Raw genomic sequence first — 72,089 nt, forward strand, 5'->3', positions numbered from 1 at the left:
ATAAAAGGAGCAGTGACCCGAGGCCTGAGATCAGAGAGGGACCTGAGCGATGGGGATAAAAGGAGCAGTGACCCCAGGCCTCAGATCAGAGAGGGACCTGAGCGATGGGGATAAAAGAAGCAGTAACCCCAGGCCTGAGATCAGAGAGGGACCTGAGCGATGGGGATAAAAGGAGCAGTGACCCCAGGCCTGAGATCATAGAGGGACCTGAGCGATGGGGATAAAAGGAGCACTGTCCCCAGGCCTGAGATCAGAGAGGGACCTGAGCGATGGGGATAAAAGGAGCAGTGACCCCAGGCCTGAGATCAGAGAGGGACCTGAGCGATGGGGATAAAAGGAGCAGTGACCCCAGGACTAAGATCAGAGAGGGACCTGAGCGATGGGGATAAAAGGAGCAGTGACACGAGGCCTGAGATCAGAGAGGGACCTGAGCGATGGGGATAAAAGGAGCAGTGACCCGAGGCCTGAGATCAGAGAGGGACCTGAGCGATGGGGATAAATGGAGCTGGGATCCTAGGCCTGAGATCAGAGAGGGACCTGAGCGATGGGGATAAAAGGAGCAGGGTACCCAGGCCTGAGATCAGAGAGGGACCTGAGCGATGGGAATAAAAGGAGCAGGGTACCCAGGCCTGAGATCAGAGAGGGACCTGAGCGATGAGGATAAAAGGAGCAGTGACCCCAGACCAGGGATCCGAGAGGGACCTGAGCGATGGGGATAAAAGGATCAGTGACCCCAGACCTGAGATCAGAGAGGGACCTGAGCGATGGGGATAAAAGGAGCAGTGACTCCAGACCTGAGATCAGAGAGGGACCTGAGCGATGGGGATAAAAGGAGCAGGGATCGAGGCCTGAAATCAGAGAGGGACCTGAGCGATGGGGATAAAAGGAGCAGCGACACCAGGCCTGAGATAAGAGAGGGACCTGAGCGATGGGGATAAAAGGAGCAATGACCCCAGGCCTGAGATAAGAGAGGGACCTGAGCGATGAGGATAAAAGGAGCAGTGACCCCAGGCCTGAGATCAGAGAGGGACCTGAGCGATGGGGATAAAAGGAGCAGTGACCCCAGACCTGAGATCAGAGAGGGACCTGAGCGATGGGGATAAAAGGAGCAGGGACCGCAGGCCTGAGATCAGAGAGGGACCTGAGCGATGGGGATAAAAGGAGCAGTGACCCCAGGCCTGAGATCAGAGAGGGACCTGAGCGATGGGGATAAAAGGAGCAGTGATCCCAGGCCTGAGATCAGAGAGAGACCTGAGAGATGGCGATAAAAGGAGCAGGGACCCGAGGCCTGAGATCAGAGAGGGTCCTGAGCGATAGGGATAAAAGGAGCAGGGACCCGAGGCCTGAGATCAGAGAGGGACCTGAGCGATGGGGATAAAAGGAGCAGGGACCCGAGGCCTGAGATCAGAGAGGGAACTGAGCGATGGGGATAAAAGGAGCAGTGACCCCAGGCCTGAGATCAGAGAGGGACCTGAGCGAAGGGGATAAAAGGAGCAGGATACCCAGGCCTGAGATCAGAGAGGGAGCTGAGCGATGGGGATAAAAGGAGCAGTGACCCCAGGCCTGAGATCAGAGAGGGACCTGAGCGATGGGGATAAAAGGAGCAGTGACCCCAGGACTGAGATCAGAGAGGGACCTGAGCGATGGGGATAAAAGGAGCAGTGACCCCAGACCTGAGATCAGAGATGGACCTGAGCGATGGGGATAAAAGGAGCAATGACCCGAGGCCTGAGATCAGAGAGGGACCTGAGCGATGGGGATAAAAGGAGCAGGGACCCGAGGCCTGAGATCAGAGAGGGACCTGAGCGATGGGGATAAAAGGAGCAGTGACTCCAGACCTGAGATCAGAGAGGGACCTGAGCGATGGGGATAAAAGGAGCAGGGACCCGAGGCCTGAGATCAGAGTGGGACCTGAGCGATGGGGATAAAAGGAGCAGGGACCCCAGGCCTGAGTTCAGAGAGCGACCTGAGCGATGGGGATAAAAGGAGCAGTGACCCCAGGCCTGAGATCAGAGAGGGACCTGAGCGATGGGGATAAAAGTAGCAGTGACTCCAGACCTGAGATCAGAGAGTGACCTGAGCGATGGGGATAAAAGGAGCAGGGATCGAGGCCTGAAATCAGAGAGGGACCTGAGCGATGGGGATAAAAGGAGCAGTGACCCCAGGCCTGAGATAACAGAGGGACCTTAGCGATGGGGATAAAAGGAGCAATGACCCCAGGCCTGAGATAAGAGAGGGACCTGAGCGATGAGGATAAAAGGAGCAGTGACCCCAGACCTGAGATCAGAGAGGGACCTGAGCGATGGGGATAAAAGGAGCAGCGACCCCAGACCTGAGATCAGAGAGGGACCTGAGCGATGGGGATAAAAGCAGCAGTGACCCCAGACCTGAGATCAGAGAGGGACCTGAGCGATGGGGATAAAAGGAGCAGGGACCCGAGGCCTGAGATCAGAGAGGGACCTGAGCGATGGGGATAAAAGGAGCAGGGACACGAGGCCTGAGATCAGAGAGGGACCTGAGCGATGGGGATAAAAGGAGCAGTGATCCCAGGCCTGAGATCAGAGAGAGACCTGAGAGATGGGGATAAAAGGAGCAGGATACCCAGGCCTGAGATCAGAGAGGGAGCTGAGCGATGGGGATAAAAGGAGCAGTGACCCCAGGACTGAGATCAGAGAGGGACCTGAGCGATGGGGATAAAAGGAGCAGGGACGCCAGGCCTGAGATCAGAGAGGGACCTGAGCGATGGGGATAAAAGGAGCAGGGACCCGAGGCCTGAGACCAGAGAGGGACCTGAGCGATGTGGATAAAAGTAGCGGGGACCCGAGGCCTGAGATCAGAGAGGGAACTGAGCGATGGGGATAAAAGGAGCAGGGACTCCAGGCCTGAGATCAGAAAGGGACCTGAGCGATGGGGATAAAAGGAGCAGTGACCCCAGACCTGAGATCAGAGAGGGACCTGAGCGATGGGGATAAAAGGAGCAGGGACCCGAGGCCTGAGATCAGAGAGGGACCTGAGCGATGGGGATAAAAGGAGCAGGGACCCGAGGCCTGAGATCAGAGAGGGACCTGAGCGATGGGGATAAAAGGAGTAGGGACCCGAGGCCTGAGATCAGAGAGGGACCTGAGCGATGGGGATAAAAGGAGCAGTGACCCCAGGCCTGAGATCAGAGAGGGACCTGAGCGATGGGGATAAAAGGAGCAGGGACCCGAGGCCTGAGATCAGAGAGGGACCTGAGCAATGGGGATAAAAGGAGCAGGGACACGATACCTGAGATCAGAGAGGGACCTGAGCGATGGGGATAAAAGGAGCAGTGATCCCAGGCCTGAGATCAGAGAGAGACCTGAGAGATGGGGATAAAAGGAGCAGGATACCCAGGCCTGAGATCAGAGAGGGAGCTGAGCGATGGGGATAAAAGGAGCAGTGACCCCAGGACTGAGATCAGAGAGGGACCTGAGCGATGGGGATAAAAGGAGCAGGGACGCCAGGCCTGAGATCAGAGAGGGACCTGAGCGATGGGGATAAAAGGAGCAGTGACCCCAGGCCTGAGATCAGAGAGGGACCTGAGCGATGGGGATAAAAGGAGCAGGGACCCGAGGCCTGAGATCAGAGAGGGACCTGAGCGATGTGGATAAAAGGAGCGGGGACCCGAGGCCTGAGATCAGAGAGGGACCTGAGCGATGGGGATAAAAGGAGCAGTGATCCGAGGCCTGAGATCAGAGAGGGACCTTAGCGATGGGGATAAAAGGAGAAGGGACCCCAGGCCTGAGATCAGAGAGGGACCTGAGCAATGGGGATAAAAGGAGCAGTGACTCCAGACCTGAGATCAGAGAGGGACCTGAGCGATGGGGATAAAAGGAGCAGGGACCCGAGGCCTGAGATCAGAGTGGGACCTGAGCGATGGGGATAAAAGGAGCAGGGACCCCAGGCCTGAGTTCAGAGAGCGACCTGAGCGATGGGGATAAAAGGAGCAGTGACCCCAGGCCTGAGTTCAGAGAGGGACCTGAGCGATGGGGATAAAAGGAGCAGTGACCCCAGGCCGGAGATCAGAGAGGTACCTGAGCGATGGGGATAAAAGGAGCAGTGACCCCAGGCCTGAGATCAGAGAGGGACCTGAGCGATGGGGATAAAAGGAGCAGTGACCCCAGGCCTGAGATCAGAGAGGGACCTGAGCGATGGGGATAAAAGGAGCAGTGATCCCAGCCCTGAGATCAGAGAGAGACCTGAGAGATGGGGATAAAAGGAGCAGTGACCCCAGGCCTGAGATCAGAGAGGGACCTGAGCGATGGGGATAAAAGGAGCGGTGACCCCAGGCCTGAGATCAGAGAGGGAGCTGAGCGATGGGGATTAAAGGAGCAGTGACCCCTGGCCTGAGATCAGAGAGGGACCTGAGCGATGGGGATTAAAGGAGCAGGGACTCCAGGCCTGAGATCAGAGAGGGACCTGAGCGATGGGGATAAAAGGAGCAGTGACCCCAGGCCTGAGATCAGAGAGGGACCTGAGCGATGGGGATAAAAGGAGCAGTGACTCCAGACATGAGATCAGAGAGGGACCTGAGCGATGGGGATAAAAGGAGCAGGGATCGAAACCTGAGATCAGAGTGGGACCTGAGCGATGGGAATAAAAGGAGCAGTGACCCCAGGCCTGAGTTCAGAGAGGGACCTGAGCGATGGGGATAAAAGGAGCAGTGACCCCAGGCCTGAGATCAGAGAGGGACCTGAGCGATGGGGATAAAAGGAGCAGTGACCCCAGGCCTGAGATCAGAGAGGGACCTGAGCGATGGGAATAAAAGCAGCAGGGACCCGAGGCCTGTGATCAGAGAGGGACCTGAGCGATGGGGATAAAAGAAGCAGGGACCCGAGGCCTGAGATCAGGGAGGGACCTGAGCGATGGGGATAAATGGAGCAGGGACCCCAGGCCTGAGATCAGAGAGGGACCTGAGCGATGGGGATAAAAGAAGCAGGGACCCGAGGCCTGAGATCAGAGAGGGACCTGAGCGATGGGGATAAATGGAGCAGGGACCCCAGGCCTGAGATCAGAGAGGGACCTGAGCGATGGGGATAAAAGGAGCAGTGACCGCAGGCCTGAGATCAGAGAGGGAACTGAACGATGGGGATAAAAGGAGCAGTGACCCCAGGTCTGAGATCAGAGAGGGACCTGAGCGATGGGGATAAAAGGAGCAGGGACCCCAGGCCTGAGATCAGAGAGGGACCTGAGCGATGGGGATAAAAGGAGCAGTGACCCCAGGCCTGAGATCAGAGAGGGACCTGAGCGATTTGGATAAAAGGAGCAGTGACCCCAGGCCTGAGATCAGAGAGGGACCTGAACGATGGGGATAAAAGGAGCAGGGACCCGAGGCCTGAGATCAGAGAGGGACCTGAGCGATGGGGATAAAAGGAGCAGCGACCCCAGGCCTGAGATCAGAGAGGGACCTGAGCTATGGGGATAAAAGGAGCCCAGCGCCGGTGCGCACCCAGATCGCAGTGCATCTGTTCATTTAATCGAAATATGCTCATCTTTTCCGAAATCCACTCCTTGCTTTTGCAGTTGCCCCGAATTTGCTCCCAATATATGCAACAACACATTAGGCACTGATGGCAGTGGCCGCGTAGCCTAATGGATAAAGCGTCTGACTTCGATTATAACTGAGAAGTTACAGAAGATTGCAGGTTTGAGCCCTGCGGCGGTCAAATAGCTCGCTACCTGAAATTTTATTTTCTTTGTTGTGATTCTGCCGAAAAACCAACCATCTCTTGCAGTCACTTACATGAAGTTAAGGAAGGCTGTTTGCTTCAAGAATCTATTGGCACGTTTTCATCATTGTCGATCTGCATCCACGGACACAGCAAGCTGTGAAGTGGGCTTTGTTGCACGTTTTTTCTGTTTGGATAAAAAAAAAGCAGGAGATTGAATGGCTGATGCTATGCTGAATGCGAGAGAGGTTAAGGCGATGGACTGCTAATCCATTGTACTCTGCACGCATGGGTTCAAATCCCATCCTCCTCGGCGTTGCCTTACAGCATTGACACCGCTGGTCGTATTGTCAATCACATTTAACCTCATCGCCAAATTCCCCTTTTACTTACAAGGATGCTGTACTTTGCTCATGTCATGTCTCAAATTAATAATATATTCGTCAAAAGGATAACATTTGCAGGACTATGGAGAGGGGAACTGATTCGCTAGGTCTCTGAGGGACAGCACTAGCACAATGGGCCGAATACCTTTTCTCACTCCCGGCAGAATCTGAGAGCTACACTCTTCACTGTCGGCGCTTCGTTGGTCCAGGGGTCCGAATCTCGCTGAGAAGGATGATCACATTTGAAATGCGAGAGGTCGCGGGCCAAATCCCGGACGAGCCCCGCCATTTTTTACTCAAAGTTCCGCTTCTCACAGCCGCTCGACATGTGGGAAAACAGATATATTTCACGTTAAAACCTGTGATTTTGCGCCGATGTTCCCACAGCGTCCAAATCCCAGAGCAAAGTGAAACCCGCCAATGTGAGTAAAGTTAAAGTATCTCAGAGGTACTCGGCTCTGTGACTCGTTGGATAACCTAAATCCTTGTTTAGTTCCGGCCAATATTTGATCAGTGAATCTTCCTGTCTGTCCGCATAAGCTCACCTCAATGGGCATAAGCAAACATTCAGCGTCAATGTCAACCTCTGACCTGACTATGATTGCGTCCTGTTTCTCTCGAGCTGAGTAGATGAGAGAAGCTGGCTTTTAAATTAGTCGCTTGGCTGCCGAATTCAAAGCGGACAGGACATCAATCCGGGTTGGCAAAGCTGCCTGCTCTGATTAAAAGGCGGTGACACCCTATATTGTTGGCATGTTATCGTCTTCTGGCCTCAACATTAGGTTCAACGTATCGGATGATAAGCACCGCTCCCATTGTCTGGTAATGGTTCTGCTGTTCCCACTAACACCTCCTCTGGACCATCCTTTGTTACGTTATTGACCGATTACCACCCACTTTGCCTTTCTCCATTCTGCTGTTTATTATTTAATCACTCCTGCGTTCCACTGTATCACAGACGTTCCCATTTGACTTTTCTCGCTGCGTATTTTTTCCAGGCGCTATATTTTTTGAAATAATCTGTAATCTTGAACGTTTTCCTAAAATATCGGAATGATTATCCGACAGAACGTGAAACCGGATTCTTCATCCACAGAATCTGCACGACCTGCTGAGCTTTACTTATTTATCTGTTTTTATTCATTCTGTTTCCGTGTCCCTTTTAAGGGTAGGTGTTTGTCTGTCCGGGATCATTCTCTGCCTGTTTAAAATGGTGTGCTATCAGACCCGCATCATTCTGTGTCTGTTTAAAAGCGATGTGCTGTCTGTCCCGGAGTTCACATTTCAAATTTCAAAAACTGCCTTAGAGGGTGCAGGAATTTTAGTTTGTTTGTGTGTTTGTGTAAGCCAGTTTGTGTTCAAACGTGCTGTGCGATCTTACTGTCATGTGAGAAAAATGCATTTCATGCAACTCGAAACCGTACTGATTTGATTGAACACTCCTTCGTGGACTCTCTGAAAGTAGAAGAATCTGCTGTGGGATTTTTCTATTCCACAACTGAAAGAAGGGAAAATACACAAGTTACAAATATAGCTATTTATCGAGGGCTTGCGTGTGGGCTGTGTGACATGATTACATCCTCCACCCTTATTTTCAAATTCAAATCAAATCAAATCAAGACAAGACAAGATATGACTGACTGACTTTGTTTATACATGTGTATATATATATATATATATATATATATATGTATATTTATATACAATCCGAACTTTGTAACTTCCAAAAAAAACGTGCTTTTTTCTGTTCTGCCTGCACTGGCCTCTATTACATTTGACCTCTTTTACAGTACAAGCAGCTGCTGTCAGATCCAGCAGAAAGACACACGCGACTTTAACAGATCGCCTTTGTAGCCCACATCTTCCCTCGTGGCTTGTCCTCCACCATGGGCGTACTGTGTTTGGGTATTTATTGACTGCACCCACTCATTTCTAATGGAATTCTTCCAGTCACACAGCCTTCGTTCAATCAAAAAATATATAGATTATGAATCAATTATTTATTTATTTAAAACAAATCAAATTAATTTTTTTTTAAATAAAATTTAAATGTATTTATTTTCTTAAAATGTTAAATATTTATATATTTCAGTCTGGGCTGGTTTTACGTCCCTCCTTCCTTCCTGCCTGTCTATCACCTGTGGCTTCAATAACCGTCTCTGCCCCGCGTGGTCCTGAGCCCCACTACACAATTGCCTTCAGGGATGATAGAAATCTCACTTTATTCTTTTAAAAGGGAACTGCTGCCAGTCAAGGGTCATTCTGTATCTGTGTAAAAGGGATGTGCTTGAAGACCCAGATCATTCTGTGTCTGTTTAAGCGGATGGTGGTCAGTTTCGATTCATTATCTGTCCATTTAAGACGGATTTTCTCATAATGTCGCCTCATGTTGTGCAGCTTGAGAAGAAGTGTGATTCCAGCTGCAATGACCGAATTGTTAAACAGCTGTGTTCCAAGTTACATTGGGGCTGCCTGCTCCGGTGCGCACACAGATCGCAGTACATCTGTTCAATTACTCGAAATATGCTCAGCTTTTCTTAAATCCACTCCTTGATCGAGCAATCCGCTCCCAATTTTCACAATAAAAAATTTTACATTGACGGCAGGAACCGCCTGGCATAATGGATGAGGCGTTTGAATTCGAGTTTAACCGCGACTTTATCCCAAGATTACAAGTTCGAGTCCTTCTGCGATCAATTAATTCGCTACCTGAAATGTTATATTTTTTATTGGGATTCTGCCGAAAAACCAACCATCTCTTCGAGTCAGTCACCTGAAGTAAAGAAAGGCAGTTTGCTTTAAGAATGTAATGGCACGTTTTGCCATCTGGTTGCACGGACAGAGCAAGCTTTGAAGTGGATTTTCGAGCACATTATTTCTATTTGGATATAAAAAGCAGGAAATTGAAGGGCTGACGCTGGGCTAAATAAGAGACCAGGTGGTCGAGAGGTTAAAGCGCTAGACTGCTAATCCATTGCTCTCTGCATGCAGGGATTCGAATCCCAGCCACGCCCTTATTGTCTTACAGCTTTGAGCTCCCTGGCTGTTTTGTCATTCACATTTAACCTCATCGCCAAATTTCCGTTTTACTGACAAGGGAGCTTGCTCATACCATGTCTCAAATTAATAATATATTCGTCAAATGAATAACGTTTGCAGGACTATGGCGAGGGGAACTAATTAGATAGGTCTCTGAGGGACAACACAAGCACGATGGGCCGTATACCTTTTCTCACTACTGTCAGAATCTGAGAGCTGCGCTTTTCACTGTCGGTGGCTCGTTGGTCTGGGGGTAGGATTCTCACATTTGATATGCGAGAGGTACTGAGTCCAAATCGCGGACGAGCCTCGCCATTTTTTAGTCAAAGTTCCATTTCTCACAGCCGGTCGACATGTGAGAAAACAGACATATTTCACGTTAAAACGTGTGATTTTGCGCCGATGTTCCCACTGCGTCCAAATCCCAGAGCAAAGATTTAATCCCCTCACACTGAATACTGCGGGCCGACGGTCACCTTGGTAAAGGAATGGTCATTCTGACATCACTTTCTAAACAATAGCACACAAGGCAATGGGTCATCAATAAATGGTAAATGAATTAAACACTCTGCAATTACATTGTAAATAATAGGAAATAAAATGCTGGGTAATAACTGGTGCAGTTAATAGCTTATCTCTAGCAAAGATTAAGAATGATGTGTTTTGTTTACACACACACACACACACATAGCAACGACTCAGTGTGCATTCTTTTCAGTTGTTCTACTTAACCTGATGCAATTTATTTCTTAGGACTTTAGGAACCTGCGGGAACCCATCCCGTGGTGTTTGCTGTGTCAGTATCTCAAGATATAGCGCGCCGTTGCTCTTCCCACTGCCCGGGGGAATGGGGCAGCTATTTAAAGGGACAGGGACTCTCTTTTCTCTGCCTATTTATACTTAAAGGAACAGTCCAGTTTATCTCAGATTGTCGGCGGACTTCACGAACCGAGCTCCCATTAACATTCGCTCCCTTCTGTACTGTGCTGTCATTGTAAAGCTGTCTATTCCAGTGACTTGAACCTTTCTAAAATGACACATTGTTTTTATAATCCATTTAACTTGCTTGTCCAATTTGGAAACATTTCAGAATTGTGCAGTGTGACGAATTTTTTGTTTAAAGTTGGAATACAATTTGTTTCAATATATTATTTCCAACCCTCCCTCAACCCCCCAAATTTTAGAAAACTCTGCAATACTGAGTGGGAAGTTCCCAAGTTCGATCCTTGATCTGGGATGTTAGTTATTCTCAGCCAAGGCAGCAGTTCAGGGGTTATAATTGTCCTCAGTACCACTGCGCTAAATATGAGTAAACATTAGCCACTTACCTTGCTCTTGATACTGATGCACTGACATCAATTGGGAAGTGTATGGATGTCATTTGGGAGTAGGATTGGACTCGGCTCTGATGCCTACCACGGTGGAAATCCTGCTGACACTCACTGAGTCGACTGATGGTGAAGCACCAGAGGTTAACACATTTCTGTGGAATTGCACCCAGCCGGATTCAGCACTTCCTGGAGAAAGTAACTCGCAGTTGATTTAGGACAATAAGGATGGAGGGAGAGTGTCTAGAATAAGGCATTTACAGCTTTGGAGGGACAGGAGTGGACAGAATGTCCGATAGAAATTAGACTTGGCTGTTCTGAATTTCTATCCTGTACTTAAAGTAACAACTTGTGTAACCTACATTTGCAGGGTATTAGAACGGGAGGATCTGCAGCTTGGTAAACCAAACATCACGTCAAGATTTGAGAGATTCACTGGATTCATCAGGATCACCTTATCATCAGCCTTTGGAAAAACACCAATCACAGCGGTGACAAACAGTACACATGTTCTGTGTGTGGATAGAACTTCAACCATTCGTCAACCTGTGAGACTCATGTGGCCAGCTGACAAACACTGTAAATGTGGGGACTGTGGGAATGGATGCAGATGTGCGTTCGGTGGAAACACATCAGGGAGAGGCCATTTACCAGCTGAGTGTGGAAAGAGATTCAGACTCTCATCTCACCAACTGTCATTCGAGGTCTTAGATAACAGACTTTCTCCTGTGAATATAGAGCTGTGTTATTGGGCCATGATGTTTTTACTTGTTCATCTAGTTGACTGTAAACCTTTGCCAATTAGTTGATGTGATCGGTTTAATTGTAGATATTTAAAAAAATACATTTACTGAGTGGATTCAAATTTAAATTGAAACCAGCTTTGCAGGGGTGATACTCTATTCACACATTGAAGGTGAGAGAGATGCTGTGGACACACGAACATTCCAGTATGTGTAAGTGATTAACAGACTGGATTTTGTGTTTACTGATCCAGGGCGTGTTAGCTATCCCTACCCTGGACATCAAGGCACTCTGGACGGTATGGGGAACTGGGACTTGTCCTGAGAGTAACCAAAGGTCTGAGAACTGATACAATCTACAGTTAGAAAGCAGTAAAGGTGCAAAATGAAGCAGTCGATAACAAAACATCAATTTGTCTCCTCTTATCATGGAGACCTCAAGTATCGACACACTGTGTTATTTGAAATATCAAAAAATAAATTCCAGCCCAGTTTTATGGGTGATTAACATCAACAGAAACAAATCCCAATTCACAGAATGAACACGATTCAGTCAGGGTGTGATTAACAGCAGAAATGAGAGTAGAACCCAACCTCTGCAGTCACTTGCGAACTCGCAATTCAAATGACTGAGTAAATCCCTCCCACACTTCCCCAGTGTGAACTCGCTGGAGTTTCAGCAGATCAGATGACTGAGTGAAACCTTGGCCATACACAGAGCAGGTGAATGGTCTCTCCCCAGTGTGACTGCGATGATGGATTTCTAGATCTGACTGGGAACTGAATCCCTTCCCACAGTCTACATATTTCCATGATTTCTCCATGGAGCAGCTGTCCTTGTGTCTCTCCAGGTTGGACGATCAGTTGATGTTTCGTCCACACACAGATCACGTGTAGCTTCTCCCCGCTGTGAATGTTGCGATGTTTTTCAGGCTGTGTAACTGGTTGAAGCTCTTTCCACAGTCAGTACACTGGAACATTCTCACTCGGACAGGGTATGTGTGTCTCGGTGCTTTTCCAGTCACACTGATATTTGAAATATTTTCCCACAGACAGAACAGAAAAATGTTTCTCCTTCCACATTCAAAGGCCGATGGTATTCATCATGTCTTGCTCACATGTTTGGGTAAGTACGCAAAGTGAGAATAAAATCAATGAGCTGCTGATTTTCTCTGCTGGTCACTGGGCCTTTTGTGCTGGCCCAATAGGGTCAACCCGGGCTGGCCCAATAGGGTGAACCACGGCTGGCCCAATAGGATGAGCCTGTCTGGCCCAATAGGGTGAGCCCGGTCTGGCCCAATAGTGTGAGCCCGGGCTGACCCAATGGGGTGAGACTGTGCTGGCCCAATAGGGTGAGCCTGGACTGTTCCAATAGGGTTAGCTTGAGCTGGGCTGGCCCAATAGGGTGAGGCATGCTGGCCCAGGATCACCAAACAACTATCAGAACAACAAGGCTCCCTTTCAGGGACCACTGAGCTGGACATAAACATGTGGCCAATCAAACTGACAGACATCCTGAAGCCCCGCCCACCCTTTGTCCCTGCACAAAGGACCGTGCATGCGCCGTGAGACCGCCCTGACCAATATGGCGGCCGCTGAGCACGCTCCCTCCACCGGGGAAAACAGTTTCTGCCAAGAAAGGCGCCAAGAAAACGGTCACTAAAGCACCACCGAAGAGCAGCAAGAAGCGCAGAAAGTCGAGGAAGGAGAGTTACTCCATTTACATCTACAAAGTGATGAAGCAGGTTCACCCTGATACTGGCATCTCCTCCAAGGCCATGGACATCATGAACTCGGTTGTGAACGATATTTTGGAGCACATCGCGGGTGAGGCTTCCCGCCTGGTCCATTACAACAAGCGCCGCTTCATCAGCTCCCGGGAGATCCAGACCGCCGTGCACCTGCTGCTGCCCGGGGAGCTGGCCAAGCACGCCGTGTCGGAAGGGACAAAGGTGGTGACAAGTACACCAGCTCCAAGTAAAACTGCACGCTGTCCTGAGAGATCAAACCCAAACACAACGGCTCTTTTAAGAGCCATCCACAACCTCTCTGAAACAGCTGCACAAACCCATCTCCCTTTAAACTTAAATCACTAATTATTTCCTGAACAAGTGTGCGAACCTTTGGAGTTCCAGCTGTAGATTTAGTTTTTAATTCTCTGATAAGCAGCTTCACTCTCAGACCTGTTCATTTACATCGCCTGCCGAATTAAAAGCATGTTTAGGGGCTGAGACTCAGATTTCAGTCACACATTCTCTCTCGCAAGTACTTATCAAGTTTATTTATCAATTCCTGTTGCGTCAGTCCATTTATTAACCGGACACTCCCCGCAATGTAACAATCCAAAATGGGAGTTCTTACAGAGACCAGAACCGGGGCAGTTTGTACACTCTGTCTAATATGTCCTTACTATACAGTATAAATGCACACGAGGCCCATACTTGAGAGAAGGTCGCTCTGTGGCCAGTAACATTTATTAGCTAGCACTGAAGTGATGAAGGTGAGTGGAGCTTCCCCATTTATACCTGAAAGTCCAGGTTAGGAATGTCTCCCACAAGTTCACCGCCTTGTGGTCAATGTTCTCACGGTTTACAACTTAGGTCAGTTTTACATGGGTTACAATGACAGTTGAATACATGACATCACCTCCACCCAAAGTCTTATTGGGATCACAGGTTAAGTCTCTCTGGTGGTTTACGCTCCCTTGTAGAGCGCCTGAGTTGGGGCTCCAGTTGTTGAGCGCTGGCCTGAGTGTCTGCTGTTTGCGGTGCCTCATGCCTGTCCGGACTGCCCACAGTGACTGGGCTCTCCTCCGCGTGGTTCTTGTGTTCGGTCACCTGTGGTGGAGTGAACTCTACATCGTGTTCTTCCTCTGCTTCTTCTATGGGGTTGCTGAACCTCCTTTTTATTTGATCCACATGTTTGCGGCAGATTTGTCCATAGGTAAGTTTAACTATCAGAATCCTATTCCCCTCTTTGGCAATCACAGTGCCTGCGAGCCATTTGGGCCCTGCAGCGTAGTTGAGGACAAAGACAGGGTCATTGACATCAATACATCGAGCCCTCGCATTCCCGTCATGGTAGTCACATTGTGACTGGCGCCTGCTCTCAACAATTTCTTTCATGGTGGGGTATATAAGGGATAACCTGGTTTTGAGCGTCCTTTTCATTAGCAGCTCTGCTGGTAGAACCCCTGTGAGCGAGTGTGGTCGGGATCTATTGGCCAACAGGAGACATGATAAGTGGCTTTTTAGGTAACCCCCTTGGATTCTGAGCATCCGCTGTTTGATTATCTGCACTGCTCGTTCCACCTGACCATTTGAGGCCGGCTTGAACGGTGCCGTTCTGACATGGTTGATGACGTTTCCTGCCATGAAGTCCTGGAATTCAATGCTTGTAAAGCACAGGCCATTGTCGCTGAGCAAGACGTCTGTTAGACCATGGGCGGCGAACATTGCCCGTAAACTTTCTACCAAGGCAGTGAATGTGCTTGAATTGAGAATGTCGCACTCGATCCATTTGGAGTAGGCGTCTACTACAACCAAAAACATTTTTCTCATGAAAGAACCTGCGTAGTCCACATGGATACATGACCATGGTTTGGCGGGCCAGGATCAGGGGCTAAGGGGGGGACTTCCCTGGGTGAATTGCCCAGCTGGGTACACGTGTTGCATCTGTGAACACAAAGTTCCAGGTCTGCATCTATCCCTGGCCACCAAACGTGGGAGCTGGCAATTGCCTTCATCATGACAATGCCCAGGTGCTCATTGTGTAGTTCTCTGATGAACCTCTCTCTGCCCAGCTCGGGTATGACTACACGGTTTCCCCATAGTCGGCAATTTTCCTGAATCGAGAGTTCATCCTTGCGCCTGTGAAATGGTTTGAATTCCTCAGGGAATGCCCCATACGTGGCTGCCCAGTCCCCATTCAGGACATATTTCCTGACTAAAGACAGTAGCGCATCTGTATTTGTACAGATATAGTCTGACGGGCTGTCACAGGTGAGCCTTCGCTTTCGAAAACTTCAACAGCCATGACCATCTCAGCAGTATGTTCGGTTGGCCCCTCGGTGGTGGCTAGTGGGAGCCTGCTGAGTGTATCGGTGCAGTTTTCAGTGCTCGGTCTGTGCTGAATTGTAGAGTCATTGGCGGCTAACGTGAGTGCCCACCTCTGTATGTGGGCCAATGCATTTGCATTTGTGGCGTTGTTGTCGGCCAAAAGGGACATTAGGGGTTTGTGATACCTCTCCAGCTCAAAGTTCCTGTCAAACAGGTACTGGTGCATTTTTTTACAGCATATATCCATGCAAGCGCTTACTTTTCTACCATCCCGTAGCCCTGTTCTGCCTGGGACAGACTTCTGGAGGCATAAGCTAGCGGCTGTAACTGACACTTGGCATTAACATGCTGCAACACACACCTGACCCCATAGGACGATGCATCGCATGTTAAATCAAATGTCTTACATGGGTCATGTAGCATTAACAGATTGTCGGAACATAACAAATTTTGTGCTCTATCAAAAGCCCTTTCCTGGCTGTCCCCACAGACCCATTCACGACCTTTGCGCAGGAGCATGTGTAGCGGCTCTAACAGCCTGCTGAATTTGGGAAGAAAGTTACCAAAATAATTCAGGAGCCCGAGGAATGAATGCAGCTTCGTCGTGTTACGGGGTCTGGGTGCTCTCTGGATCACTTCCGTTTTGGACACAATAGGTCCATTCCCGTCTGCTTCTACCTTCATCTACAGGAATTCTATCTCTGGAGCTAGGAAGATGCACTTCGCCTTTTTCAGTCGCAGACCTACCCGGTCCAGACTGCATAGCACCTCATGCAGGTTGCGGAGGTATTCTTCAGTATCACAACCCGTGATGAGGATGTCGTCTTGAAAAACCACTGTTCTTGGAATTGAGGAGGCCTTCCATATTTTGTTGAAAGATCGCGGCGGCCGAGCAAATTCCAAATGGAGCTATGTTGTACTCAAACAACCTTTTGTGTGTCGTGATGATGGTCAGCTTCTTTGACTCACTCGCCAGCTCCTGGGTCATGTCCAATTCTGAGGTCAGCTCCAATTCTGAAAATAAATTGCTACCGGATAGCGTCGCAAAGAGGTCCTCCGCTCTCGGTAGCAGGTACTGATCTTGGAGTGACACCTGATTGATGGTGGCCTTGTATTCACCACATATCATGACCGACCCATCCGCCTTGAGTACAGGCACAATCGGGCTCACCCAGTAACTGAATTCTACTGGCGAGATGATACCTTCCCTCAGCAAGCATTCCAATTCGCCTTCTATCTTTTCCTGCATCACGTACGGCACCGCTTTGGCCTTGTGGTGTACTGGACTGGCATCCGGGTTGATGTGAATCACTACCTTGGTCCACATGAAAGTGCCAATGCCTGGTTGAAATAATGAGTCAAATTTGTCCAGGGCCTGTGAGCATGATCTTCGCTCCACAGAAGAAATTGCATTGGCATTGCCCCATTTCCAGTTCATGACAGCAGCACAGCCTGGATATTAGGCAGCACCCCGCCCTGAGCGATGGTCACCTTTCCCAGCAGCTTGTTGAGCTCCTGATCGTTGCGGATGGCCAGCTGCAGGTGTCTGGGGATGAGGCGGGTCTTCTTGTAGTCGCGGGCCGCGTGGCCGACCAGCGGTCAGATACTCGAGCACAGCAGCCATGTAGACCGGGGCTCCGGCACCCACACGCTCAGCGTAGTTACTCTTCCGCAGGAGCCTGTGAACACGGCCCACAGGGAACTGCAGTCCGGCCCGGGAGGAGCGAGACTTGGCCTTGGCCCGAGCTTTACAGCCGGTTTTTTATCTTCTACACGTTTCCACAATGCACACGTTCAGAGAAAGAATGAGAAACTCCTCCCACATCTGCCCTTCTTATACCTTCAGGATAAATGCAGGGAGCGAACTTGTGATTGGTCGCTCTGTGGTGAATTTCATTGGTCTTTTCTGATGACCAATCGCAGCCTGTTTAGTCCGCCAATGAAACCGAGGCGGAAATGACTGTTCAACAGTCGGTCCTCTAATGATTTAGAAATTCAAAAATCCCGCCAAAAATTGTTAAAATTGCGGATTATGTTGGTAACTTCACCATTAGCCAAATATTTCCAAACACTTTTTGTTTCCTTTTGTCTGAATCCATATTTCAGATGTAAATCCCAGGTTGTCACAATCAGGATTAAATTCGGGTTCCGTTTCAAACTATCTGCAATGAGTAGAATCAACCTCCACTGATTCTGTCTCGGGACACATTCCAGCTCAAATTTTGTAAAAGTTGGATTTCATAGATTATCGATCGATCACCCGCAGAGGCGGCAGTGAGTCCAGAACTGGGAGTCCTTCGGTGAAAAGAGAAGAGGGACAGAGTGTGTGGACGAATATTCAACTGATCGTCCAACCTGGAGAGACACAAGGACACCCACACCATGGAGAAACCGTGGGAATGTGGAGACTGTGGGGAAGGATTCACTCCCCGTCTGATCTAGAAATCCATTGTCACAGTCACACCGAGAAGAGACCGTTCACCTGCTCTGTGTGTGGGTAGGGTTTCACTCCATCATCTGCTGAAACTCCAGCGAGTTAACACTGGGGAAGTGTGGGAAAAGATTCATTCAGTTATCTGAATTGCGAGTTCACAAGTGACTGCAGGGGTTGGGTTCTACTGTTATTACTGCTGTTAATCACATTCTGACTGAATCGTGTTCGTTCTGTCAGTTGGGATTTGTTTTTGCTGATGTTAATCATTCTGAAAACTGGGCTGGAGTTTAATATTTTGATATTTCAAATTACACAATGTGTCAATATTTGATATCTCTATGATAAGAGGCGACTATTGATGTCCTGTTAGCGACTGCTCCATTTTGGGCTTTTTCTCTTTCTAACTCTGGGATTGTTTCAGTTCTCATGCCTTTGGTTACTCTCAGGGACAAGTCCCACTTCTCCACACCTTCCAGAGTGCCTCTCTTTGCCTTGGTGTCCAGATTAGGGATAGCTAACACGCCCGGGATCACTGAACACAAAATTCAGTCTGTTAATCACTTTCAGTGACAGGACTTAGCATGTGCCTACAGCAGTTGTTGAGATAAGCGACTGCATCTCTTTCCACATTCAGCTGGTAAACGGCCTCTCCCTGATGTGTTTTCACCCGAGGCGCATCTGCATCCATTCCCACTGTCCCCACATTTACAGTGTTGAGTCAGCTGGGCACACGAGTCTCACAGGCTAGACGACTGGTTGAAGGTGCATCCACACACAGAACATGTGTCCTGTTTCTTCCCGCTGTGATTGGTGTTTTTGCAAAGGTGATCCTGATGAATCCGATGATTCCCTCAAATCTTGACGTGATAGTTGATTTGCGTTTCCAAGCTGCAGATCCTCCCCTTCTAATATCCTGCAAATGGAGGTTACAAAAGTTGTTACTTTAAGTACAGGATAGAAATTTCCACTGTGATAGGCATCAGAGCCGAGTTCAATCCTGCCCTCAAGTGACATCCACACACTTCCCAGTTGATGTCACTGGATCGGTATCAAGAGCAAGGGCACTGGATAATTTTTACTCATATTTAGCCCAGTGATAGTGAGGACAATTAGAACCCCTGAATTGCTGCCTTGACTGAGAACAACTAACAGCCCAGATCAAGGACCGAACTTGGGAACTTCCCAGTCAGTATTGCAGAGTGTTCTAAAATGTGTGGGGTTGGGGGAGTGTTAGGAAAAATATTTTCAAACAAAATTTAATCTACCTTTATACAAAACTTTCGTCACAATGCACAATTCTGAAATCCTTTCAAATTAGAAAAGCAAATCAAATATATCAAAAACAATTGATACATTATAGAAAGGCTCAAGTCACTGAAAATAAACAGCTTTACAATCACTGCACAGTACAGAAGGGAGCGACTGTTAATGGGAGCTCGGCTTGTGAAGTCCTCCGACACTCCGAGATAAACTGGACTGTTCTTTTAAGTGTAACTAGGCAGAGAAAAGGGAGTCCCTGTCCCTTTAAATATCTGCTCCATTCCCCCAGGCAGCAGGAGGAGCAATAGCGTGCGGTATCTTTATATCCTGACGCAGCAAGACCTAATAAAACATGTGAGCATGTTACTTGCTCTAAAGAAGAAATACATTGACATTGCCCCATTTCCAGTTCATGACAGCAAGCCAACTCCTCCCCAGTAGTGTTGGACCGTCCCCCAGGACAATCCAGGGTGTGAACCTGTTCTCCGAATCTAGCACCGGAATAATCTCCTTTGTATATGTCCGTAGCTGTGCATCAATCGGCAATAATTTTGGCCTCCTGGCTTTGGACACCCACAACCTTTCAAACTAGTTGATACTCATCAAGGACTGGCTGGCCCCCGTGTCTAGCTCCATTAATACTGATATGCCATTGATGAGCACTTTCATCATTATTGGTGGCGTCCTGGCATATGAACTGTACATGTGCTCCAGATGAAGTCGCTGAACTTCAGCTTCCCGTGATTTTCCCCAGTATTGATTTGGCCTCGTAGGGCTTACATCAGGCCTGTCCTCCTCGTACATCAACTTGGCTGCAGGCTTCCTGCACATATGCGCCAAATGACCGCTGATGTTGCAGTTTCTGCAGGTATATTGCTGATAGCTGCAGGCTCTGGCTGGGTATTTGGCTCCACACCTCTAGCATGACCTGGAGGACCCGTTGTTGGAAACAAAAGATCCATTACCAGTCGATTGTCTCTGACTGTCTCTGCAACTGTCCTTCAGTGCACCATTAAAAGGTGTTGATTGCCCCATTACTGGCCGCATTGTCCATTGCAATGGCATGATTCACCGTTCAGCTAGCCATTGTCTCTGTTGAATTCCCCTTTTGGGTTCGACTGCATGTTGGGACATGTCCGATTGCCCTTGTCTGTCTAGAGAACTGTGTGTGCGTTAACAATGTAGACTCCCTGGTCATTTGCCACATTTGAGCCAAGATTTTTGTCATACATCATTCTGGTCTCTTCCTCCCCTGAGTTAAAGTCTGGGCTGTCAGAGCCGCTTCCAAGCTCAAGTCTCTGGTCTCAATCAGTTTCCTGAAAACCCCAGCATGCCCGATGCCCTCAATAAATAAGTCTCACATCATCTCTGCTCTGCCTGCATCTGTGAACTTACATAGGCTCGCCAGTCGCTGGAGATCTGCCACGAAGTCAGGAACGCTTTGCACTTCTCACCGCCAGTTCATGTAAAACTGGTGTCTCGCTTTGTGCATGCTGCTCGCAGGTTTAAGGTGTTCCCCGATCAATTTACTGAGCTCTTCGAACGTCTTGTCCCCGGCTTCTCTGGGGGTGAAGGGCCTTCATCAGGAACTACATTCTCGATCCACAAACCGTCGAGGTGAGCACTGCGTTTGAGGGCCGAATCCTGTCCCAAACTTTCTTTCGTGACAAAAATTTCTGTAGTCTCTCAATAAAGTCGTCCCAATCATCACCAACACAGTATCTCTCTTCTGAGATGCTAGTGGCCATGCTCGCGTGGTTTAAATCCCAGTTTCTCGTCGCCAATGATATGTCCTTACTATACAGTATAAATGGACACGAGGCCCATACTTGAGAGAAAGTCACTCTGTGACCAGTTGCATTTATTACCAAGATCTCAAGCGATGAAGGTGGGTGGAGCTTCCCCTTTTATACCTGAAAGTCCAGGTTAGGAGTGTCTGCCACAAGTTCACCCACTTGTGATCAATGTTCTCAAGGTGTACAACTTAGGTCAGCTTATACATGGGTTACAATGATAGTTGAATGCATGACAAAATCCAGGGACCACTTACATTATGACACCAAATTCAGGAACCACTTGCATGGTAACTCCAAATCCATGGACCATTTGCACTGGGGCATCAAATCCAGCGACCATTTGCACTGGGGCATCAAATCCAGGGACCACTTACAATGGGGCACCAAATCCAGGGACCCCTTACAATGAGGCATCAAATTCAGGGACCACTTACACTGAGGCATCAAATCCAGGGACCACTTACACAGAGGCACCAAATCCAGCGACCCCTTACAATGGGGCACCAAATCCAGGGGCCCCTTACACTGAGGCATCAAATCCAGGAACCACTTACACAGAGGCACCAAATCCAGGGACCCCTTACACTGAGGTATCAAATCCAGGGACCCCTTACACTGAGGCATCAAATCCAGGGACCCCTTACACTGAGGCATCAATTCCAGGGAACCCTTACACTGAGGCAGCAAATCCAGGGACCCGTTACACTGAGGCATCAAATCCAGGGACCCCTTACACTGAGGCACGAAATCCAGGGACCCCTTACACTGAGGTACCAAATCCGGGGACACCTTACATTGAGACATCAAATCCAGGCACCCCTTACACTGAGGCACCAAATCCAGCGACCCCTTACAATGGGGCACCAAATCCAGGGACCCCTTACACTGAGGCATCAAATCCAGGAACCACTTACACAGAGGCACCAAATCCAGGGACCCCTTACACTGAGGTATCAAATCCAGGGACCCCTTACACTGAGGCATCAAATCCAGGGACCCCTTACACTGAGGCATCAAATCCAGGGACCCCTTACACTGAGGCACCAAATCCAGGGACCCCTTACACTGAGGTATCAAATCCAGGGACCCCTTACACTGAGGCATCAAATCCAGGGACCCCTTACACAGAGGCGCCAAATCCGGGGACCGCTTACACGGAGACATCAAATCCAGGCACCCCTTACACTGAGGCAGCAAATCCAGGGACCCCTTACACTGAGGCACCAAATCCAGGGACACCTTACACCGAGGCACCAAATCCAGGGACCGCTTACACTGAGGCATCAAATCCAGGAACCCCTTACACTGAAACATTAAATCCAGGGACCCCTTACACTGAGACATCAAATCCATGGAACCCCTTACACAGAGGCGCCAAATCCGGGGACCCCTTACACGGAGACATCAAATCCAGGCACCCCTTACACTGAGGCAGCAAATCCAGGGACCCCTTACACTGAGGCACCAAATCCAGGGACACCTTACACCGGGGCACCAAATCCAGGGACCGCTTACACTGAGGCATCAAATCCAGGAACCCCTTACACTGAAACATTAAATCCAGGGACCCCTTACACTGAGACATCAAATCCATAGACCCCTTACACTGAGACATCAAATCCAGGGACCCCTTACACTAGACATCAAATCCAAGGACCCCTTACACTGAGACACCAAATCCAGGGACCCCTTACACTGAGGCATCAAATCCATGTACCCCTTACACTGAGGCACAAAATCCGGGGACCCCTTACACTGAGACATCAAATCCAGGGACCCCTTACACTGAGGCACCAAATCCAGGGACCCCTTACACTGAGGCATCAAATCCAGGGACCCCTTACACTGAGACATCAAATCCAGGGACCCCTTACACTGAGACACCAAATCCAGGGACCCCTTACACTGAGGTACCAAATCCAGGGACCCCTTACACTGAGGCACCAAATCCAGGGACCCCTTACACTGAGGCACCAAATCCAGGGACCCCTAACACTGAGGCACCAAATCCAGGGACCCCTTACACTGTGGCACCAAATCCAGGGACCCCTTACACTGAGACACCAAATCCAGGAACTCCTTACACTGAGGCACCAAATCCAGGGACCCCTTACACTGAGACACCAAATCCAGGGACCCCTTATGCTCAGGCACCAAATCCAGGGACCCCTTGCACTGAAGCACCAAATCCAGGCACCCGTTACACTGAGGCACCAAATCCATGGAACCCTTGCACTGAGGCACAAAATCCAGGGACTCCTTACACTGAGACACCAAATCCAGGGACCCCTTACACTGAGGCATCAAATCCAGGGACCCCTTACACTGAGGCACCAAATCCAGGGACCCCTTACGCTGAGGCACCAAATCCAGGGACCAGTAACAATGAATCATCAAATCCAGGGACCACTTACAATGAGACTACAAAATTACAGAATTACACAGAAATGAGCCACTCGGACTAACCAGTCTGTGCCGGTGATTATGATCTGCTTGAGATAGCCTCAGTATGGAGAATGGTCATGCCGGTGAAAGCAGCTCCAGTTAGGGGGAATGGTGGATAATGAATGAAGAGACGATGGAGGAATCAGACGGTGACTGGTGGGGCCTGGTGACAGATTATTGCCAGAAGTCCTTTTCAGGCAGGTTGATGATTAGATGTAACCAGTGCAACAACTGTATCCATCTGTTATTGTTCCAAAATACCCAAATCTAATGTCACTAATTTATTTTTCCATGAGAAATGTAGAGATTACGATGTGTTTTTGACAGAAGAAAACGAGGCTTGCGCAGGAAAGAAGGTTCTTTGAATGAACACATTGTGAGGCTGTTTTGTGACTCGTCGTGTGGGGTTAAAAACATGAAATGGAAAAGGGCACATCCAGTGACACTTATATTGCCAATAGTGCTTTCTAAGTTAATCATTATATCCTAAGCCGAATATCCTATTGAGTATCTCAATCACTAATCCCAATGCGAACAAATAACCACAAACCACAACCACTAAACTTACATCTAAACCCAGCCCCTAACCAACTCTAAAAACATAAGAAATAGGGGCAGCAGTAGCCATCTGGCCCCTTCAGCCCAACCCGCAATTCAATAAGATCTTGGCTGATCTGATCTTGGCCTCAATTCCGCTTCCCTGCCCTCTCACCATAAACCTTGACTCCACTCTCTTTAAAAAGCACGCTATCTGCAACTTAAATATTTTCAAAGACCCAGACTCCACTGTTCTTTGGGGTAGAGAATTTCAAAGATTCACGACCCTCTGAGAGAAGAAATTCCTCTTCATTTCCATTTTAATTGGGCGCCCACTTATGCTCAGACTTTGCCACCGAGTTCTCGATTCCCCCACAAGAAGAAACAGAGATCAGTGGGGAAGCTAAAGACCTGATAAAGGAAGTATTTAAACAATTATTTTGATGCAAGAAATACTGCAAGGTATGTTAGTAACAAGTAATTGTAATGAACTAACCCATCAAAATTAGCAAAGGCAATTACAAAGGTCAGAACATTTCAATGTTGATCACATGCAGTATGTGTGAAGATCTATTAACCGCATTCAACAATCGTTAAATACAGAAAATAACAGATTTACAATCTTACGCAAGATAGTTCTTTCAAGGGTTGGTTAAAAGGAACGTTAAATGAGTGTAAAGTGAGACACGCTGGTTCAGTCTGAGACATCCACAAGCCGGATGCTCAAATGAAACAAGTTTGGGATTTGATGTGGGAAAAGATGAATTACGTGAGAAGTGAAATAATCTAGAGTAAGAAAAGGCCCAGAATGGAAGGGACGGGAACATTAATGAGTCTATTTTTATGGAGAAATGAAATATTGGACACAGGGTGTTTGAAACAATCCTGAGACAGAACATTACTGTCCAGCTCAGGGACAGGGTTATACAGAGCAGCAGGAACAATGACTGAGGGCCAGAATGACCATGTTCAATGCCCAATGGGGGCCCAGTAAATCCTGTCCCAGTCACTGAGGTGGTCTTGGGTATTTACCCAGCATTCCCCGCGACGGAGAATGTGCCGGGACCAGACTACAGAGGCCCAGTGCGCAGGTGCGAGACCGAGCTGTGTTTGGAGCATGCGCGGTGCGTGTAATGGCGGAAAGGACATTGTGAACATCTGTTCCGCAAAACAGTCCAATCTCCGCGGGGCGGAGGTGAGTAAAGGACCAGCGGGGAGCCGGGGAGGCTTCATAAACAACCGGTGCCCGCCGGAAGCCCGGAATAACAACCGGAATATCGGCGGCTGCAGCCTCGAGGCTTTCTCCCGGTCACAGGCCCCGGGTAACGGCGGCCATCTTTGTACAGGAAGGCAGGGTCAGTCCTCCGCCATCTTGGTTCAATGAGCAGCAAAGCGCATGCGCGGCCATCTTGGTAAAGTAAGAGCTGAGTTCCTTTGCTCAGATTCTGATAAAAGGAAATTGGGAAAAGAGAAAGTATCGGGCCAGCACAGGTTCACACTATCGGGCCAGCACAGGTTCACACTATCGGGCCAGCACAGGTTCACACTATCGGGCCAGCACAGGTTCACACTATCGGGCCAGCACAGGTTCACACTATCGGGCCAGCACAGGTTCACACTATCGGGCCAGCACAGTCTCACACTATCGGGCCAGCACAGGTTCACACTATCGGGCCAGCACAGTCTCACACTATCGGGCAGCACAGTCTCACACTATCGGGAAGCACAGTCTCAAACTATCGGGCCAGCACAGTCTCACACTATCAGGCCAGCACAGTCTCACACTATCGGGCAGCACAGTCTCACACTATCGGGCAGCACAGTCTCACACTATCAGGCCAGCACAGTCTCACACTATCGGGCCAGCACAGTCTCACACTATCGGGCAGCACAGTCTCACACTATCGGGCCAGCACAGTCTCCCACTATCGGGCCAGCACAGTCTCACACTATCGGGCCAGCACAGTCTCACACTATCGGGCCATCACAGTCTCACACTATCGGGCAGCACAGTCTCACACTATCAGGCCAGCACAGTCTCACACTATCGGGCCAGCACAGTCTCACACTATCGGGCCAGCACAGTCTCACACTATCGGGCAGCACATTCTCAAACTATCGGGTAGCACAGGCTCACACTATCGGGCCAGCACAGTCTCACACTATCGGGCCAGCACAGTCTCACACTATCGGGCAGCACAGTCTCACACTATCGGGCCAGCACAGGTTCACACTATCGGGCCAGCACAGTCTCACACTATCGGGCAGCACAGTCTCAAACTATCGGGTAGCACAGGCTCACACTATCGGGCCAGCACAGTCTCACACTATCGGGCCAGCACAGTCTCACTCTATCGGCCAGCACAGTCTCACACTATCGGGCCAGCACAGGCTCACACTATTGAGCCAGCACAGGCTCACACTATCGGGCCAGCACAGTCTCAAACTATCGGGCAGCACAGGTTCACACTATCGGGCCAGCACAGTCTCACTCTATCAGGCCAGCACAGGCTCAGACTATCGGGCAGCACAGGCTCACAATATCGGGCCAGTACAGTCTCAAACTATCGGGCAGCACAGGTTCACACTATCGGGCCAGCACAGTCTCACTCTATCAGGCCAGCACAGGCTCAGACTATCGGGCCAGCACAGTCTCACACTATCGGGCCAGCACAGTCTCAAACTATCGGGCAGCACAGGTTCACACTATCGGGCCAGCACAGTCTCAAACTATCGGGCAGCACAGGTTCACACTATCGGGCCAGCACAGTCTCACACTATCGGGCCAGCACAGGTTCACACTATCGGGCCAGCACAGTCTCACACTATCGGGCCAGCACAGGCTCACACTATCGGGCAGCACAGTCTCACACTATCGGGCCAGCACAGGCTCACACTATCGGGCCAGCACAGTTTCACACTATCGGGCCAGCACAGTCTCACACTATCGGGCCAGCACAGTCTCACACTATCAAGCCAGCACAGGCTCACACTATCGGGCCAGCACAGGTTCACACTATCGGGCCAGCACAGTCTCACACTATCGGGCCAGCACAGGTTCACACTATCGGACCAGCACAGGCTCACACTATCGGGCAGCACAGTCTCACACTATCGGGCCAGCACAGGTTCACACTATCGGGCCAGCACAGTCTCACACTATCGGGCAACACAGGTTCACACTATCGGGCAGCACAGGCTCACACTATCAGGCCAGCACAGTCTCACACTATCGGGCCAGCACAGTCTCACACTATCGGGCCAGCACAGTCTCACACTATCGGGCAGCACAGTCTCACACTATCGGGCCAGCACAGTCTCAAACTATCGGGCAGCACAGGTTCACACTATCGGGCCAGCACAGTCTCAAACTATCGGGCAGCACAGTCTCACACTATCAGGCCAGCACAGGCTCACACTATCGGGCAGCACAGGTTCACACTATCGGGCCAGCACAGGCTCACACTATCAGGCCAGCACAGTCTCACACTATCGGGCAGCACAGTCTCACACAATCGGGCCAGCACAGGCTCACACTATCAGGCCAGCACAGGCTCACACTATCAGGCCAGCACAGGCTCACACTATCGGGCAGCACAGGCTCACACTATCGGGCAGCACAGGCTCACAGTATCGGGCCAGCACAGGCACACCTGATCGGCCCAGCACAGTTTTGCACTGTTGGGCCAGCCCAGGCTCAGCCTATCAGGCAACACAGGCTCACACTATTGGGCCAGCACAACCTCACCATATCGGGCAGCACAGTCTCACCCTTTCGGGCCACACAGGCTCATCCTATTGGGCCAGCCCAGGCTCAGCCTATCAGGCAACACAGTCTCACCCTATTGGGCCAGCACAAAAGACCCAGTGGCCAGCAGAGAAAATCAGCATCTCATTGATTTTATTCTCACTTTGCACACAGCTGCTGCAGGTCTGACCCCAACCATGTAAGGTGGAAATGGTCAACATCTTCGGCCTTTGAATGTGGAAGCAGGAATGTTTGTGTGTTCTCTCTGTGGGAAAATATTTCCAACATCTGGGAAAGCACCACGACACACAAACATCCGCGTGAGATTGTTCCAGTGCACTAGAAAGAGCTTCAACCAGTTACACAGCCTGATAAAACTTCGCTCCATTCACAGCGGAGAGAAGCTACACGTGTTGTGTGTGTGGACGAATCTTCAACTGATCGTCCAACCTGGAGAGACACAAGGACACCCACACCATGGAGAAACCGTGGGAATGTGGAGACTGTGGGGAGGGATTCAGCTCCCCGTCTGTTCCAGAAATTCATTGTCACAGTCACACCAGGAAGAGGCCGTTCACCTGCTCAGTGTGTGGGTAGGGTTTCACTCCATCATCTGTTGAAACTCCAGCGAGTTCACACTGGGGAAGTGTGGGAAGAGATTCATTCAGTTATCTGAATTGCGAGTTCACAAGTGACTGAAGGGGTTGGGTTCAACTGTTATTACTGCTGTTAATCACATTCTGACTAAATCAAGTTTGTCCTGTCAGTTGGGTTTTGTTTCTGCTGATGTTAATCATTCTGAAAACTGGGCTGGAGTTTAATATTTTGATATTTCAAATTACACAATATGTCAACATTTGATATCTCTATGACAAGAGGAGACTATTGATGTCCTGTTACCGACTGCTCCATTTTGGGCCTTTTCTCCTTTCTAACTCTCGATTGTTTCCGTTCTCATGACTTTGGTTACTCTCAAACACAAGTCCCAGTTCCCCACACCTTCCAGAGTGCCTCTCTTTGCCTTGATGTCCAGGTTAGGGATAGCTAACACGCCCGGGATCACTAACACAAAATCCAGTCTGTTATTCACTTTCAGTGACAGGACTTAGCATGTGCCTACAGCAGTTATTGAGATAAGCGACTGCATCTCTTTCCACACTCAGCTGGTAAACGGCCTCTCCCTGATGTGTTTTCACCTGACGTACATCTGCATCCATTCCCACTGTTCCCACATTCACAGTGCTGAGTCAGCTGTGCACACGAGTCTCACAGGCTAGAAAATTGGTTGAAGGTGCATCGATACACAAAACATATGTCCTGTTTCTTCTCGCTGTGATTGGTGTTTTCCCAAAGGCTGATGATAGGGTGATCCTGATGAAACTGATGATTCCCTCAAATCATGACGTGATGGTTGGTTTGCGTTTCCAAGCTGCAGAACCTCCCCTTCTAATACCCTGCAAATGGAGGTTACAAAAGTTGTTACTTTAATTACAGGATAGACATTTCCACTGTGATAGACATCAGAGCCGAGTTCAATCCTGCCCTCAAGTGACATCCACACACTTCCCAGTTGATGTCACTGGATCGGTATCAATAGCAAGGGCACTGAATAATTCTTACTTATATTTCGCCCAGTGGTAGTGAGGACAATTAGCAGCCCTGAACTGCTGCCTTGACTGAGAACAACTAACAGCCCAGATCAAGGACCGAACTTGGGCCGGTCCCAGTCAGTATTGCAGAGCGTTCTAAAATTTGTGGAGTTGGGGGAGGGTTAGAAAGAATATTTTCAAAGAAAATTAAATTCTCCTTTAAACAAAACCTTCGTCACAATGCACAATTCTGAAATCCTTTCAAATTAGAAAAGCAAATCAAATGGATCATCAAAAACAACTGAGACATTATAGAAAGGCTCAAGTCACTGAAAATAAACAGCTCTACAATCACTGCACAATACAGAAGGGAGCGACTGTTAATGGGAGCTCGGCATGTGAAGTCCTCCGACACTCCGAGATAAACTGGACTGTTCTTTTAAGTGTAACTAGGCAGAGAAAAGGGAGTCCCTGTCCCTTTAAATATCTGCTCCATTCCTCCAGGCAGCGGGAGGAGCAATAGCGTGCGGTATCTTTATATCCTGACACAGCAAGACCTAATAAAACATATTGCATCAGCTTAAGTACAACAACTGAAAAGTGTGCACACAAAGTCTTTGCTACATATATATGTGTAAGTGTGTGTGTGTGTGTAAACTAAACACATAATTTTTATTGTTTGCTCGTGAATTCCACAGAGATAAGCTATTATCTTCGCCAGTTATTTTTCAGCATTTATTTCCTATTATTTATAATGTAATTGCAGAGTGTTTAATCCCTTTACCATTTATTGATGACCCATTGCCTTGTGTGCCCTTGTTTAGAAAGTGATGTCACACTGACCATTCCGTTACCGAGTGACCATCTGTGCGCAGTATTCAGTGGGAAAGCGGATTAAATCTCACCGAGGGTAATGAGCAGCCTCCCATCAGTCTCTGCACTTTATTGTCCAGTGATCACCTCACCAACACACAGAAGCTCCTAGATTTACCTCCAGTGTGGATGACTTGTTTCAGTGATGTTGAAAATGAAATTGTATGGCTGAAAGAGGAGTTGGGGGAGGGGTTTGGAGAAAAGGGTGAAAGAGGAGTTGGGGTGAGGGTTTGAAAGAAATGGGGTGAGAGAGGAGTTGGGGTGATGGGTTTGGAGAGTAGGGGCGAAAGAGTAGTTGGTGAGGAGGAGGTGGAGAGTAGAGGTGAATGAGGTGTATCAGTGAGGAGTATTTACTGCCGATTAATTGCCTTTGTTGAACTATGATCGGGTTTATTTTTCCTTTAAAATGTTTTGTATTGTGTGTTCCACCGAAGTTAGACATGGGGCTGCAGTTCCTTGCAGGCACTGGGCTGTTTCTGGTTAATTGGGAATAGATTTTAGTGGGATCATTCTGTGCTGAATGCGTTGCTGGGCTGCGGGGTTGTCCATCGTCCCAATGACGAGGTGCGGTTGACAACAAATCCAGGATTCCCTTACATAGTGACACCAAATCCAGGGACCACTTACATTGTGACACCAAATCTGACATGTCCTTACTATACCGTATAAATGCACACGAGGCCCATACTTGTGACCAGTTACCTTTATTACCAAGACCTCAAGTGATGAAGGTGGGTGGTGCTTCCCCTTTTATACTTGAAAGTTCAGGTTAGGAGTGTCTCCCACAAGTTCACCCCCTTGTCTTCAATGTTTTCACGGTGTACAACTTCGGTCAGCTTATACATGGATTACATTGATAGTTGAATACATGACATCACCTCCCCGTAAAGTCTTATTGAGATCACAGGTTAAGTCTCTGTGGTTTACAGTCCCTTGTAGAGCGCCTGAGTTGGGGCTCCGGTTGTTGGGCGCTGGCCTGAGCGTCTGCTGTTTGCGGTGCCTCAGGACTGTCTGGACTGCCCACAGTGACTGGGCTCTCCTCCACTTGGTTCCGGTGTTCAGTCACCTGTGGTGGAGTAAACTCTACGTCTTGTTCTTTGTCTGCTTTTTCTATCGGGTTGCTGAACCTCTTTTTAGTTTGATCCACATGTTTGCGGCAGATTTGTCCATTGTTAAGTTTAACTTCCAAAACCCTAATTCCCCTCTTTGGCAATCACAGTGGCTGGATGCCATTTGGGCCCTGCAGTGTAATTAAGGACAAAAACAGTGTATTGACATCAATAATGGCGCCCTCGCATTCCTCTCATGATAGTCACATTGTGACTGGCGCCTGCTCTCAATAATTTATTTTCATAGCAGGGTGTATAAGGCATAACCTGGTTTTGACCGTTCTTTTCATTAGCAGCTCTGCGGGTGGAATCCCTGTGAGCGAGTGTGGTCGGGATCTATTGGCCTACAGGAGGCGTGATAAGCGGGTTTGTAGGGAACCCCCTTGGATTCTGAGCATCCCCTGTTTGATTATCTGCACTGCTCGTTATGCCTGGCCATTTGAGGCCGGCTTGAACAGTGCCGTTCTGACATGGTTGATTCCATTGCCTGCCATGAAGTCTTGGAAATCAATGCTTGTGAAGCACGGGCCATTGCAGCTGACCATGACATCCGGTAGACCATGGGCAGCGAACATTGCCCGTAGACTTTCGACCGTGGCAGAGGATGTGCTTGAATTTAAAATGGCACACTCAATCCATTTTCAGTAGGCATCTACTACAACCAAAAACAGTTTTCCCATGAAAGGACCCGCGTAGTCCACATGGATGCGTCACCATGGCTTGGTGGGCCAGGACCAAGGGCTAAGGACGGCTTCCCTGGGTGCGTTGACCAGCTGAGCACACGTGTTGCACTGTGAACACAAAGTTCCAGGTCTGCATCTATCCATGTCCACCAAATGTGTGACCTGGCAATTGCCTTCATCATGACAATGCCCAGGTGCTCATTGTGAAGTTCTCTGATAAACACCTCTCTGCCCCTCTGGGACATGACTACTCGATTTCTCCATAGTAGGCAATCGGCCTGAATGGAGAGTTCAACCTTGCGCCTATGAAACGGTTTAATTTTGTCAGGGCATGCCCTGTACATGGCTGCCCGCTCCCCATTCAGGACACATTTCTTAACTAAAGACAGTAGCGGGTCTTTATTTGTCAAGACTTTAATCTGATGGGCTGTCACAGGTGAACCTTCGCTTTCGAAAGCTTCAACAGCCATGACCATCTCAGCATCGTGCTCAGTTGCCCCCTCAGTGGTGGCTAGTGGGAGCCTGCTGAGTGCATCGGCACAGTGTTCCGTGCCCGATCTGTGCTGAATTGTGTAGTCATAGGCAGCTAACGTAAGTGCCCACCTCTGTATGCGGGCCGACGCATTCGCATTTATGGCCTTGTTGTCGGCCAAAAGGGACGTTAGGGATTCGTGATCTGTCTCCAGCTCAAATTTGCTGCCAAACTAGGGCCTTACAAGAGCAATTCTTGTACCTCAGCCTGAGCCAGAAGCAGTGTGGGAGGTTTCTGCTCTTCACAACGGAGGTGCTCACAGATCTCTGCCACCTCTTGTAACCAAACCTGCAGCCTCACTCTATGACAAGGACAGCGCTGCTACTTGCTGTGAAGGTGACCGTGATTCTGAATTTCCTCACTCTGGGATCCTTCCAGGCAGTCTTCTCTCTTTCCAGAGAGATGCAGGTAGAGCATGGGTCATATAATGTTAACAGTTTGTTGGAGCATAACAAGTTGCGTGCTCTATCAAAAGCCCTTTCCTGGTTGTTCCCCCAGACCCAATCGCGACCTTTACGTGGGAGCACGTGTAGCGGCTCTAACAGCATGCTCAATTTCGGAAGAAAATTACCAAAAAATTTTAGAATGAATGCAGCTCCGTCGTGTTACGGGGTCTGGGTGCTCTCCGGATCGCTTCCGTTTTGGACAAAGTAGGTCTGATCCCATCTGCTGCTACCATCCTCCCCAGGAATTCTACCTCTGGAGCTAAGAAGATGCACTTTGCCTTTTTCAGTCGCAGCCCTACCCGGTCTAGTCTGCGTAGCATCTCATCCACGTTGTGGAGATGTTCTTCAGCATCGCGACCCGTCATGAGGATGTTGTCCTGAAAAACCACCGTCCTTGGAATCGACTTGAGGAGGCTTTCCATATTTTGCTGAACGATCACGGCGGCTGAACGAATCCCAAACAGATATCTGTTATACTCAAACAAGCCCTTGTGTGTCGTGATGGTGGTCAGCCTTTTTGAATCACTCGCCAGCTCCTGGGTCATGGGAGCTGAGGTCAGGTCCAATTTTGAAAAAAGTTTGCCAGCGGATAGTGTCGCAAAGAGGTCCTCCACTCTCGGTAGCGGGTACTGGTCTTGGAGTGAGACCCGGTTGATGGTGGCCTTGTAAGCGCCTCATACCCTGTCCGACCCATCCGCTTTGTGCACCGGCACGATCGGGCTCGCCCAGTCACTGAATTCAACTGGCAAGATGATGCCTTCCATCTGCAGGCGGTCGAATTCGCATTCTATTTTTTCCCGCATCACGTACGGCACCGCTCTGGCCTTGTGGTGTACTGGCCTGGCGTCTGGGTTTATGTGAATCACTACCTTGGCCCCCATGAAAGTGCCGATGCCGGGTTGAAATAATGAGTCAAATTTGTCTAGGACCTGTGAGCATGATACTCGCTCCACAAAAGAAATGCATTGACATCGCCCCATTTTCAGTTCATGACAGCAAGCAAACTCCTCCCCAGGAGTGTGGGACCGTCCCCCGGGACAATCCAGAGTGGCAACCTGTTCTCCGAATAAAGCACCGGAATAATCTCCTTTGTATATGTCCGCAGCTGTGCATCAATCGGCAATAATTTTGGCCTCCTGGCCTTGGACACCCACAACCTTTCAAACTGGTTGATACTCATCAAGGACTGGCTGGCCTCCGTGTCTAGCTCCATTAATACTGGGATGCCATTGAGGAGCAATTTCATCATTATTGGTGGCGTCCTGGCATATGAACTGTATATGTGCTCCACATGAACTCGCTGAACTTCAGCTTCCTGTGATTTTCCACAGTATTAATTTGGCCTCGTAGGGCTTACATCGGGCTTGTCCTCCTCGTACTTCAACCTGGCTGCAGGCTTCCTGCATCTACGCGCCAAATGACCGCTGACGTTGCAGTTTCTGCAGATATATTGCTGATAGCTGCAGGCTCCGTCTGGATGTTTGGCTTCACACCTCCAGCTTGAGCTGGAGGACCCGTTGTTGGAAACAAAAGGTCCATTACCAGTCGATCGTCTCTGACTGTCTCTGTAACTGTCCTTAAATGCACCATTAACACGTATTGATTGCCCCATTACTGGCCGCATTGTCCATTACAATGGCATGATTCACCGTTCAGCTATCCATTGTCTCTGTTGAATTCCCCTGTTGGGTTCGACTGCATGGTGGGACATGTCCGATTGCCCTTGTCTGCCTCGAGAACTGTGTGCCGCGTTAACAATGTTGACTCCCTGGTCATTTGCCGCATTTGAGCCAAGATTTTTGTCATACATCATTCTGGTCTCTTCCTCCCCTGAGTTAAAGTCTGGGCTGTCAGAGCCGCTTCCAAGGTCAAGTCTTTGGTCTCAATCAGTTTCCTGAAAACCCCAGCATGCCCGATGCCCTCAATAAAAAAGTCTCGCATCACTTCTGCTCTGCCAGCATCTGTGAACTTACATAGGCTCGCCAGTCGCTGGAGATCTGCCACGAAGTCAGGAACGCTTTGCCCTTCTCACGGCCAGTTCATGTAAAACTGGTGTCTCGCTTTGTGCATGCTGCTCGCAGGTTTAATGTGTTCCCCGATCAATTTACTGAACTCTTCGAATGTCTTGTCCCCGGCTTCTCTGGTGCTAAAAGGGCCTTCATCAGGAACTACATTCTGGATCCACAAACCGTCGCGATGAGCCCTGCGTTTGTCGGCCGAATCCTGTCCCAAACTTTCCTTAGTGACAAAACTTTGCTGTAGTCTCTCAATAAAGTCGTCCCAATCACCACCAACACAGTACCTCTCTTCTGTGTTACTAGTGTCCATGCTCGTGTGGTTTAAATCCCAGTTTCTCGTCGCCAATGATATGTCCTTACTATACAGTATAAATGGACACGAGGCCCATACTTGAGAGAAGGTCACTCTGTGACCAGTTGCCTTTATTACCAAGATCTCAAGCGATGAAGGTGGGTGGAGCTTCCCCTTTTATACCTGAAAGTCCAGGTTAAGAGTGTCTGCCACAAGTTCACCCCCTTGTGGTCAATGTTCTCAAGGTGTACAACTTAGGTCAGCTTATACATGGGTTACAATGATAGTTGAATACATGACAAAATCCAGGGACCACCAACATTAAGATACCAAATCCAGGAACCACTTTCATGGTAACTCCAAATCCAGGGACCACTTGCACTGGGGCATCAAATCCAGGGGCCACTTGCACTGGGGCATCAAATCCAGGGACAACTTACACTGAGGCACCAAATCCAGGTACCCCTTACACTGAGGCATCAAATCCAGGGACCACTTACACTGAGGCATCAAATCCATGGACTCCTTACACTGAGGCATCAAATCCAGGGACCACTTACACTGAGGCACCATATCCAGGGACCCCTTATACTGAGGCTTCAAATCCAGGGACCCCTTACACTGAGACATGAAATCCAGGGACCCCTTACACTGAGACATTAAATCCGGGGTCCCCTTACACTGAGGCACCAAATCCAGGGACCCCTTACACTGAGGCACCAAATCCAGGGACCCCTTACACTGAGGCATCAAATCCAGGGACCCCTTACACTGAGGCACCAAATCCAGGGACCCCTTACACTGAGGCACCAAATCCAGGGACCCCTTACACTGAGGAATCAAATCCAGGGACCCCTTACACTGAGACATCAAATCCAAGAACCCCTTACACTGAGGCACAAAATCCATGGACCCCTTACACTGAGGCACCAAATCCAGGGACCCCTTACACTGAGGCACCAAATCCAGGCTCCCCTAAACACTGAGGCACCAAATCCAGGGACCAGTTACAATGAATCATCAAATCCAGGGACCACTTACAATGAGACTACAAAATTACAGAATTACACAGAAATGAGCCACTCGGACTAACCAGTCTGTGCCGGTGATCATGGTCTGCTTGATAATGAGATAGCCTCAGTATGGAGAATGGTCATGCCGGTGAAAGCAGCTCCAGTTAGGGGGAATGATGGATAATGAATGAAGAGACGATGGAGGAATCAGACGATGACTGGTGGGGCCTGGTGACAGATTATTGCCAGAAGTCCTTTTCAGGCAGGTTGATGATTGGATGTAACCAGTGCAACAACTGTATCCATCTGTTATTGTTCCAAAATACCCAAATCTAATGTCACTAATTTATTTTTCCATGAGAAATGTTGAGATTACGATGTATTGTTGACAGAAAGAAATGAGGCTTGTGCAGGAAAGCTGGTTCCTTGTGAGGCTGTTTTGTGACTCGGCTCTGTGAGGTTAAAAACATGAAATGGAAAAGGGCATGTCCATTAACACTTATATTGCCAATAGTGCTTTCTAAGTTAATAATTATATCCTAAGCCGAATATCCTATTGACTATCCCAATCACTAATTCCAATCCTAAACAAATAACCACAAACCACAACCACTAAACCTACATCTAAACCCAGCCCCTAACCAACGCTAACAACATAAGAAATAGGGGCAGCAGCAGCCATCTGGCCTCTTCAGCCCACCCTGCCATTCAATAAGATCTTGGCTGATCTGATCTTGGCCTCAATTCCGCTTCCCTGCCCTCTCCCCATAAACCTTGACTCCACTCTCTTTCAAAAATCACTCTATCTGCAACTTAAATATTTTCAATGACCCAGACTCCACTGTTCTTTGGGGTAGAGAATTTCAGAGATTCACAACCCTCTGAGAGAAGAAATTCCTCTTCATTTCCATTTTAATTGGGGCCCCCCCTTATGCTCAGACTTTGCCACCTAGTTCTCGATTCTCCCACAAGAAGAAACAGAGATCAGTGAGGAAGCTAAAGACCTGATACAGGAAGTATTTAAACAATTATTTTGATGCAAGAAATACTGCAAGGTATGTTAGTAACAAGTAATTGTAATCAACTAACCCAGCAAAATTAGCAAAGGCAATTACAAAGGTCAGAACATTTCAAAGTTGATCACATGCAGTATGTGTGGAAATCTATTAACCGCATTCAACAATCGTTAAATACAGAAAATAACAGATTTACAGTCTTACGCAAGATAGTTCTTTCAAGGGTTGGTTGAAAGGAACGTTAAATGAGTGTAAAGTGAGACACGCCGGTTCAGTCTGAGACATCCACAAGCCAGATACTCAAATGAAACAAGTTTGGGATTTGATGTGGGTAAAGATGAATTACGTGAGAAGTGAAATAATCTAGAGTAAGAAAAGGCCCAGAATGGAAGGGACGGGAACATTAATGAGTCTATTTTTATGGAGAAATGAAATATTGGACACAGGGTGTTTGAAACAATCCTGAGACAGAACATTACTGTCCAGCTCAGGGACAGGGTTATACAGAGCAGCAGGAACAATGACTGAGGGCCAGAATGAACATGTTCAGTGCCCAATGGGGGCCCAGGAAATCCTGTCCCAGTCACTGAGGTGGTCTTGGGTATTTACCCAGCATTCCCCGCGATGGAGGACGTGCCGATCCCAGACTACAGGGGCCCAGTGCGCAGGTGCGAGACCGAGCTGTGTTTGGATCATGCGCGGTGCGTGTAATGGCGGAAAGGACATGGTGAGCATCTGTTCCGCAAAACAGTCCAATCTCCGCGGGGCGGAGGTGAGTAAAGGACCAGCGGGGAGCCGGGGAGGCTTCATAAACAACCGGTGCCCGCCGGAAGCCCGGAATAACAACCGGAATATCGGCGGCTGCAGCCTCGAGGCTTTCTCCCTGTCACAGGCCCCGGGTAACGGCGGCCATCTTTGTACAGGAGGGCAGGGTCAGTCCTCCGCCACCTTGGTTCAGTGAGCAGCAAAGCGCATGCGCGGCCATCTTGGTAAAGTAACAGTTGAGTTCCTTTGCTCAGATTCTGATAAAAGGAAATTGGATTTTACAGATTGAATTAATACAGAGAGCTGCGCATGCGCGGTTCAGCCCCACCCCCTGTGTCATTCCCAGTGAGCAGAATAGCACATGCACCCTCCCCTGCCCCAGCCCTGCCTGGGATCACCATTCACTCAGTGAGTGGAAGAAGATGGTTTAAAACAGCCGGGAATGGAGACACCACGACCCCGGGGTAAGGCTCAGATATCAGCATTGAGTCCGGGGGGAGTTCAGGGGGAGTCGGGGGCTGTGTGTAAGGGGCAGAGTGGACCAAGAACCAGTGTCAGTGTGTAGTGTGAGTGGGCGAAGGGAGAGGCCATTCTCGGGCTGTGTGTGGACAGTGTGTGTCCAGGGTAAGGGAGACAGAATGGGCAGAATCCGCTATTTACAATCTGCTGCTTTCTCTCTCCAAACCAGTAGTGAACGTTATTGTTTTAGTTCCCTCGGGGGCTGTGTGTAAGAGGCAGAGTGGAGCAGGAACTAGTTCCGGGACATGGTGTGAGTGGGGGAAGGGAGAGGCCATTCTCGGGCTGTGTGTGGACAGTGTAAGGTAACAGAGAAAGTAAACCACTCGCTCTTTCAAATCATTGCTGCTTTCTTTCCCCAAATCAGTAGTGAATGTTCCTGATTCAGTTCCAATCTCACCGTGTCTGTAGTTCTTGGACAGTGAGCAGTGGAAACACAGTCTGACAGTGAGGATGTGGGGAATTTCACAAAATGCATCTATTGCAGGTACCAGGAGAGGAGAGTGGGAGAAGATATTTTAAAGACGCGTTATATTTCGGTGAACTGAGTTCCCCAGAACCGTGTTGCTGATGATCGAGAGCTACATTGTCACTCCCTCAGATACATCATATTGTCCCCCGAATCCATATCTTAGAACTAATAATGTTCTCGTATTATTATTCTCACAGCAAAATTCTTCAACCAGCCAGAACAAATTAGATCTTTCCTCCACCCAGAATACAAGGAACAGTGCAGGCAGCTCCTTCTCACACACAGTAAGTAGATTATCACTCACAGAGCGCAGAGACACAGAACTGGCCTCAATCCTATTGTCACAGACAGCAGAAGCTGTCAGTCCCACAGTGATCCAAAGTGACAGAGTTACATTGTGAATCTTACAGCCACATGGAGCAGTAGAATCAGATGCTGTTTCACCATTGAAACAGATCACACTGACAGGTACATTAAACACCCACACTCACTTGCCAGAAACTGGCAGGTAGAGAATAAAACACAATTATCTATCAGAAAAAATGTCAAACAGAAAGTATAAACCACACTCGCATATCAGAAGCTGATGGGTACAGAGCAAAAGCCATATTCATGTTTCAGAATCTGACGGATTCAGTATTTAAACCCCCCGAACATACCAGAAGATGACAGGTGCAGAATAAAACCCACATTCCCGTATCACAGACTGACAGATACAGTATACAACACACACCCACATATATGAAAGTGACAGTAACAGAATAAAATCCCCACTTACATACCAGAGAGTGACAGGTAATGTGTAAATCCCATGGGCACATATCGGAAAACTGAAAGGCAGTAAGTAAAATTGTTACTTTCATCGCAGGAACTGATCGGGGCAGAGTAAAACCCACAGACACACATCTGAACAATGACACGGAGAACGCAAAATCTTCACTCACATATCAGAGAAATACAGGTAAAAATTAAAATTGATTCTCACGTTCACATACCAGAGACTGGAAAATACAGATTAAACTCAGACTACCGCAGCAGAAACTGAGAGGCACAGATTAAACCTCAACACACACCAAAACCTGACAATTACAGAAAAATACACACACTTGCATATCAGAGACTGAGTGATACAGTATAAAACCCACACTCACATATGAGAGACTGAGAGATACAGTATAAAACCGACACTCACATATCAGAGACTGAGTGATACAGTATAAAACCCATACTCACATATCAGAGACTGAGTGATACAGTATAAAACCCACACTCACATATCAGAGACTGAGTGATACAGTATAAAACCCACACTCACATATCAGAGACTGAGAGATACAGTATAAAACCCATACTCACATATCAGAGACTGAGAGATACAGTATAAAACCCATACTCACATATCAGAGGCTGACATCTTAAAATCCATATTCCCTTAACATAAATTGACATACAGTGACATGCCCAGACTCACGAACCAGTAATTGACAGGTACAGGGTAAAGATCTCTCTTTCATTCCAGAAACTAACAGGTACAAAGGAAAGTCCACTCACAATTAAACAGAAACTGGCAGCTGTAGAGTAAGGCCCACAATCACAGATCAAAACTTGACAGGTACAGAATAAAACCCAGGCTCCCATAACAGAAATGGAGAGATACAGATAAAGGCCCACACTCACATACCAGAGACAGATAGATACAGAGTAAAACTCAGACTCATTTACCAGATACCGACAGATTCAGCAGAAAACTCACCTCCATAACACAAATTGAGAGTTGGAAAGTAAAACCAATACTCTCTCAGGAATTGGTGGTACACAGTAAAACAATACTAACATACTGGAGAATGACGGATATGGAGTGGAGCTAACATTCACATAACAGAAATGGACAGATACAGCGCAGAACACACTCACACACCAAGAATGGAAAGAAACATCGAAAATAGGTGCAGGAGTAGGCCATTCGGCCCTTCGAGCCTGCACCACCATTCAATCTGATCATGCAACTTCAGTACCTCACTCCCGCTTTCTCTCTATACCCCCTGATCCCCTTAGCCGTAAGGGCCACATCTAACTCCCTCTTGAATATATCCAATGAACTGGACTCCACAACTTTCTGTGGTAGAGAATTGCACAGGTTTACCACTCTCTGGGTGAAAAAGTTTCTCCTCATTTCAGTCCGATATGGCTTATCCCTTATCCTTAGACTGTGACCCTGATTCTGGACTTCCCCAACATCAGGAACATTCTTCCTGCCTCTAACCTGTCCAGTCCCGTCATTATTTTATATTTTTCTATGAGATCCCCTCTCATTCTTCTAAATTCCAGTGAGTGTAAGCCTAGCTGATCCAGTCTTTCTTCATATGTCAGTCCTACCATCCCGGGAATTAGTCTAGTGAACCTTCGCTGCACTCCCTCAATAGCAAGCAAGTCCTTGCTCAGATTAATAGACCAAGACTGCACACAATACTCAAGGTGTGGCCTCACCAAGGCCCTGTACAACTGCAGTAACACCTCCCTGCTCCTGTACTCAAACCCCCTCGCTATGAAGGCCAGCATGCCAGTTGCTTTCTTTACTGCCTGCTGGACCTGCATGCCTACCTTCAGTGACTTGATGTACCATGACACCCAGGTCTATTTGCACCTCCCATTTTACTAATCTCTCACCATTCAGATAATCTGCCTTCCTGTTTTTGCCACCAAAGTGGATAACCTCACAATAATCCACATTATACTGCATCTGCCATGCAATTGCCCATTCACCGAACCTGTCCAAGTCACTCTGCAGCCTCTTAGCATCCTACTCACAGCTCACACTGCCACCCAGCTTAGTGTCATCTGCAAACTTGGAGATATTACCTTCAATTCCATCGTCTAAATCATTAATATATATTGTAAATAGTTGGGATCAATGCACTGAACCTTGCAGCAACCCACTAGTCACTGCCTGCCATTCTGAAAAAGACCCGTTTATTCCTACTCTTTGCTTCCTGTCTGCTAACCAGTTCTCTATCCACGTCAATACATTACCCCCAATACCATGTGCTTTAATTTTGCACACTAATCTCTTGTGTGGGACCTTGTCAAAAGTCTTTTGAAATTCCAAATACACCACATCCACTGGTTCTCCCTTATCCACTCTACTAGTTACATCCTCAAAACTCTCTCGAAGATTTGTCAAGCATGAATTCCCTTTCATAAATCCATGCTGACTTGGACCGATCCTGTCACTGCTTTCCAAATGCTCTGCTATTACATCTTTAATAATTGATTCCAGCATTTTCCCCACCACCAATGTCAGGCAAACCGGTCTATAATTCCCTGTTTTCTCTCCCCCTCCTTTTTTTAAAAAGAGGGGTTACATTAGCTACCCTCCAATCCATAGGTACTGATCCATAGTCCATGAAATTCAGGAAAATGACCACCAATGCATCTTCTATTTCTAGGGCCATTTCTTTAACTACTCTGGGATGCAGACTATCAGGCCCTGGGGATTTATCGGCCTTCAGTTCCATCAGTTTCCCAACAACCATTTCCTGACTAATAAGGATTTCCCTCAGTTCCTCCTTCCTGTTAGACCCTCGGTCCCCTAGTAATTTTGGGAGGTTATTCGTGTCTTCCTTCGTGAAGACAGAACCAAAATATTTTTTCAATTGGTCTGTCATTTCCTTGTTACCTATTATGAATTCACCTGATTCTGACTGCAAGGGACCATGTTTGTCTTCATCAATCTTTTTCTCTTCACATATCTATAGAAGCTTTTGCAGTCAGTTTTTATGTTCCCTGCAAGCTTATTCTCATACTCTATTTTCCCCCTCCTTAGTCCTCCTCTGCTGAATTCTAAATTTCTCCCAGTCCTCAGGTTTGCTGCTTTTTCTGGCCAATTTATATGCCTCTTCCTTGGATTTAACACTGTCCCTAATTTCTCTTGTTAGCCACGGTTGAGCCACCTTTTCGGTTTTATTTTTATGCCAGACAGGGATGTACAATAGTTGTAATTCATCCATGTGATCTTTAAATGTCTGCCATTGCCTATCCACCGTCAACCCTTTAAGTATCATTCGCCAGTTTATCCCAGCCAAATCACGTCTCATACCATTGAAGTTTCCTTTAAGTTCAGGACCCTAGTCTCTGAGTTAACTGTGTCACTCTCCAGCTTAATGAAGAATTCTACCATATTATGGTCACTCTTCCCCAAGGGGCCACGCATGACCAGATTGCTAATTAATCCTCTCTCGTTACACAAGACCCAGTCTAGGATGGCCTGCTCTCCAGTTGGTTCCTCAACATATTGGTCTAATCATCCCTGAGGCACTCCAGAAAAACCTCCTCCACAGTATTGCTAAGTTTGGTTAGCCCAATCAATATCGAGGTCAAGGTTACCCATGATAACTGCTGTACCCTTATTGCACGCATCCCTAATTTCCTGTTTGATGCCATCCCCAACCTCCCTACTACTGTTTAGTGGTCTGTACATAACCCCAACTAACGTTTTCTGCACTTTGGTGTTTCGCAGCTCTACCCATATAGATTCCACATTATCCCAGCCAATGTCCTTCCTTGCTGTTGCATTAACCTCCTCTTTAACCATTAACACTACCCCACCTCCTTTTCCTTTCTGGCTATCCTTCCTGAATATTGAATACCCCTGGATGTTATGTTCCCAGCCTTGGTTACCCTGGAGCCATGTCTCAGTAATCCCAATTACATCATATCCGTTAACAGCTATCTGTGCAGTTAATTCGTCCACCTTATTACAATGCTCCTCGCTTTGAGACTCAGAGCCTTCAGGCTTGTTTTTTTTAAACACTCTTATTGTTGTAATGTGGCCCTTTTTGTTACAGAATGAAACCCACAGACAATTACCAGAAATTGACAGATACTGGATAAAACCCATGCTCTCATATCAGAAACTAACATACAGAGTAAAACCCTCATCCACATACCAGAGATGGACAGATACAGAATCAAATCCACACTCCCATACCAGACACCCACTATATAAGAAAATAAGAACTAAGAAATAGGAGCAGGAGTAGGCATACGGCCCCTCGAGCCTGCTCCACCATTTAATACGATCATGGCTGATCCGATTATGGACTCAGGACCACTTCCCTGCCCGCTCCCCATAACCCCTTATTCCCTTATCAGTTAAGACAATGTCTATCTCTGTCTTAAATATATTCAATGTCCCAGCTTCCACAGGTCTCTGAGGCAGCGAATTCCACAGGTTTATAACCCTCTGAGAGAATAAATTCCTCCTCATCTCAGTTTTAAATGGGGGCCCCTTATTCTAAGATTATGCCCCCTAGTTGTAGTCTCCCCGATCAGTGAAAACATCCTCTCTGCTACCACCTTGTCAATCCCCCTCATTATCTTATACGTTTTGATAAATCACCTCTCATTCGTTCTTCTGAATTCACTGAGTAGAGGCCCAACCTCCTCAATCTTTTCTCACAAGTCAACACCCTCATCTCCAGAATCAACCTAGTGAACCTTCTCTCAACTTCCTCCAAAGCAAGTATATCCTTTTATAAATATGGAAACCAAAACTTCACGCAGTATTCAAGGTGTGGTCTCACCAATAACTTGTATAACTGTAGCAAGACTTCCCTGTTTTTATACTCCAACCCCTTTGCAATAAAGGCCAAGATTCAGTTGGCCTTCCTGATCACCTGCTGTACCTGCATACTAACCTTTTGTGTTTCATGCACAAGTACCCCAGGTCCCGCTGTACTGCAGCACTTTGCAATCTTTCTCCATTTAAATAATAACTTGCTCTTTGATTTTTTTTCTGCCATAGTGCATGACCTCACACTTTCCAACATTATACTCCATCTGCCAAATTTTTGCCCACTCACTTAGCCTGTCTATGTCCTTTTGGAGATTATTTGTGTCCTCCTCACACATTGCTTTTCCTCCCATCTTTACATCGTCAGCAAACTTGGCTCCGTTACAGTCGGTCCCTTCTTCCAAGTCGTTAATATAGATTGTAAATAGTTGGGGTCCCAGCACTGATCCCTGCGGCACCCCACTAGTTACTGATTGCCAACCCAAGAATGAACCATTTACCCAACCTCTCTGTTTTCTGTTAGTTTGCCAAACCTCGATCCATGCTAATATATTACCCCCAGCCCGTGAACTTTTATCTTGTGCAGTAATCTTTTATATGGAACCTTGTCAAATGCCTTCTTGGAGTCCAAATACACCACACCCACTTTATCCACCCTGTTCATTACATGCTCAAAGAGTTCCAGCAAATTTGTCAAACTTAACTTCCCCTTCATAAATCCATGCTGACTCTGCCTGACCGAATTATGCTTTTCCAAATGTCGTGCTAATGTTTCTTTAAGAATGAACTCTTCAACATTTTCCCAACCACAGATGTTAGGCCAACTGGTCTATAGTTTCCTGCTTTTTGTCTGCCTCCTTTTAACCAAGTGCTGCTCTCAGTCCCCGGGCAACACCGAGTGTGGCTCTCAGTCCCCGGGCAACACAGAGTGTGGCTCTCAGTCCCCGGGCAACACCGAGTGTGGCTCTCACTCCCCGGGCAACACCGAGTGTGGCTCTCAGTCCCCGGGCAACACAGAGTGTGGCTCTCAGTCCCCGGGCAACACCGAGTGTGGCTCTCAGTCCCCGGGCAACACCGAGTGTGGCTCTCAGTCCCCGGGCAACACGGAGTGTGGCTCTCAGTCCCCGGGCAACACCGAGTGTGGCTCTCAGTCCCCGGGCAACACCGAGTGTGGCTCTCAGTCCCCGGGCAACAACGAGTGTGGCTCTCAGTCCCCGGGCAACACCGAGTGCGGTTCTCAGTCCCCGGGCAACACCGAGTGTGGCTCTTGGTCCCCGGGCAACACCGAGTGCGGCTCTCAGTCCCCGGGCAACACCGAGTGCGGCTCTCAGTCCCCGGGCAACAACGAGTGCGGCTCTCAGTCCCCGGGCAACACCGAGTGCGGCTCTCAGTCCCCGAGCAACACCGAGTGGGGCTCTCAGTCCCCGGGCAACACCGAGTGCGGCTCTCAGTCCCCGGGCAACACCGAGTGCGGCTCTCAGTCCCCGGGCAACACCGAGTGCGGCTCTCAGTCCCCGGGCAACACTGAGTGTGGCTCTCAGTCCCCGGGCAACACCGAGTGTGGCTCTCAGTCCCCAGGCAAGACCGAGTGTGGCTCTCAGTCCCCGGGCAAGACCGAGTGTGGCTCTCGGTCCCCGGGCAACACCGAGTGTGGCTCTCGGTCCCCGGGCAACACCGAGTGCGGCTCTCAGTCCCCGGGCAACACCGAGTGTGGCTCTCAGTCCCCGGGCAACACCGCGTTCGGCTCTCAGTCCCCGGGCAACACCGAGTGCGGCTCTCGGTCCCCGGGCAACACCGAGTGCGGCTCAAGTGTGGCTCTCGGTCCCTGGGCAACACCGAGTGTGGCTCTCAGTCCCCAGGCAACACCGAGTGCGGCTCTCAGTCCCCGGGCAACACCGAGTGTGGCTCTCAGTCCCCGGGCAACACCGAGTGCGGCTCTCGGTCCCCGGGCAACACCGAGTGCGGCTCTCGGTCCCCGGGCAACACCGAGTGCGGCTCTCGGTCCCCGGGCAACACCGAGTGCGGCTCTCAGTCCCCGGACATGACCGAGTGCGGCTCTCGGTCCCCGGGCAACACCGAGTGCGGCTCTCAGTCCCCGGGCAACACCGAGTGCGGCTCTCGGGCCCCGGGCAACACCGAGTGCGGCTCTCAGTCCCCGGGCAACACCGATTGTGGCTCTCAGTCCCCGGGCAACACCAAGTGTGGCTCTCAGTCCCCGGGTTCCCTTCCCTGAAGGACAGTACTGACCCAGATGTGTTTTTATGACAATCCGGCAGCTTTCATGGTCACTTTTTTCCAGTGCCGGCCCCACAAATGACCAGATTCATTAAGCTCCATTTCACAACCTGCCTTTGTGTTTTTGTGGGTTCTCTCTCACACTCACTTTTCCTGTTTGAAATTCACTTTACAGGGTGTTAAAAGGGGAGGATTTGGAGACTGGAAGCTCAAACCAAACATCACCTCAAGATCTGACAGTCACTCGCTACATCGGGACTGGAATATCATCAGCTTTTGACCATGGCAGCAGAAGGCACCGTTCACAGTGGGGAGAAACGGTACACGTGCTCTGTGTGTGGACAAGGCTTCAGTCAATCATCCAACCTGGAGAGACACAAGTGCAGTCACACTGGGGAGAAACTGTGTAAATATGGGGATTGTGGGAAACGTTTCAACTACCCGTCCCAGCTGGAAACACATCGGCGAGTTCACACTGGGGAGAGACCGTTCACCTGCTCCGACTGTGGGAAGGGATTCACTTGGTCATCCGACCTGCTGATACACCAGCGAGTTCGCACTGGGGAGAGGCCGTTCACCTGCTCCGACTGTGGGAAGGGATTCACTACATCATCCAACCTGCTGAAACACCAGCGAGTTCACACTGGGGAGAGGCCGTTCACCTGCTCCGAGTGTGGGAAGGGATTCACTCAGTCATCCAACCTGCTGATACACCAGCGAGTTCACACTGGGGAGAGGCCGTTCACCTGCTCCGACTGTGGGAATGGATTCACTCGGTCATCCAACCTGCTGAAACACCAGCGAGTTCGCACTGGGGAGAGGCCGTTCACCTGCTCCGACTGTGGGAAGGGATTCACTACATCTTCCCAACTGCTGAAACACCAGCGAGTTCACATTGGGGAGAGGCCGTTCACCTGCTCCGACTGTGGGAAGGGATTCACTCAGTCATCCAACCTGCTGATACACCAGCGAGTTCACACTGTGGAGAGGCCGTTCACCTGCTCCGACTGTGGGAAGGGATTTACTACATCATCCAACCTGCTGACACACCAGCGAGTTCACAAGTGAACGCAGGGGTTGGATTCTGCTGTTAATCGCATTCTGGACTGCATTGACTTCATTTTGATAGTTGGGGTTTATTACTCCTGTAAAGCTGATGTTAATAAATCCTGTAACTGGAAAGGGGTTTAATATTTGGGATACAGACATATAAATTAGTGTTGCTTTAAACACATTGCTGTGGTTTTTTGTCTTTCCCACCTGAGGGATTAGCATCACCTGGCTGGAGTTGAGAAAGGACAATCTATGGGGAGGATCTTACAGGGGGGAACAGAACTTCAGCCTGGACACAGTCCTTCAGGGACACACTGAGATCACCTCATTCTTCTGAACTCCAATGTGTATAGGCCCAACCTACTCAACCTATCGTCATAAGTCAATCCCATCAACTCCGGAATCTGCAGCAGACATGAGCAAGGACCTGAGGCTTATTAAAAGACACATATTTCATTTCAGACAAGGTTACCCTGGGAGAAATGTTCAATTAGAACATGAGAACATAATAAATAGGAGCTGGAGTAGGCCATTTGGCCCCTCGGGCCTGCTCCGCCATTCAATAAGGTCATGGCTGATCTGATCATGGACTCAGTTCCACTTCCCTGCCCACTCACCATAAGCCTTTACTCACTTATCGCTCAAACATCTCTCTATCTCCGCCTTAAATATATTCAAAGACCCAGCCTCCATAGCTCTCCGGGGCAGAGAATTCCATTGATTTACAACCCTCAGAGAAGAAATTCCTCATCTCACTTTTAATTGGGTGGCCCCTTATTTTAAGACTATGTCCCCTAGTTTTAGTATCCCATATAAGTGGAAATATCCTGTCTGCATCCACCTTGTCGAGCCCCCTCATTATCTTATGTTTCGATAAAATCACCTCTCATTCTTCTGAACTCCAATGTGCTTAGGCCCAGCCTATTCAAGCTATCTTCATAAGTAAATTCCCTCATCTCCGGAATCAACCTCGTGAACCTTCTCTGAACTGCCTCCAATGCAGGTATATCCTTCCTTAAACATGGAGACCAAGATACGGAGTCCATTACAGGCAAAATGCCAATCAAACCAGTAGCACACTGGCACCTTAACAGTGTCTCATTGGCCTACAGGCTTTTCTTAAATAGATTTGCTGAGTGGATATAAACTTAAACCAGGTTTACAGGTGTGATGCTCTATTCACATATTGAAGGTAGAAGAGATGCTGTGAGACACATGCTAAGTCCAGTAGCTGAAAGTGATTAACAGACTGGGTTTTGTGTTTACTGATCCCAGGCGTGTTACCAATACCAGCAAAATCGAAGCCCATGGAATAACAGGGACAGTGGCAGCATGGATATGAAAGTGGCTAAGTGATACACACAGAGTAGTGGTGAATGGTTGTTTTTCAGACTGGAGGAAGTGGTGTTCCCCAGAGGTCGGTATTGGGGCCACTGCTTTTTTAAATCTATATTAATGACCTAGACTTGGGTGTACAGGGCACAATTTCCAAATCTACAGCTCACACAAAACTTGGAAGTACAGTGAACAGTGAGGAGGATGGTGATAGACTTCAGAAAGACATAGACAGGCTGGTGGAATGGGCAGATGTGGCAGATGAAATTTAATGCAAAAAAGTTCAAAAGTGATACATTTTGGGAGGAAGAAAGAGGAGAGTAAATATAAACTAAAGGGGTGCATGAACAGAGAGACCCAGGAGTATATGTGCACCAATCACTGAAGGTGGCAGCACTGGTTGAGAAAGTGGTTACAAAAACTTAAGGGACCCTAGGCTTCATGAATAGAGGTATAGAGTCCAGAAGTGTGGATATTATGTTGAACCTGCAGAAAACTCTGGTTCGGCCTCAACTGGAGTATTGTGTGCAGTTCTGGGTCATCATCATCATCATAGGCAGTCCCTCGGATCGAGGAAGACATGTTTCCACTCTAAAAATGAGTCCTTATGTGGCTGAACAGTCCAAAACGAGAGCCACAGTCCCTGTCACAGGTGGGACAGATAGTCGTTGAGGGAAGGGGTGGGTGGGACAGGTTTGCCGCACATTCTTTCTGATGCCTGCGGTTGATTTCCGCATGCTCTCGGCGATGAAACTCGAGGTGCTCAGCGCCCTCCCGGATGATCTTCCTCCACTTGGGGCGGTCTTTAGCCAGGGACTCCCAGATGTCGATGGGGATGTTGCACTTTATCAGGGAGACTTTGCGGGTGTCCTTGTAACATTTCCTCTGCCACACCTTTGGCTCATTTGCTGTGAAGCAGTTCCGAGTGGAGTGTTTGCTTTGGGAGTCTCATGTCTGGCATGCTGACAATGTGGCCTGCCCAGCAGAGCTGATCAAATGTGGTCAGTGCTTCAATGCTGGGGATGTTGGCCTGGTCGACGACGCTAACGTTGGTGTGTCTGTCCTCCCAGGGAATTTGCAGGATATTGCGGAGAAATCGTTGGTGGTATTTCTCCAGCGACTTGAGGTGTCTACTGTACATAGTCCATGTCTCTGAGCCATACAGGAGGGTGGGTATTACTACAGCCCTGTAGACCATGAGCTGGGTGCTGGGGGTAAGGTACCTACTGTATATAGTCCATGTCACTGAGCTATACAGGAGGTGGGTATTACTACAGCCCTGTAGACCATGAGCTGGGTGCTGGGGGTGAGATACCTGCTGTGCATAGTCCATGTATCTGAGCCATACTGGAGGTGGGTATTACTACAGCCCTGGAGAACAGGAGCTGGGTGCTGGGGGTGAGGTACCTACTGTACATGGTCCATGTCTCTGAGCCATACAGGAGGGTGGGTATTACTACAGCCCTGGAGACCATGAGCTCGGTGCTGGGGGTGAGATACCTACTGCACATAGTCCATGTCTCTGAGCCATACAGGAGGGTGGGTATTACTCCAGCCCTGTAGACCATGAGCTGGGTGCTGGGGGTGAGATACCTACTGTACATAGTCCATGTATCTGAGCCATAGAGGAGGTGGGTATTATTACAGCCCTGTAGACCATGAGCTGGGTGCTGGGGGTGATATACCTACTGTACATGGTCCATGTCTCTGAGCCATACAGGAGGGTAGGTATTACTACAGCCCTGGAGACCATGAGCTGGGTGCTGGGGGTGATATACCTACTGTACATGGTCCATGTCTCTGAGTCATACAGGAGGGTGGGTATTACTACATCCCTGTAGACCATGAGCTGGGTGCTGGGGGTGAGATACCTACAGTACATGGTCCATGTCTCTGAGCCATACAGGAGGTGGGTATTATTACAGCCCTGTGGACCATGAGCTGGGTGCTGGGGGTGATATACCTACTGTACATGGTCCATGTCTCTGAGCTATACAGGAGGTGGGTATTACTACAGCCCTGTAGACCATGAGCTTAGTCGCAAATTTGAGGGCATGCTCTTCAAACCCTCTTTTCCTCAGGCGGCCGAAGACTGCACTGGAGGTGGTGTTGATTCTCGTCATCAATGTGTGCTCTTGTTGATAGGAGGTTCCTGAGGTATGGGAAATGGTCCACGTTGTCCAGGGCCGCGCCGTGGATCTTGCTGACTGTGGAGGGGGGGCGGGGTCGGGAGTGCTGTGTGGTAGATTACAGGTTGGTGGAGGACCTTTGTCTTACGGACGTTTAGTGTAAGGCCCTAAACATCCGTAAATATGTTGACTGTGACTTGGAGTTCAGCCTCTGTATGTACGCAGACACATGTATTGTCAGCGTACGGTAGCTCAACGACAGAGATTGGGGTGGTCTTGGACCTGGCCTGGAGACGATGAAGGTTGAACAGGATCGCACTGGTTCTGTAGTTTAGTTCCTCTCCAGCGGGGAGCTTGTTGACTGAGGTGGAAAAATTCTGGTTACGGCATTTTAGTAAGTATACGAAGGCCTTTTGAGAGCGTGTGGAAAAGATTTACGAGAATGATTCCAGGGATGAGGAACTTCAGTTACGTGGATAGTCTGGAGAAGTTGGGGTTGTTCTCAGAACAGAGAAGATTGAGAGGAGATTTGACAGAGGTGATCAAAATCATGAGAAGTCTGGACAGAGTAGCTAGAGTGGGATTAGTCGAGGGTCTTGTAGATAGCCGGCATGGGCTCGATGGGCCAAATGGCCTACTTCCATGTTGTAACCAGTCTCTGATTCTATGATGATGAAAAATGTGTTGCCCAAGATGCTCCATCTCCCGGGCACTGGGACCCAGTTGGGAACAGAGACCCTGAAGCCTCACCCACTCTCTGTTCCTGAACCAAGATGGCCGTGCATGCGCCCTGATCCCACCATGTGCAAGATGGACGCCAGTGACCCCGCTCAACCGGGCCGGTCACCACGGGGCCTGTGGGCTCTAATTCGGGGCCTGAGATTTATTCTGTATCTAAGCCGTGCTGTACCTGCTGTACATGCCCTGGGATTGTTTGATGAGATAGTGTAGAGGTGCTTTACTTTGAATCTAATCAGTGCTGTACCTGCCCTGGGATTGTTCGATGGGACAGTGTAGGGGAAACGTTTTAATACATACGATAAGTGATGCACAGGTAAAGCCTGTCACAGCGTATACACTCCACGCCACCCGAGTCCATGTGATCTCCTGGGAGAGGCAAAAGTCCAGATTAAAAACAAACTTCGGACAATTTGGGAAAATAAAATGTGGGAAATTCCTCTTCAAGTCATCTAAGTGATCGAAACTAGTCCAGGAGATCACTCTGGACATTAAATTCCCTGCAGTACCTACCTTCTGTAAGGATTAATCTCCGCCGCAGCCAGAAACAAATCCAGCTTTTACTTGAAGGAATTCAGTGAGTCTGCATCCACCACATGAGAGGGCAGCTTGTTCCAGAGGTCTACTGTTCTCTGGGAAAAGAACCACCTCCTGATGTCTAACCTAGATCTAGCATTGTGCAACTGAAATTTGTGTCCCTGGTCCTGTCTAACCTACTTAATTGAAATAAACGGTCAGCTGGAACAATCCCTTTCACCTTCAATATCTTATAAACCGCACTCATATCGCCCTAAGTCTACGCTGCTCTCAGGTAAAGAGTCCCAACTCTTTTAACCTACCTTGATAACTAAGATGCTTTAGACTTGGAATTAGTCGAGTGGCCCTTTCCAGAACCTCAATATCACCCACCATGTGAGGAGACCAAAACTGGACACAGTATTCCAAGTGTGTCCTGACTAAGGTCTTGTACTCGGACAAAACAGTACGCCTCACCTTATACTCAATTGTCCTATGGATACACCCCAACACCCTATTTGCTCTAACTGTCGCTGCACTGCATTGCTCGTGTACCTTTAAAGATGTATTCACTAGAATGCCCAAATCTCTTTCTATCTCCACCATCTTTAATGCCTTTCCCTGGAGTGTGTATGAGTGTTGAGCATTTGCCCTGCCCACATGCATAACACTGAACTTATCTAAGTTATACATCACTTTCCAGTCATGAGGCCTGTGTCCCAACACTTTAAGATCTGCCTGAATCAGACAAGCCTCTTCTACAGTTCGAGCACTCGCACAGATCTTGATATCATTTCAAAATTGTGCCCCCAAACCCAAAATCCAGATCATTAACAAAAATAGTAAAAAGCAACGGTCCCAGCACTGATTCCTGCAGGACACCACTGGTGATTGTGCTCCAAACAGATCCATATCCATCTATAACTGCTCTTTACCTACATCCTGCCAGCCAGTTCTGTATCCAGCTCAATATATTTCACGAATACCAGAGGCTCCAATCTTATCGAGAAGCATCTTGTGTGGTACCTTGTCAAAAGGGTTTTGGAAATCTAAGTCGACAATGTCTACTGGGCTTCCCTCATCCACCAACTTTGTAACTTCTTCAAAAAATACAATTAGAGTTGTGAGATATGAACTTTGTTTTTAATGAAGCCATGTTGGGTGTCCCTAATATGTGCCCCCCCTATCCAATTAATGTATTGCATCCCTTATGATTCTTTCAAGCATCTTACCTATTACTGATATTAAACTGATGGACCTATAGTTACCCAGGTCTGCCTTGTCACATTGTTCTAAAAATGGGGATTACTTTAACCTCCTTCCGATCTGTAGGAACCATTCCAGAGTGCAGTGAGCTATTAAACATATAGGCCAGGGGCTCGCACAGCACATGTCCCATCTCCCGGAGGACCCTCACACAGCACATGTCCCATCTCCCGGAGGGGCTCACACAGCACATGTCCCATCTCCCGGAGGGGCTCACACAGCACATGTCCCATCTCCCGGAGGATCCTCACACAGCACATGTCCCATCTCCCGGAGGACTCTCGGGTGGCTGCTCTATATATGTTTAAGTTCTTAATTTTTTCAAAAACAATATGCTTATCTTTGTTAATGTTACTGAGAAAAACTAGCATTATTAAATTCTAATATTTGATCATGATCTTCAAGGGTTAAGACTGATGAAAGGTATTTCTGCCATACTCAGAGAGTGCTTTGTTACCTGTCCTTGAACACCCTTCAGTGGCCCAATACAGTCTTTGATAGTTCTCAGGCTCACTACTAAACACCACATCCAAAATATGATTTTCCTCAGTTACTTCATTAACATGTTCAGTCAGGAAACAGTCCTGTATATTTTCAATAAATGCGAACAGAAGAACATAAGAAATAGGAGCAGGAGTAGGCCATAAGGCCCCTTGAACCTGCTCCACCATTTAATATGATCGTGGCTGATCCAATCATGGACTCAGCTCCACTTCCCTGCACGGTCCCCATAACCCCTTATCCCCTTATCGCTTAAATAAATTTAGACAGAAATAGTCAGTTTCTTAATATCCCAGCTTCCGCTGCTCTCTGAGGCAGCGAATTCCACAGATTCACAACCCTTTGAGAGAAGAAATTTCTCATCTCAGTTCTAAATGGGCGGCCCCTTATTTTAAGATCATGCTCTCTAGTTCTAGTCTCCCCCATCAGTAGAAACGTCCTCTCTGCATCCACCTTGTCAAGCTCCCTCATAATCTTGTACGTTTCTATAAGATCACCTCTCATTCTTCTGAATTCCAATGAGTGGAGGCACAACCTATTCAACCTTTCCTCATAAGTCAATCCCCTCATCTCTGGAATCAACCGAGTGAACCTTCTCTGAACTACCTCCACACCAAGTATATCCTTTCCTAAATATGGAATCCAAAACTTCACACAGTATTCCAGGTGTGGCCTCACCAATACCTGTACAGTTGTAACAAGACTTCCCTGCTTTTATACTCTATCCCCTTTGCAATAAAGGCCAAGTGTCCATTGGCCTGCCTGATAGCTTGCTGTACCTGCATACTATCCTTTTGTGTTTCATGCACAAGTACCCCCAGGTCCCGCTGTACTGCAGCACTCTGCAATCTTTCTCCATTTAAATAATAACTTGCTCTTTCATTTTTTTCTGCCAAAGTGCATGACCTCACACTTTCCAACATTATACTCCATCTTCCAAATTCTTGCGCACTCACTTAGCCTGCTTATGTCCTCCTGCAGTCTCTTTATGTCCTCCTCACACATTACCCTTCCTCCCATCTTTGTATCATCAGCAAACTTGGCTACGTTGCACCTAGTCCCATCTTCCAAGTCGTTAATATAGATTGTAAATAGTTGGGGTCCCAGCACTGATCCCTGCGGCACTCCATGAGTTACTGATTGCCAACCCGAGAATTAACCATTTATCCCGACTCTCTGTTTTCTGCTTGTCACCCAATCCTCTATCCGTGCTAATATATTACCCCAAACCCGTAAACTTTTATCTTGTGCCCAAGCACAGATGTTAGGGTTCAGCTGCACTGCCCCCATCAACCGCTAAAGCCCCGTACCCCTGAATCTCAGGCCAATGACAAAGAGCATCCCTCAGATCCATTCTCTCTCCCCCCACACTCACTGCCTGAGCTCTCAGGCTGACTGTTCCCAGCACCTTCTCTCTTTATTCTCTCACATTGCAGCATTCCTGCTGCTGGGCTCAGGGGCTGTGTGGGCGGGGCCGAGACAGCGAAGAAAATGTCGCGGTGTCAGGTCTGAGGCTTTCTATCACACACCCAGGGTCTGTAAACTAACAGTAAGGGGATGTAACTGAGCGGGGAAAGCGAGCCACTTACTGTCAGCATCAGATCCCGGCTCACAATACAGGGCACGGCCCAGGGATGGAGGGAGGGCGGGGGCCCAGTCTGCAGCTGGCGGAGAAAGTGGCGCAGTAAAATCCCGGCCGCACCGCTCACAATGTGCAATCTCAGGCGGGGAGCCGGGATTTTACTGTGAACGGAAACCCAGAGCTTAACACAGGCCCGGAGCTGGGGCTTTGGGACATGTGGGAGATACTGATACTATCACTGGGCCCAGACATTGTGTAACCCGGGGCCCAGGGAGATCAGACAGTGTGTAACCCGGGGGTGGGCCCAGTGAGATCAGACAGTGTGTCACCCGGGGGTGGGCCCAGTGAGATCAGACAGTGTGTAACCCGGGGGCCCAGTGAGATCAGACAGTGTGTAACCCGGGGGTGTGCCCAGTGAGATCAGACAGTGTGTAACACGGGGGTGGGCCCAGTGAGATCAGACAGTGTGTAACCCAGGGGTTGGCCCAGTGAGATCAGACAGTGTGTAACCCGGGGCCTAGGGAGATCAGACAGTGAGTAACCCGGGGGTGGGCCCAGTGAGATCAGACAGTGTGTAACCCGGGGGTGGGCCCAGTGAGATCAGACAGTGTGTAACCCAGGGGTGGGCCCAGTGAGATCAGACAGTATGAAACCCGGGGCCCAGTGAGATCAGACAGTGTGTAACCCGGGGGTGGGCCCAGTGAGATCAGACAGTGTGTAACCCGGAGGTGGGCCCAGTGAGATCAGACAGTGTGTAACCCGTGGGTGGGCCCAGTGAGATCAGACAGTGTGTAACCCGGGGGTGGGCCCAGTGAGATCAGACAGTGTGTAACCCAGGGGTGGGCCCAGTGAGATCAGACAGTGTGTAACCCCGGGCCTAGGGAGATCAGACAGTGAGTAACCCGGGGGTGGGCCCAGTGAGATCAGACAGTGTGTAACCCGGGGGTGGGCCCAGTGAGATCAGACAGGGTGTAACCCGGGGGTGGGCCCAGTGTGATCAGACATTGTGTAACCCGGGGGTGGGCCCAGTGAGATCAGACAGTTTGTAACCCGGGGGTGGGCCCAGTGAGATCAGACAGTATGTAACCCGTGGGTGGGCCCAGTGAGATCAGACAGTGTGTAACCCGGGGGTGGGCCCAGTGAGATCAGACAGTGGGTAACCCGGGGGGTGGGCCCAGTGACATCAGACAGTGTGTAACCCGGGGGGTGGGCCCAGTGAGATCAGACAGTGTGTAACCCGTGGGCCCAGTGAGATCAGACAGTGTGTAACCCGGGGCCCAGGGAGATCAGACAGTGTGTAACCCGGGGGTGGGCCCAGTGAGATCAGACAGTGTGTAACCCTGGGGCGGGCCCAGTGAGATCAGACAGTGTGTAACCCGGGGGTGGGCCCAGTGAGATTAGACAGTGTGTAACCCGGGGGCGGGCCCAGTGAGATCAGACAGTGTGTAACCCGGGGGTGGGCCCAGTGAGATCAGACAGTGTGTAACCCGGGGGGTAGGCTCAGTGAGATCAGACAGTGTGTAACCCGTGGGCCCAGTGAGATCAGACAGTGTGTAACCCGGGGGTGGGCCCATTGAGATCAGACATTGTGTAACCCGGGGGTGGGCCTATTGAGATCAGACAGTGTGTAACCCGGGGGTGGGCCCAGTGAGATCTGACAGTGTGTAACCCGGGGGTGGGCCCAGTGAGATCAGACAGTGTGTAACCCGGGGGTGGGCCCAGTGAGATCAGACAGTGTGTAACCCGGGGGTGGATCCAATGAGAACAGACTGTGTGTAACCCGGGGGTGGGCCCAGTGAGATCATAGAGTGTGTCACCCATGAGCCCAGTGAGATCAGACAGTGTGAAACCCGAGAGCCCAGTGAGATCAGACAGTGTGTAACCCGGGGATGAGCCCAGTGAGATCAGACAGTGTGTAACCCAGGGGTGGGCCCAGTGAAATCAGACAGTATGTAACCCGGGGTTGGGCCCAGTGAGATCAGACAGTGTGTAACCCGCGGCTGGGCTTGTGAGATCAGACAGTGTATAACCCGGGGGTGGGCCCAGTGAGATCAGACAGTGTGTAACCCGGGGGTGGGCCCAGTGAGATCAGACAGTGTGTAACCCGGGGCCCAGTGAGATCAAACAGTGTGTAACCCGGGGGTCGGCCCAGTGAGATCAGACAGTGTGTAAACCGTGGTTGGGCCCAGTGAGATTCGACAGTGTGTATCCCGGGGGTGGCCCAGTGAGATTCTACAATGTGTAACCCGAGAGCCCAGTGAGATCCGACAGTGTGTAACCCGGGGGTGGGCCCAGTGAGGTTCTACAATGTGTAACACGAGAGCCCAGTGAGATCAGACAGTGTGTAACCCGGGGGTGGGCCCAGTGAGATCAGACAGTGTGTAACCCGGGGGTAAGCCCAGTGAGATCAGACAGTGTGTAACCCGGAGCCCAGTGAGATCAGACAGTGTGTCACCCGGGGCCCAGTGAGATCATGAGAACCTGTATCACTGTAGCTACCAACTTTATATGTATTATCCGTACTAATTTCAAATGTATTAACTCTTTCTAAAATGGCCGCTCATGTTATTGCTGACTCTTTCGATCTCAGTGTCGGGGAAAACAATGAGTGACTTGTCTTTGTTAAACAACCTTGAGGAACCGTCTGATCATGGGAATGTAGCAACAGATGTAGGAGCTAAACTGTGGGAATACCCAGAGAAGCAGAACTGTGTCTTCCTTGACTGCAAAACAAAGATAAGCTGGAGATGACTTAATCTTCTCTCATGATTAGGGGCATTGCTTAATTAACTGTGTAAATAACTAATTTAGCTTGTATCTATGCCACGGTAGCTGATGTGACAGGACAAATAAAAAGGGGTTGTACCATTCACGAATTTTATTAATGTATTGAATTTGTAATGATTTTTGCTTGCTCTGATGGATTTGACAGACTCATTAAGTCGGTGCCCCTTTATCAGAGCAAGACCCTTCATCGATGAAGTCTGAATAACGTCAGTCTGAACGAAACTTTAAAGTGTTCGAATCAGTGCATTCGCTAAAACAGATTGAGGGAAAAGAATCCGTATCAACAATTCGTGTCAGAAGTGGGATCACAACGGACGACTGCCGGAAGCTTGTGAATTAAAAACCGAACTAGCCTTGGATGAGACGGGAGGAAAATGGCCACATGAGTGAGTATTCATTAAATACCACTTCGGTTTTCTCGCATTCAAAAGTTTGAGGAACGTTTGGCCATTTGCTGGTTCTCACGTAGCGTCTGACTGAGATCCAGGTCAATCTGTCGAATACCTTCTAAACTTAAAAAATAAGTGTCCAAGTCAGCTACGACGTCGACCTTGTATATCACTTGGCCCGCCTAGGCTCTGGATAAGATAAACTACCTTTTTACCGCGGGGCGACGCGAGTAATTGTGCAAAACTAAATCACGGGGCGACGCGAGGAATTGTGTAAAACTAAATCGCGGGGCGATGCGAGGAATTGTGTCAGGGTAAAAGGAATTGTGTAAGGATAACCTATTTCTTTACCGCAGGGCGATGCAGGAATGGGCAATCATGGACCCACAAATAGAGGCGGCCAAAGAAAAAAATAAATTAATAAGCTTTGTGAAATGAAGAGAGACTTTTGTGAATGTTTGTCGTTGAGTGAGAGTCCTTGTGTGATTTTTTGACTGAGGAATGAATTTTTATCTTTTCATGTTTTTTAAAAGCCTGTTTGGAAAAGTGGTGCAGATGCTTATTAATATAGGATCTTCCCACTTCTAGAAACAGAGTGAAAGTTTTCTTTAACCCTTTGTAGTGTTGTCCTGTATGTGGGAAGTTTTGAGACATTTTAAGTTTGGAACGCAGATGTGGATATATTCGGATGATAAGTTATGGTGCTAGGAAATGCACAAAGGATAGGTTTGTTGAGTAAAAGGTAAAAAATACATGGTCTTGGTGGTTGAAAAAAATAATTTATTTGACATGCTCACTTACTTGTTGAAAGAAAACATGCAATGATTGATTACATTGGGTTGAAATACATAAATTTATTCTAGGAATGAGATAAAGAATGACTTTAAAAAAAAGCTTCCAGCTCAAAAATAAAGTTTTAAATAAATGTGGAAATTACAAAATTTGAATTGGTTTTTTGAGATATTAAGAAAAGGCACAACAAAATATTGAGGTGGATTGAAAAAAAAATATTAAATTAAATCTGAGCTCTTAAAGAAAAAAGGAGATATAAAACTAATAGATTTGGAAACAATTTAGAAATACCTTCAGGGATCAAATCAAACTCCTGGGTGATTTGCGAGCTATCTGCGAAGGTCTAAAAAGGACTTTTGAAAAATGTTAAAAACAGCAAGCTTTAGCAGTTTAGAAGAGACATTTTAACGATTTTTAAACTGGAGATTTTGAGATAATGAAAAGCAGCCCTCAAAGCCTAGGTTGCGATGGAAAGACATACGAGTTGATATCGGCTGTGAAAAAGATATTGGTTTAATTGGAAAAAAAAAAGAATTTGAAGTAGTAAAACACAAACTCCATTGATAATGATTTTAAATTATGAGAAAGCTTCACTGCAGTTTGAAAGATTTCCAAAATGGACGTTGTATATCAAGAAAAGTCCCGAACAGTCTAGACAAGCAGGAGGGTTTTGAAAATAACGAGGAGAAAAGATCTAAGATATGCGAACACAGCACAGAAAAAAAACTGGGAATTAGAGAATCTTACTGAATTTTTAAATTCTTATAGAAAATGGAACTGGCACAGATGTTTAGATTTTGTGCTGAGAGAGAAAAAAAACCCACAAGATTTGCCCAGTGAAAGGGACCGTAAAATAAAACGAAATGTTAGAATGTACACAGCGTGTGTGAAAATTGGATTTCAGTAAACACAATAGCTATTAAAAATGTGTGGTCTCGTTTTAAATCAATCAAAAAAAATCTTTGGCAATTAGAAGAAAACATTGGAGTTTACTCTAAATTGCCGCCTTTCCTGATGAGAAGACTTTTATTATGACGGCTTTACTAATGATTTCTGCTGTTTTAACCGATTCCGAATTTCTAAGCAAGTTTTGAAGGCACAAAGACTTAAAAAAAAAATTCGGGATGATTACGCAAAGTCACGTAATGACATCTGCTCTTCTTGCAAACCCGTAAAGGAGTTAACCCTTTCCATTGACAGCTGTTTTATACTGGACATTATTAATTTGGATTTCTTAATAGAATAAAAAAGACTCTCCTAACAGAGGAAATGGTAGGATAGTCAGAATAAAAACAAAAACAGAACTAGCCTATGTAATAATACTCGCCTGATACAAATCAAAGAAAGATGTTCAAACAAAACAAATTCAAGAGTTAAAAGCTAAGATAAATAAGATGGAAGAGATTTGTTTTTTTAAATGGAACCAGACGGATAGTGCAGTGCGCAGCCATAGCACCATCACCTCTGGCAATAGAGCCAATGTAACCCACGGTGGGTAAGTGTAGTCTACAAACCCAACCTAACCTTACCTCCGATTTCACAGAGTGACCGCAACATGCATGGATAAAAGATAAGTAGACCAGAACCTAACACCAGGTGACGACCAGGCTATCTGTTTAAAATTTGCAGATAAAACACTCACCGAGATGGGGCCACCGCGGCTACTTCGACTCTGGAGACTCAGGATACTGGGAACCTTAAGGCCCACACAAGCACTGGATAATACAGATGGACTACGAGAGATATAGCACACGCAGGAAAGACACAACTACATGAACTAGCTTTGTTTAATTTGACTGTCGAAAATGCATCCCAGCAGCCAAGGACTGGAGCAAGGACAGAACTTATATTAACGCATGGCTGTGTATAGTGTATTAAGTAAGGTTCTAATGCAGCAGGCTGCCGATGCCATGGGCGCCAGTAGATTCCGAGGACAGGAGCAAGTTCATAGGACCAAAAGGGGAAGGGCGCAGAAATCCAACTGGATGGAATTTCAGTTCTAGAAACTCATGCCTGGGCGGACCAAGCTGCAAACAAGCAGCCAAATCCAGGAGCAAGAAACAGAAGGGTGGGAACAGAACGGAGCAAATGGAGGGGGGGTAGTAATAAAATAATCTAAAGAAAGGATATAATTTGGGGTGCGTCAGCGAATACTTATCCTAAACCTAATGGATATAATTTTTTCCTAGCTTCTGTGGGAATTAAACTATAAGTCTATACCAAAACCTCGCACAACGGACCCTTGAAGGCCCGGAACCCACTACCCTGTGATTTAATGTCAGAAATGGAACAGGGCGAGGTCAAAAAATAAAAGAGGAATACTGGAAACACTACGCATTGGTTATGCGGCAGGGGTTATGATGATGAATTCCATAGGCCTGTAAGCAATATACGACCGGGTTAACAAATTAATGGCGTAGTTTTGAGTGGTTTACAGGGGAGGGTCTTGGATAACCAAGCCCTACATTTGCGGTGGGGAGATGGCGCGGAAGGGGAACTGTTACAAGTGGCCCATACATTGCTGAAATGCCTAGACAATAAAATTGAGCCACGCAATGGGGAAACATATAAGTAAACTATTACAGGCTGAGAAAGTTTGCTCCGGGTATGGCCCCGGATATTAAGTGAGGTACAACATAACATGGAGCAACTCCAGAATGGAGGCACATCAGATTGGATTCCGAACAGCATACTTAACAATTGGACTCGAGATTTTAAAAAAATGAGTAGCAAATGTGAGGTACGAAGGAATAGTTACGCATGTGTGCCGAAATTCAGATTTATTAATGGGCCGTGAATATGATCGGATTTGTGTTGTCCATACAACAGTATGCTGTAACAAAGGGAGACCCCTTATATCAGATCGATAATATTGGTGAAGTGAGAAACCAAACTCGGTTATGTTACCATCAGCCTGCCAGACGGGTGGTTAAAATTAACAATAGTATCAAAGGCATTGACATAACTGACTGCTATAACATTAACCAATGGTTTTATGTCGAGGTACGCCATGAATGACGAATGATGATTGCAGATTCCACCAAACAAACGGATGCATGCTGAGTATCACTCCTCTCAAACACGAACTTGAGACCATTGCTGCTCCACAAGGGAACGGAAAGTGATGCGTGAGCACGGAGGCAGCCAACTTAACCATTATGACCAGTGGAGGAGTCACCCCCTGTGTCCTCATTACTCCTAACTTCTGCTTCAGACCCAAGGGAGAAATAGACATAGACATATATCATATACATCCCGAGACAACGGAAATCATCGACGGCACAATCATGGATACCCTCCGAGAGGGGTACGAAGAGATGGTATGGGAACCGCAAGGCAAACAGATACTGGAACTAAATGAGGAACAATTCCGTTTGGTGCAAGGAATCCAGAATCAAAAGACGACAGTATGTCCGGCTGATGGAAGAAATAGACAACTTACAGAGAGACACTAATGCAATGCTGGATGATCAGCCCTGGTACTCAAAGCTGTGGGACATTGGACTTAATATTCAAATTCCCCCATGTATAAGAATAATATCACATGTACTTGTAGTAATAGAGGGTCTGGTTCTGATGGTCATGATCGGATTAACATGTGCACGAATTAAACAGGCCAAACGATAAGTCAGGGCACGCACTATGATTAAGGCCATAAGGGATGAAAATGTAAGCAGTCCTCCAGGATGGACTTACTTTATATAGCTCTGTGGGAAGGTTTCAGGTGGTCACAAAGCTTGGGAGATGGCCAGCCAGGAGAACGAACCTATCTGGAACTTGCTTACAGAGAGATAGTTATTGGGAAATATGGCCAGCTTGGCGTATCGCCAAGGGCTAAAATGGAGGAAATGCAAGAGAAAAATTTGGCATTAGGGGTACCAGTGGGACAAGGGTTAAAGTGCTGGTTCCTGCACTGCCCATAAGGAGGTAAAAGGCTTCTCTTCGGTCTTGTATCAAGGCTCCAGAAGTTATCAATTCTATAATATGCAGACAGGATACGATGTGATAACCGAAACAGACATTGATAACACCTTGCGAAGAGGCTCGAGGCAGACTCACAGACAACAAGGAGGATCAGGAAAGAGAATGCGCACGGCTAAACGCAATACTCCTGGAATAAGCACCAGGGTTATCATGGAATGATAAAAGGGGGGAATGAGAATGTGTAAAAGTGTTGCGAAAGTGGTAGATGGCTGGAGAAGGTGGCAAAAGGATGGAGATCGGGAATCATGGGAAAATAGCTAAAGAAATGATCAAGATGCAGAAAACTGCAGAATCAACAGAAAAAAAAGAGGTTATGAAGAGCTATAGTTGAGGTTAGTCACGGGTCATGAGAAAGCCAAAGGCAGCACAACGAAAGAAAGCAATTCTAGATAGAAAGGGAAAAGTAATAGCTTCAACTGATAAGGAAGAAGGGAAACTAATTGGGTTCTTTACTGATAACGGAAGACAGTGTAGCAAAGCTATAACTAACCTACCTGACACCAGCCCTAATTGGGAGACTTTCTTGCCTGCCATTGGACGTACTCGGGGGGGAGACAGAAAGAGATTGGATAGACCAAGTGAAAATTTATATCTCCTGTGCTTTTCGCGCTGAAAACGGGCTTGTCCAGGGGAAGGTAAACAGGCTCTGATTGAGAGTGTCCCTTTGTCTTGACAAGTCCCGGCCAGAGAATCTTTAATAAAGGTATTTTATAGAAAAGGCAAGAGGTGTTCGCGTGTCAGTGTATTCGCTGAAACAGATTGAGGGAAAACTAATCCGTATTTACATTTGGTGTCAGAAGTGGGATCTCAACGGATGGCTGCCGAACGCTTGCGAATTAAGAGACAGACTAGCCTTGGACGAGACGGGAGGAAAGTGGCCACTGGAGTGTGTACCCTTTAAAATACCACTTCAGTTTCCTTCAGTTCCAAAAGTCTGAGGAAAGTTTGGCCACTCGCTGGTTCTCAGGTAGCGTCTGAATGAGATCCAGGTCAATCTGGCGAATACCTTTTAACTTCGGAAATAAGTGTCCAAGTCAGGTACGACATTGACTTTTTACATCACTTCGTCCATCTAGGCACTGATTGGACTTAAATCGCGCGGCGACGCGAACCGCGCGGCGACGCAGAGGGATTGGGAAATAGACAATCGCGCAGCGACAGGAATCACGCGGCGGCGCGGAGGATAGGAAACTAGACAATCGTGCGGTGACGCGAATAGGAAAACCATGGGGCAACACGAAAGAAAACGGAAATTCTGTAGAACTAAACCGCGGGGCGAAGCGAGTAATTGTGTAGAACTAAATCACGGGGCGACATGAGGAATTGTGTAAGGATAAAAGTAATTGTGCAAGTATAAAATATTTCTTTACCACGGGGCAACGTGGGAATGGGTAATCATGGATCCAAAAATAGTGCTGGCCAAAGAAAAAAAATAATTAATAAGCTTTGTTGAATGAAGAGAAACTTTTGTGAATGTATATTTTGAATGAGAGTACTTGTGTTATTTTTTGACTACGGAATGAATTTTTATGTTTTCATGATTTTTTAAAAAAGCCTGTTTGAAGGAGTGGAGCAGGTGGTTGCTTATTTTAGCTCCACCCACTTCTCCAAACAGAGTGAATGTTTTTGCAACCCTTTGTAGTGTTGCCCTGTATGTGGGAAGTTTTAAGACATTTTAAGTTAGAAACGCAGGTGTGGATTTATTCGGATGATAAGTTACGGAGCTAGGAAATGCCCGAAGGATAGGGTTGTTGAGTAAAAGATAAAAAGCACAAGATCCCGGTTGTTGAAAAAAAAGAATTTATTTGACACGCTCACTTAGTTTAAAAAGAAAACATGCAATGATTGTTCACATTGGGTTGAAAGACATAGATTTTGACTTGGAATGATATAAAGAATGCCTTTTTAAAAAAAGCTTCTAGCTCAAAAAAAAGTTTTAAATAAAGATTGAAATTACAAAGTTTTAATTGGGATTTTGAGATATTCAGAGAAGGCACAACAAAATACTGTGGTGGATTCAAAAATAAATTGTAAAATTAAATCTGATCTCTTAAAGAAAAATGGAGATATAAAACTAAAAGGTTTGGAAACAATCTAGAAATACCTTCAGGGATCAGGTCAAACTCCTGGGCGAGCTATCTGCGTAGGTCTAAAAATGACTTTTGAAAAATATTAAAAACAGCAAGCTTTAGCAGTTTAGAAGAGACATTTTAACGACTTTGAAGCTAGAACATTTTGGGATAACGAAAAGCAGCCCTCAAAGCCTAATTGATGACTCCATTCTAGTTATGGAGAAAAGAAAAAGATTAAGGCGCCACTTTGAAAGTTAACAAATGATTTTAAATTAAAAAAAATTATGGAGTCACAAGCCCTCCGTGTAAAATACAAAACCTAATTGAAGAAAGGAGATCTAATAAAAAAGTTGTAACGTATTAAATAAGTTCTGAAAAAAATGTGTTTGAGAAGGAAAATTACATAACTTACTAAATCCTAGTTGATGTTTGCTGTGAAAAAGATATTGGTTTAATTAGGAAAAGGAAAAAAATTGGAAGAGGTAAAAGACACTCTACAGTGATACTGATTTATATTATGAGAAAGTTTCACTCCAGTTTGAAAGATTTCCAAAATTGACGTTGTTTATCAAGAAAAGTCCCGAACAGTCTAAACAAGCAAGTGGGTTTTGAAAATAACGAGGAGAAAAGATCTAAGCTATGCGAACTCAGCACAGAAAAAAAACTGGGAATTGGAGAATCTTACTGAATTTTAAAATTCTTATAGAAAATGGAACTGGCATGGCTGTTTAGATTTTGTGCCGAGAGAGAAATAAAATACAAGATTTGCCCAGTGAACAGGACCATAAAATAAAACGAAATGTTAGAATGTACACAGCGTGTGTGAAAATTTGATTTCAGTAAACAAAATATCTATTAAAAATGTGTGGTCTCGTTTTAAATAAATAAATAAAAATCTTTGGCAATTAGAAGTTAAGAAAACATTGGAGTTTACTCTAAAATGCCACTTCCCTGATGAGAAGACTTTTATTATGATGGCTTTACTAATGATTTCTGCTTCTTTAACGAATTCCAAATTCTAAGCAAGTTTTGAAGGCACAAAGACTTAAATGAATTTTTTTTTTCGGATGATTACGTGAAGTCACGTAATTACATCAGGCTTTCTTACAAACCTGTAAAGGAGTTAACCCTTTCCATTGACAGCTGTTTTATACTGGACATTATTAATTTGGATTTCTTAATAGATAAAAAAAGACTCACCTAACAGAAGAAATGGTGCGATAGTCATAATAAAAACCAAAACAGAACTAGCCTATGTAATAATGCTCGCTTGATATAAATAGAAGAAAGATACTCAAATAAAACAAATTCAAGAATTAAAAGCTAAGATAAATAAACTGGAAGAGATTTTTTTAATACGGGGCCAGACGGATAATGCAGTGCGCAGCCGTAGCAGCATCACCTCTGGCAATCGAGACAATGTACACCATGGTGGGTAAGTGTAGTCCACAAACCCAACCTAACCTTACCTCCGATTTCACAGAGTGACCGCAACATGCATGGATAAAAGATGAGTAGACCAGAACCTAACACCTGGTGACGACCAGGCTATATGTTTAAAATTTGCAGATAAAACACTCACCGTAATGGGACCGCAGCGGCTGCTTCGACTCTGGAGACTCAGGATACTGGGAACCTTAAGGCCCACGCAAGCACTGATAATACAGATGGACTACGAGAGATATAGCACACGCAGGAAAGACACAACTACATGAACTAGCTTTGTTTAATTTAACTGCCGAAATATGCATCCCAGCAGCCAAGGACTTATTTTAACGCATGGCTATGTATAGTGTATTAAGTAAGGTTGTAATGTAGCAGGATGCCGATGCCATGGGCGCCAGTAGATTCCGAGGACAGGAGCAAGTTCATAGGACAAAAAGTGGAAGGGCGCAGAAATCCAACTGGATGGAATTTCAGTTCTAGAAGCTCATGACTGGGCGGACGAAGCTGCAAACAAGCAGCCAAATCACCTGCAAGAAACAGAAGGGTGGGAAAAGAACGGAGCAATGAGGGGTGGGACCCCAGGATGTTTCGGAAAATTGGCCAGTGGGATAAAATTCAGACCAAAGCAAGTTTCTGGAATATAAGGTGCGCGCCTGTCTTTGCCCAGGGAGACCTCAACCAGGGGATACCAGTTGGAGAACATGCCCGACCTCCCCGTATGTGGGTACAGATCAGTGTTGTTGGGACATTCGAGTCCGGAATAGATCCACCACCGTTGCACCAACAAGCACTCTGGGAACTACAACTCTTTATAGTACCACCACACATCCTCCTCCCACATGCCGGCCCATAAAGACTGGAGCCAAAGTGGGGGGGTGGTAATAAAATAATCTAAAGAAAGGATATAATTTGGGGTGCGTCAGCGAATACTTATCCTAAACCTAATGGATATCATTTTTCCTAGAGTCTGTGGGAATGAAACTGTAAGTCTATACCAGAACCTGGCACAACCGATCCTCGAAGGCCCGGAATCCACTACCCTGAGATTTAATGTCAGAAATGGAACAGGGCGAGGTCGACCAAAAAGGGGAATACTGGAAACACTAGGCACGGGTTATGCAGCAGGGGTTATTATGATGAATTCCTTTGGCCTGTAGGCAATATACGACCGGGTTAACAACTTAATGGCGTAGTCTTGAGTGGTTTCATGGTGAGGGACTTGGATAACCAAGCCCGACATGTGCGGTGGGGAGATGGCGCGGAAGGGGAACTGTTACAAGTGGCCCATACATTGCCGAAATGCCAAGACAATAAAATTGATCCACGTAATGGGGAATGATATATTTAAACGATTACAGGCTGAGATAGTTTGCTCCGGGAATGTGGCCTGGATATTAAGTGAGCTACAACATAACTTGGAGCAACTCCAGAATGGAGACATACCAGATTGGATTCCGAACAGCATACTTAACAATTGGACTCTAGATAAGAAAAATGAATAACACATGCGAAGTACGGAGGAATAGTTACGTATGGGTGCCAAAATTCAGATGTATTATTGGGTGGGTGAATATGATCTGATTTAATTTGTCCATACCACAGAATGATGTAACAAAGGGAGACCCTTTCTATCAGATCGATAATATTGGTGAAGTGAGAAACCAAACTCGGTTACCATCAGCCTGCCAGAGGGGTGATTAAAGTTAACTATAGTACCAAAGGCATTGACATAACTGACTGCTATAAAGTTATTTCGAGGTACGCCACGAATGACGAATGATGATTGCAGATTCCATCAAACAAACGGATGCATGCTGAGTATCACTCATCTCAAACACGATTGCGAAACAATCGCTGCTCCACAAGGGAATGGAGCACAGGAGCAGCCAACCCGACGATTAAGACCAGGGGAGGGGTCACCCCGTGTGTCATCACCAACCCTAACTTCTGTTTCAGGCCCATGGGAAAAATAGACATAAATGGATACCACATATATCCGAGACAACGGAAATCATCCACGGAAAAATCACGGATACCCTCCGAGAAGGGTACGAGCAGGTGGTATGGGAACCGCAAGGCAAACAGATACCAGAACTAAATGAGGAACAATTCCGTTTGGTGCAAGGAATCCAGAATCAAAGACGACAGTATGTCTGGCTGCTGTAAGAAATAGACAACTTACAGAGAGACACTAACGCAATGCTGGCTGATCAGCCCTGGTACTCAAAAGCTGTGGGACATTGGACTTAATATTCAAATTCACCCATGGATAAGAATAATATCACATGTACTGGTAGTAATACAGGGACCGGTTCTGATGGTCATGATGGGATTAACAGGTGCACGAATTAAACAGGCCAAACATAAGTCAGGGCATGCACTATGATTAAGGCCATAAGTCGAAGAAGCTGACCACCATCACGACGCACAAGGGTTTGTTTGAGTATAACAAATGTCCGTTCGGGATTCGCTCGGCCGCCGCGATCTTCCAACGAAATATGGAAAGCCTCCATAAGTCGATTCCAAAGACGATGTTTTTTCAGGACGAAATCCTCATCACGGGTCACAATACTGAAGAACACCTCCACAACCTGGAGGAGGTGCTACGCAGACTGGACCGGGTAGGGCTGTGACTGAAAAAGGCGAAGTGCATCTTCCTAGCTCCAGAGGTAGAATTCCTGGGGATGAGGGTAGCAGCATACGCGATCAGTCCCACTGCCTCCAAAATGTAAGCTATCCAGACAGCATCCAGACCCCGTAACATGACAAAGCTGTGTTCGTTCCTGGGGCTCCTGAATTTTTTGGTAATTTTCTTCCCAAATTGAGCACGCTGGTAGAGCTGCTACACATGCTCCCTCGCAAAGGTCATGAATGGGTCTGTGGGGACAGCCAGGAAAGGACTTTTGATAGAGCACGTATCTTGTTCTGCTCCAACACTCTGTTAACGTAATATGACCCGTGTAAGAAACTTGTGCGAACGTGCGATGTGTCGTCCTATGGGGTTCGGTGTGTGTTGCAGCATGTGAATGCCAAGGGTCAGTTGCAGCCAGTAGCTTATGCCTCCAGGAGTATGTCCCAGGCAAAAGGGGCCAACGGGATGGTAGAAAAGGAGGCGCTGGCATGTGTAGATGCGGTAAAATAAAATGCACCAGTAGCTGTTTGGCAGGAAATTTGAGCTGGAGACAGATCACAAACCCCTAACATCCCTTTTGGCCGACAACAACGCCATAAATGCGAATGCATCGGCCCGCATACAGACGTGCGCACTCAAGTTAGCCGCCTATGAATGCACAATTCAGCACAGATCGGGAACCGAAAACTGCGCTCAGCAAGCTCCCACTAGCCACCACTGAGGGGGCTACCGAGCATGGTGCTGAGATGGCCATGGCTGTTGAAGCTTTCGAAAGTGAAGGACCACCTGTGACAGCCCATCAGGTTAAAGTATGGAAAAATAAAGACCCGCTACTGCCTTTAGTTAAGAAATGTGTCCTGAATGGGGACTGGGCAGCCACGTACATAGAAACATCGATAGAAAGATAGAATATAGGTGAAGGAATAGACTATTTGGCCCTTCGAGTTGCACCGCCATTCAATGAGTTCATGGCTGAACATGTAATTTCAGTACCCCATTCCTGCTTTCTCACAATACCCTTTGATCCTCCTTTTAGTAAGGACTACATCTAAATCCGTTTTGAATATATTTAGTGAATTGGCCTCAACAACTTTCTGTGGTAGAGAATTCCACAGGTTCACCACTCTCTGGGTGAAGAAGTTTCTCCTCATCTCCGCCCTAAATGGCTTACCCCTTATCCTTAGACTGTGAACCCCGTTTCTGGACTTCCCCAACATCGGGAACATTCTTCCTGCATCTAATCTGTCTAAACCCATCAGATGTTTAAACGTTTCTATGAGGTCCCCTCTCATTCTTCTGAGCTCCAGTGAATACAAGGCCAGTTGATCTAGTCTTTTTTGATATGTCAGTCCCTCCATCCCGGGAATCAGTCTGGTGAACCTTCGCTGCACTCCCTCAATAGTAAGAATGTCCTTCCTCAAGTTAGGAGAGCAAAACTGTACACAATACGCCAGGTGTGGCCTCACCAAGGCCCTGTACAACTGTAGCAACACCTCCCTGCCCTGTACTCAAATCCCCTCGCTATGAAGGCGAACATGCCATTTGCTTTCTTAACCGCCTGCTGGACCTGCATGCCAACCTTCAATGACTGACGTACCATGACACCCAGTTCTCGTTGCACCTCCCCTTTTCCTAATCTGTCACCATTCAGATAATAGTCTGTCTCTCTGTTTTTTACCACCAAAGTGGATAACATCACATTTTCACATTTATCGACATTATATTTCATCTGCCATGCATTTTTCCACTCACCTAACCTATCCAAATCAATCTGCAGCCTCATAGCATCCTCCTCGCAGCTCACACTGCCACCCAACTTAGTGTCATCCGCAAATTTGGAGATACTACATTTAATCCCCTCGTCTAAATCATTAATGTACAATGTAAACAGCTGGGGCCCCAGCACAGAACCTTGTGGTACCACACGAGTCATTGCCTGCCATTCTGAAAAGTACCCAGCAACTCCTACTCTTTGCTTCCTGTCTGACAACCAGTTCTCAAGCCACGTCAGCACACTACCCCCAATCCCATGTGCTTTAACTTTGCACATTATTCTCTTGTGTGGGACCTTGTCGAAAGTCTTCTGAAAGTGTAAATACACCACATCAACTGGTTCTCCCTTGTCCACTCTACTGGAAACATCCTCAAAAAATTCCAGAAGGTTTGTCAAGCATGATTTCCCTTTCACAAATACATGCTGACTTGGACCTATCATGTCACCTCTTTCCCAATGCGCTTCTATGACATCCTTAATAATTGATTCCATCATTTT

The 72,089-nt window shown here is 47.5% G+C and overlaps 1 protein-coding gene across 12 annotated transcripts; it reads left to right on the plus strand.

The window, feature by feature from the left end:
- Positions 1 to 24,855: 24,855 nt before the first annotated feature.
- LOC139242507 (zinc finger protein 239-like) lies at positions 24,856 to 58,773 on the plus strand. 12 transcript variants are annotated; one of them, XM_070870399.1, is made up of 3 exons: positions 24,856 to 24,911; positions 38,986 to 39,072; positions 46,771 to 47,829. In XM_070870399.1, the coding sequence occupies exon 3, from the start codon at positions 46,878 to 46,880 to the stop codon at positions 47,661 to 47,663; it is 786 nt and encodes a 261-aa protein (XP_070726500.1). In that variant the 5' UTR covers positions 24,856 to 24,911; positions 38,986 to 39,072; positions 46,771 to 46,877; the 3' UTR covers positions 47,664 to 47,829. The 12 variants fall into 12 exon arrangements, 9 of the variants coding, with proteins under 9 accessions (XP_070726500.1, XP_070726501.1, XP_070726504.1 ...); XM_070870400.1 differs by lacking the exon at positions 24,856 to 24,911 and adding an exon at positions 24,926 to 25,071; XM_070870401.1 differs by lacking the exon at positions 24,856 to 24,911 and adding an exon at positions 37,728 to 37,762.
- The last annotated feature ends 13,316 nt before the right edge of the window (positions 58,774 to 72,089 follow it).

This window comes from Pristiophorus japonicus, unplaced genomic scaffold, assembly GCF_044704955.1.
Source record: "Pristiophorus japonicus isolate sPriJap1 unplaced genomic scaffold, sPriJap1.hap1 HAP1_SCAFFOLD_136, whole genome shotgun sequence".
In the NCBI taxonomy this organism is placed as follows: Eukaryota; Metazoa; Chordata; class Chondrichthyes; family Pristiophoridae; genus Pristiophorus; species Pristiophorus japonicus.

Excerpts from the sequence above, each read along its gene's own strand:
- LOC139242507 (XM_070870399.1), top strand. The coding sequence starts at position 46,878 with ATGGCAGCAGAAGGCACCGTTCACAGTGGGGAGAAACGGTACACGTGC.